Source organism: Phalacrocorax carbo, chromosome 4 (genome assembly GCF_963921805.1).
Source record: "Phalacrocorax carbo chromosome 4, bPhaCar2.1, whole genome shotgun sequence".
Taxonomy (NCBI): Eukaryota; Metazoa; Chordata; class Aves; order Suliformes; family Phalacrocoracidae; genus Phalacrocorax; species Phalacrocorax carbo.
In genome coordinates, this window is record NC_087516.1 from 19,925,069 (window position 1) to 19,997,157 (window position 72,089).

Here is a 72,089-nt window from a genome sequence, read left to right on the forward strand (position 1 = left end):
CTGCTTGGAAAAAGCAAGCCAGTGACAGCTTAGGCCACTGGAAGAACTAATCAATCAGCTGTATGCTGGATACAATAAGTACTAATTAATAATAATTTGTGATAATAGATTTAGATGAGAACAATTTTTCTTGGTAACTTCTGTGTGGAACCTTTAACTTCTTTTTCAACATATCTTTTACCAGGAAATCTACTGTTGGATTTAAGACTCCAAGTGAGTGAAATTCATAGAATCATAGCAAGGTTTAGTTTGGAAGGCACCTTTTGAGGTCATCTAGCCCAACCACCCTGCAGTGAGCAGGGTCATCTTCAACTGGATCAGGTTGCTGAGAGCCCCATCCAACCTGACCTTGAACGTTTCCAGGGATGGGGCATCTACAGCCTCTCTGGCCAACCTGTTCCAATGTTTCACCACCCTCATAGCAGAAAATTTTTCCTTATATCCAGTCTAAATCTACTCTCCTTTAGTTTAAAACCATTACCCCTTGTCCTGTCACAACAGGCCTTGCTAAAAAGATTGTCCCTATCTTTCCTATAGTCCCCCTTTAAGTAGTGTAAGGCCACAACTAAGTCTTCCCACAGCCTTCTCGTCTCCAGGCTGAACAGCCCCAACTCTCTGAGCCTTTCTTCACAGGAGAGGTGCTCCAGCCCTTGGATCATTTTTGTGGCCTCCTCTGGACCCGCTCCAACAAGTCCATGTCCTTGCGCTGAGGGATCCAGAGCTGGACGCAGTACTCCAGGTGGGGTCTCACCACAGCGGAATAGAGGGGCAGGCAACTCCACCAACTGGTAAATTATTCCACAGCCCACTGAGCCTTGTGGTTAAAAAAAGCATGCAGTAGCTCTACTTTGAATCCCTTTTGCTGCAAGTAGTAATCAGTGCCTCTTTACATTACATTTTCTGCTCCGTGTCCAAAGATCAAAAAAACTTTTCTCCTTTTAAATATTTGTGGAACACAATTAAGTTACCTGTTCATCTGAACACAGAAAATGGACAAAGCTTCCTTAATATCCTGCTAAATATTTTGTATTTTAGATCTTGGAGAGCTTTGTTTTGAACCTTATCTAATGTATCAGTCTGTCTCAGCCTCTTTGATCTTTCTGAGGTTTGGGCCTAGGTACCAAAGTATTCACAGTAACAGGCTGAGTAAGGAATGATACATTCAATAGCAATAGCACTTTGTATTACAAGCTGCTTTTGCCCTGGTATCTACCCCAAAACCACATTCTTTGCTGCTTGCATCTCACCTCATCAGTCTTACTTTCACCACCAAACCATCACATGGAAATGTCACCATTAAAGATATAGTACTAGCTGCAGATAATTGACAAATATACAGAAGAGCACTAGAACTAATATAGGAACGGTCTTTAAATATGTGTGTTTTTTAATAACTATATATTTAAGGAGGTTCTGGGTGTTTGGGGGAATAATAGACCAGGAAGCTTTATGGATGAATGTAATGAATTAGTTGAAATAATAATTTAAAATAAAGTAGAGAAACACTTGGGACACCAGGGCCAAAAAGGGACCAATCAGCACGGTTCCTGCAGAGGGAAATATTGTTGTGTTAATCTCCTAGAACTCCTTGAATATGTTAATAAAGAAGAGCAGCTGGCGTAATTTATTCTAACCTCTCTGGGCCACTGACAAAATTCTTTGTAAGAAGGAAGCTAAGTAGTGATGGATCAAGAAGTGGTAGAGGGAAAAGAGGTGAAGAGAAGGATTAAATGGTCAATTTCATCATGTCAAAGGATAACAGCAGTGGGCCCCAAGGTTCCTGCTCCTCTACTTATTTATTAATCATCTAGGAAATGGGAATTGCTATGAGGCAGCAAAATTTGCAAGGGATAAAAAATAGTTCAGCCTAAGTTCAGAGATGATTGTGTGCAACTTCTGAAACAAACAAAACTGTGTGACCTACTCACTCTGACAAATGAATTATCAACAAAAGCAAAGTAAGGTACACCGGGTGGAAAAAATATGAATTACTCAACACCTCACAGAGCTCTAAATTAGCGTACCAACTTTAGAAAGGGACCTAGTTATCCTTGTAAATTACTTTGGTAAAGACTTCTGCTTAATGTGCAGCTGTACCAGATAAGCAAACATATTAAGATGCATAAAGAATGGGAACTAATAGGGAAAGGATTAAACTGCCAATGCTATAGTCTGATCTGAAATACTGTGTGCAGTACCAGTGACTCCATCTTATAAACAATAATGCTGATTTAGAGAGGGTTCAGTGAAGGACAATGTGTATGATCAAGAGCATTAAAAAGTTCTCTCATGAAAAAAGATTGAAGACACTAGAGCTGTTGACCATGAAAAAAGGGATGTCAAATTTACAAACTGTAGCGAAGGCTAAAGTGAAGGTATGTCTTATAACACACACACAAAGGGAGAGGCAAAGCAATTAGAAAGAGTAAAACGGAAGAAGAAATACTTCTTTATATAATTTGCAGTTAGATTCTGAAACTGAGGAAATCACTGGGGCCAGTAATTGAAGAGGATTCACAAAGAGACTGCTAGACAGAAATAGGGGGCCCCAGAATTTTCAGGGGTAACGACTAATAGAAACAGCTCTTATCTGAGCCAAACGGCATTAGGGAGGGCTACATTGTCACAGATGATCCCAAATCCCTACCCTTAGGTTTCTCTGACCACCTCCCTCTGAATCATCCTAAGTGCTGTAGAAGGCAAAGTGTTAAATAAGACTGATTTGAGATGATTCCTACAGTTCCTATGAATCAGTTATAAATGCCCTCATTTTATATTTTATCCCACTGGCAATTTCTAATAGTGCTTTATTCATTAGCAGATTTTTAACCTATTTCATTAATTTTTTACACTGGTCTGCACTGAGTCTGTACAGTGTTATTTTTAAAAATTGTAATGTAACGTAAACGTGGTAAAATTTATCACAGAAATCTAAGTATATTATGTCAACACTTTATCATCCAGACTTAGATGATCTTATGAAAAAATGATAACAAATTTTCTTGATCAGACCTATTTTCCATAAAACCGTATTAACTGGCATTATTTATGATAAAATCTTTATTTTTTTACAGACTGTGTCCCATACAAGCTTTTCCATGGTTTTAAGAGAAGCTGATATCAGACTAAGTAGCCTGTATCTCCTCATACCACCTCATTTCACTATTTTTTAAAACAGTGACACTCTTTACTAGTCCTCTGGGACTTTTTTCCCACAAATCAAGATTTTTTCAAAATCAACATTAATATTCAGAGACCTTCTAAGCCAATTCTTTAGTACTACTGGGTGCAAGTTATCAGGCACAGTAGATTCTAAAATGCTTAATGGTTTTTGTTTCACATCCTCCCCAGTTACTAATGGAATAGAAAGTATTTAATTAGTCACTGTAAGAGATGAATACATCATGCTAATGATGAATACTTCTGTTTTTCCTGCATAGTGATTGACAATTTTGCAGTGCTGGTCAAGTTCTGGATCTGTGCCATTTGAAGGTTTTCATTTGTTTCTGATTTAGTTAAAACATTCCTTCTCAACCCCGTCAGTCAGAAATTCTTCTTACATGCCTTTTAGCTGTCCTTGTTAATTGCCTGCTTCTTCTGACCGCTGGCTTGGGCTCACTGTGAGGACCTTCCCTGTGTTCCCCTCTTCTGTGTGTGTTACTGCTTTTGTGGCAGCTGCTTTCACCTTTCCTGTAGTGAAATGCTTTCCTTCATTGTATTCACAGAGAGTTCTGTAGTCTTCTGGCTACATCAAGGGGAACAAGTAGAGAGATGCAACTAGAGCAGACCTATGAAGAGAAGAGGGCACTGAGAATCCAGCATTCACACCACATTTCCCAGGGGTCTTTCCTTAGGACTAGCTCCAGCCAGGGTTCCTGTACTGAATGGGACACAGCAAGGTTTAGTGAATGGGAACCATCAAAAGATTCACTCCAGGAGCGCATTACTGACCTGAGCTGATATACTAATGTAGATGCACCTTGTAATACATAAAATCCTGACTGGGTTTTTACAGGATCTCTCTGACTCTCATTTATCAAATAACCATTAAAAAGAAGCAGAGGGATTATCTTTTTTTTTTTCCTAATTGCAGTGTGGTGAAGATATCTTGCTATTTCTTCTCAAGAACCATGTTTATTCTTGCATAATGCACCTCTAAACCACCACTGAATCCAACAGAAAACAAAAACATCTGCTGAAATAACGGGACAAGAATATGGCTAATCTGCAGGAAAAATCAAATACTCTTTCAAAATTGCAGGTTTGGGGTTTTTTTTAATTTTTAATTAAGGCGGCTGAAAATTATCAAATGGACCTAAGTACAGGAAAAGTTTGAAGAGGTTGTAATAAGCAGCTTTTGAGTCAGAGGTAACAAAACATTAAATAAGCAAATTTCCAATCAGGGTAATTTTTAAATGACCTCTAAATCAAAAACAGTTTGATTATACACTGTTTGAAGAAAATTAATTATCCTTCTTTTCCTTCAAAGTATGGAAATTTTTAGGCCAAACCGATTTCCAAGCCAAAGTTAAAGAAGGGCAAAAATAGGACTTTAAAAGCTAGTTGCAACCTTAACCATAGGGAGAATGCTGCCTTTCCATTATAAAGAGAAGGCAGACGTGACAAAACTGCCTGAGGGTTATAAATTTGATAATAAGAGGGGGTGAACCAAATTTTTTTAAAAAAAATCCAGCACTTGCAGTGTTTAGCTGAAACTTCTTTCATGTGTGGTGTTTAATAGAGTCTGAAATGGGACTAACACAGAGAGCTGCTCCTGGGACGTGCTGTATCTCCAGAAGGAAACTGCAATGTGCAAATATTAGCTGGGAAAATGGACGCCCCTAAATGCGGCACTGCATTTCCTCCTCTCTGAGACGTTACTCTGTAAGCAGAACAGAAACCCAAATGTTTTCTGTTCTTATATATTCAGCAATGCAAAGCTTGTTTCACACATGGAGCCACTGCTTCTCAGTCCAGCATCTTAACTTCTTCTGTCAGTTGGTGGTGGACCTGTTGGATAAAGATAAGATGACGAAGATTCAGCCAAGGTGAAATAGCATGCTACAGCTTAACTCAGGCTTCCCTGATACCATCAGGGCTGAACTTAACTGTTGGTTGCACTTTACTTTCTGGATGTAGTGAAGAAATACAGTTTCATTGAATTACCTTGAGTCACCCATTTCCTGGGCAGTTCAGGTTTCTAAAAATAATTTATTATATAGCTGAAATACTGGAGAAAGTCATATATCAGCAACGGAGCTGGATGAGTGATAATTCATTTGTGATGAGGGGCCTTTTTCTTAATTTTCTATTTGTCACTTTCACATGCAATTATTTGAATTTTTTGTTAAATAATTTCTATAAATATTTTTCATATGCAGGTTATTGGAGGCAGTTTAATCAAAGTGTCTGATATTAGAAATTCAAAAGGGACTCCTTTGATTGGACGTATCACTCACATGTTTTTTTTCTAATTGGTTGAGGATATCTCCCAGAATCTGCCTGCTAGTAAAAATAATAATAATTACAAATGCAAAGTCATTACTGCATTGATCATTCCTGCCAATAAACTGATATGCTGGAATATTTGTGGAAAGCAAACACAAAACCAATGTGAATAGTTAATTACAGCTCATTCATTTGAGCAACTATTTGCAAAAAATACTTGGGAATATTCCACCAAACAGTAGTCACTGTTATCTTGTTCCCTCTCTTGTCTTTGAGCCTCTTTGTCTGTGAAGGACAGATGCTGGCATTCAGTTGTATTTTCAGGACTTGTCAAAAAGCCATAGCCAATGTAAAACCTCAGGTTATAATATTTAATCAGAAGGTTTTAATTGAGGATTCCCTGTCCCCAGTATGATCCAATGTAGAGTAAAGAATAATGGTTTACATTGCCCTGCATTTATTATCTGCTTATAAAAAATATTTTAAAGGAATGAAAAATACCTGTTAGCTAACTTTTACAAGCTATAGATATTTAACTCTGGATGGATTTTCCCCAAAGTACATCCCTGGTGACTACTTATATGAATCACAAAAACTGAAGTGTGATTTATAACAACTGTCTCGTAGTTTGGGATTCCCAGCAGAAGACATATATCCCTTTATTTCAATGCATAGATACATGGCTCCTCTGATCCTCTTTACAGATGACTTCCAGTTAGCACATGGCCTAATTCAGAGAGTTACTCACTCTGCTTCAGTCATTAAAGTAGAACTGGAAGGAAAACTACTTGATCTCCATCCATACCCAAATACTTCTGCCTCGCCAGCAAGAATTCACTGATTCCTTCTGGATAACTATATTATAGACCTGACTACACTGGGCATCAAAAAAGCTGAAGATACAATCTGCATAAAATTTACATATATTTGCATACATATGCCTGGCCAGAAAATACAGCAATTCACATTTCCACATCATAAGAGGGCTAATGGAAGTATTTTCTGTTCCTTTGGTGTGCCTTTCACTTTTTTTTTTTTCTTTTACAGGCATCTGTTTTCCTCACAAACTCTCTAAGTTGTCCCTGTGCCCCAGGGACAGGGCTTTTGCTCAACCATGTTCAGAGATGACACTTTTTCAATTTTTGTTTTTACTCTGACTCTACCCACTCCACAACTTTCTCATCCCAGCAGGTTTATTTAAAAACATCTTATTTTGCCATTATTAAGCTCTTTGAAGTGTTTCCACTGCTAGCTTGTGGTAAAGTCCCCCAACTTTGTCTTTCACCGTCCCAGACCTTCTCTCCAGTTCTTCCTCCACAGCTCCTCACATGTTTTACAACCACTGTGGAAGCAGAACAGAAGAGCAGGATGAGGAGAACAGTGCTGCACTCCCTGGGCTTAGGTTGGTGCCATTTAGATAATTTCAGCAACTTCCCCGTTTTCTGTTAGGCTAACACAGCTATCACAGACGGTGTGCTCAGTGATATTCGGCTACCATCCCAGGTTTATTGGTCTGAGCACAAAAGCTACAGAATTTATTAGAGAGATGCTGGAGAATGGAGATAGAGTTTCCAAGTCTAACTATGTAGTCAAATACATTTGGTGCAGTTTTCACCACTTAAATTTCCTAGTTACAGTCTGGTCAGATGAAGAGATTGCTTCAAGAGAAGCAAGCATGACGACTAGCATATTAAAGGGGAAAAAAGTAGGGAAAGGTTCGTTCTTAAAAATAAACTCAGAAAAAACTCAGGATTTAGATATCACTGAAGTCTACCTCATGTGCAGTCTATGACAAAATAAGGAGAAAGCTGTTAATAGGTGACTGTAACCTTCATAGGAACAGAAAGGCAAAAAAATAACCTCTGAGCCTTTTCCCTTGGAGTCAAAATTACACTGCAAAAGATTCACTGATTTCTGTAAGGACATCCATACCACAGTTAGAGGTGTGCTCTCAGTTAGGCCAACAGCAGCAATATTCTTTAAGGGAGTCTGTTTTCTTATTCAGACTTTCAGCTGAGCCTAACTGCCAAAGCTAATCATGTTGTTTTTCCCCTAGAGCCCTGATTCAGTCAATTCTGGGGCAAAGATTTTGTATAGAATTTCTTCCCCAATTAGAGATTTCCACAGACTCATTTCAAGTGGCTAATGAGAATGTACAGGGATTATAAACACACTTTCTTCTGGGTATTTTGGGTATGATTAATCCTGTTTCCTGACTTCAGAACACTAATATGTATATAATGAATTCTTTCTACTGTTGTCCTCATTTTCTTTGGACTTCAGGTATGAAAAAAGGGGTAAAAAAAGGAAGTTGATTAGAACTGCTTTTGGCATTAAACAATTGAGTTGGAGTTAGGAAAATGCTTTTGAAGGGATTTTTCTGCCACTGTTCACAAGTTGCTTGAACTTACAAAATAGCCAATGAAGGTTTAAGAACCTTGTGGCAAATTCTCTGCTAAAAGCAGTTTTATATATTCCATTCCTCATACTGTCGCCAAAAGCAAATGTATGTATTCTTGTATTAACAGTTTAAAGGTAGATTGAAGCACAGTTGCAGGAGAAGCACTTATCAAAGCTATAGTTAAGTAGTTCATTGCTGCTAGCTGTGCAAAAGAGGTTGTGCAGAGTGTTTGCTCTGTTTTTATTTAAACAGTATTTCTTAATTAATTTAGAATATGGACTGTCCTGGGGAAATCTAACAAAAGAATCCTGCAGATAACCTTCATATAAAGAAGTCAAACCTTGTAAACTTGATACTATGACTAGAGCAGAACCTTTGAGTGAAAAATTATTGTGAAATTACTGAGCAGTGTATAATGGGTTAACCAAGTCAAGAGAGGTATTGGATGAGTGACATATATTCTGCCACTAGTGAACGTATCACCTGCCTAGGGAAAGATACAAGTGTATGCAGGCACTTCCTTCTTCAGGGTGATTGGCTTCCTTAAGGATAATGTAGTAGGAAGTGCGTAGATTTTTTCCTTTGAGGAAATGCATTGACACCCTTCATTATATTCCTCCTGCTTTGGAAGAAAACCCACATTTTTTGTTTGTGTGGATATGCTGTGTATTGAGCCAAAATAAGCAAAAGTTTTTTGCCACCTATTCTACCTGATTTTTTTCCATACAGATATAACATCAGTTAGTACCTTCTCCCAGTCTCTAGTCAGGACTAAGTGAGTGAGGAAAAGGTTTTAAAATGCCTTTTAAAATGCTATAGCTTTTTGTTCAAGGCAAATGCTTTACCAGATCTATAGCCTTCAAATACAACTGTTCTGTTTCTGTGCACATATGTTTCTATTTTTCTCTGTATAGTCAATGCTACAATTACGATCCTCGGTTACTGTCACTTTAAAAAGTTAAACTGAATCCATGGATGTACTCAAATTTTTCCAAGTCTAAAACTGTTATCCAGTGCTTAAACTGTAAGTTCTACCTTAAACAAGTGCCCTTTTATGAGTTACATTACCCAGTGGTTCACATCCATCTTTAGAGAACAGAATGAGAGAATTTAACTGATTGCAGAGGTTAATTTGGTCCATATACTTTGTCAATAGCAGGTCTGAGGAAAATTAGCACCAATAATTATAATACTGGTGTAAGTCATGAATCTTATTAGAGTGATTTTTAGCAATTTAAGGACTGAAGGATCACGAATGTCAGGACTTCAGTAATATCCTTGACTTCTAATAAATGGCAAACGTTGTTAAAATTTAGGCTGTTTCTGCTTGCAAGCTTAATCACTATCCAAGAACACAGAAGATAGAATATTCATTTTTAAATAAGTGTTACAAAATTAAGAGATTCAAGCCAAATTGAACATGGATATTATTAGACTGTATTTATTATAAAAGGCAAACACTTAGTGATTTTCTGTACTACATCAATCAGAAATAATTTTCCTTTATTATCCTTTTGAATGACTGTATACGCTACCAAGGCACAGGGATTGCCACTTCTCATACAGGCCCACAGACAGAAGAGTTCTGTTTTATTATGCCATAACTTGCAAGCAGTAGGTGATTTAACGACCCAAGTATCTGTTGTGAAAGCAGTATGTCAGAACACAAGCTGTCCAGCAAGTCCATGAATGCATTGGAGAGACAATTTTTACGTGGAAGAATAGGAAAATAATGGGAGGGATGAGGTTTCTGAAAATGCCTCTAACCAACAGAGAATTAAGAGATGAGCATTGGCATGGACTGGTAGAGTTTAAAATGCTTGGGCTGGGATAGCACAAATAAAACCAATCAATTTCAAAAAAAGACATGGTGAGGTGTCAAGTGATGCTGATTTCAGGGAATGATGCTCAAGGAGAATCAGCAGATGCTTCAGACATAATATTACAGCACAAGCACAGAGGAAAGCTAGCAAGAACACTACAGCACCAATTTGAGTGAAATATAAAATTCAACATGAGATTTCAAACTTAATCCTCAGAAAGAGAATTTAGGTTAGGAAGTAAATGTAAGTATAAAAGTGCCGCACAAGTTTAGGGCTAAAAATGAGGAAAGCATGGAAAAAGACTGAAATGCGCTTAATAAGGGACATGTGGTATAAGAAGATAGCATTCTTTAAGGACCTGAGTATTCAAAGGCAAACTACAAGAACAACTACTCTCCCACTGAGCAAAATAAAAAGCTACTTGTTAGAGATGCCAAGATGACCAAACACAGTTTTTCAGCTTTCTTAGGTGGCTCTTCTGCTTATTTCCAGCGAAAAAGACCTAGATAAGATGGATATTTTTGAGGAAATCTCAACAGCTTCTTGATATATTTGTGTTATACTTCTACAAGGGTTGGTCCTCTGTCCAGTACCAGTCAATATTTCTATTACTAGTGACTGAAAGTCTAGAAAAATTATAATATTTATATGGCACCCAGTGGGGAAGGAATTCCAGCATGCTGGTGACCTGTTTTGAATCCAAAATAGACTAGACTAGACTAGACTAGAATAAAATGTTCCAAAAAAAAAGCTGTTCTAATAAATAAAATGTTCTAGATACATTAGAAACATTTTATGAAATCAAGTCTCATAAAATTTGGATGTTGAAGTTGCAGCACTGTAAGTTCTTATGAACAGATTAGGCTAACGTCTGCCCAAAACCACAGATAGGTACCACTGATCCTCCCATCCTGTGGCAAAACAGTAAGTCTTGAAGGTATGTGATTTGTTCTAGTTTCAGTCATGGATTTATGAATACATGAATGGAGTAAAGATGATGAGTTCCTCTTCTTGTGCCAGCAGAATCCTTACAGGCTTTCCAGAGTTGTTCTAAACATAATAAACAATTTTAACTTTTCCAAAATCTGTCCTTCAGGCACAAATGGTTCATTAGTATACTAGCATTTACCTTCATCAGATATCTGTGGAGACTGCCTCAGTCTCACAGCAGGGCCCTTGCATTTCTTCTACCCTGCCAGGATTTCAATCTGTTAGAGGCTAACAAAACTGATTTATTTTTATTCTGAGTTTCAGGCTTCTATCTTACTGGCTTTTCTAGCTTACTCTTCCAATTTATAGATGAATTTGCTGCTTCTAAACACACAAGCAACACTGTTGTAGACACATACACCTAAAATTTACAGCTACATGTGATGTCAAACATTGGTTTTGATTTGTCCACAACAGATGGAATTCCTTGTTTCATTTTCACATACAATATTTATACTAGTACCTTGCCCTACCTATAATTTCTATATTTCTACTATTCTAAGTTTGATTTAGTGCTATGCTTGAATTTCTTCTTGCTTTTCTTTTTTAAATACATCGACTCTTTGACTACACACTGAAGTAAAATTTTTCTGCTTAACATTGTCTCACGTGTGGTTATGATACATAATATAATACTTTTCTGGTATACAGAGCCTTAAATTTTGGCCTTTGCCACTGAATACCTCTTGCATTCTCTCAGTCTTATGGGATTTGGGCTTATGCAATTTACACCTGCACTTCAAGGTTTTGTATTTCTTTTATTTCCTGATACAGATTTGATGTTATCTCTAATGTGATCTTGGACTGATGTCAGATCTTTCCTTGACAGCTGTAGAATATATTTACAGTCGTTACAGTTCAGAGCTATCTCTTACAGATAAGACATAGAGTTCTTCAGCTCTGTGATTTGACTGGACTCAGGAGTCTTTCAATAACTACTAATATTAAGCTTTAGTGTGATTTCTTGAAACAAAAAGCATTCCTTAGAGAGGCAATCCCTTTTATGTGTATAAAACCAGAATGCATTGGTGTTCAGATATTTGGTGCAGTTGTGGAATTACAGAAGCGAAAATGGAGACAATGAATCATCTGGCTGAAATCCACAATGTAGTCAGTATCAGAAAAACATATTTTAAACCTTCTCTTTTTCTATTTATTTCTATTTTTCTTCCAAATAATATGGTTTGACCCAGACTTACAGATATTTGTTTAAAAGGTTCACTATCAGAGACCTGCACCTGTACTGGGAAGCCACCCTGCACTGAAATTTTATGTGAGAATTAATGCTCTGTTTTGGCAGTTGTTACTGCAGGAACGAAAGTTATATGCGAATAACTGCAGTCCTAGATTTATGATTTAATGAAGACGGTAAGAAGGAAAAAGAGAAAGGTAAGGAAGGAAGGGAAGGAAGGGAAGGAAGGGAAGGAGGAAGGGAGGGAGGAAGGGAGGAAGGAAGGAAGGGAGGAAGGAAGGAAGGGAGGAAGGAAGGAAGGGAGGAAGGAAGGAAGGAAGGAAGGAAGGAAGGAAGGAAGGAAGGAAGGAAGGAAGGAAGGAAGGAAGGAAGGAAGGAAGGAAGGAAGGAAGGAAGGAAGGAAGGAAGGAAGGAAGGAAGGAAGGAAGGAAGGAAGGAAGGAAGGAAGGAAGGAAGGAAGGAAGGAAGGAAGGAAGGAAGGAAGGAAGGAAGGAAGGAAGGAAGGAAGGAAGGAAGGAAGGAAGGAAGGAAGGAAGGAAGGAAGGAAGGAAGGAAGGAAGGAAGGAAGGAAGGAAGGAAGGAAGGAAAAGAGAGAAAGAGAAGAAAGAAGAAAGTGAGAAAGAGGGAAAGAAAGAGAGAAAGAGAGAAAGAAAGAGAGAAAGAGAGAAAGAGAGAGAAAGAGAAAGAGAATAAAGAAAGAGAGAAAGAGAGAGAGAAAGAGAGAAAGAGAGAAAGAGAGAAAGAGAGAGAAAGAGAGAAAGAAAGAAGATGTGATCCTGTGACAATGTGGGGTTGCTGTTGTGAAGTAGCCTGCCAATGCCACTGCCATTTAGATTTCCCAAAATACTTGTTAACATCTCATACCATGACATCTTAAAAGGCATCATTACTGTTTTTCATGTTATGATTTGTAGAAAAATAGTATGTGACAGATATTTCTATGGAGATCATAATGACCTTATTGTCAATGGGAAAATCACAGGCCTTTCATGTGTATATTCTCTGGCATAAACAAAACTTAAGGACAAAATAAGACAAGGAAATATAAATTGTTCAGTGGACTAAGATATAAACCTCTATTCAGATTTGAATTTTTTTATAACACCATTCTTTTTAGAGGACTCTTTCGTGTGTGTGTGTGTTCTCAAACATCTGGGATAGATACAGCAAAATGAATCACTGAAGTCTGAGTTGAACCAGTCCTATTGGATCACTGAACTTGTGTCATTCCTCTGTCAAGATATTTACTCATCTATTCATCAAACCACATGCCTTTCTGCATACAAGTCACTTGGAAATTCTCTTTATTCTTATTTCACATTCATTGTTCTGCAAACCAAAAGTTTTCTAAGAGCAATTTGACAAGTAACTGGCTTTAGTATTCCCTTTTTCTAGCTTTTCCCCCTTGAGAAGGCTCCTGTGTGTAGAACTGGCTAAGCCATGTGCTGTTGCTCCTGAAGAGGTGCTCCAGTAGTATGCAGCCTAACAGGATTGTAGGCATTTGGGGGTAAATAAAGAATTAATTGACCATTTTATCTTTATAGAAGTCTATAAAAATTAAGCATTCTGTGGGCCTCTGATGCTTCCAGCCTCACCATGTCCTGTTCTGAGTTCAGTGGAGGGAAACACAAAATTTTGTTCACGAACTGCATGTTACAAGGCTGAGACAGCCATTTTAATGAGCATTGACTGCCTTCATTTTGTGTTTTCTGGAGCACTAAACTGGCTTTAGTACCAACTCTTACGGAATAATTTGTTACACCTAAGGTTTGTCATAAGAGTAATTCACCTCCCTTTTGTGACGTATCTCATATTCTTTAAAAAATGTTAGAATCTTAAGAAGCACCAATAGGACAAAAAAACATGAATGCCTGATCGAGACGTGCTCTTCAGCCAGCCAAAGAAACTGCCTTGGAAACCTATGGACTATTTTACTTGTCGGTTAAAACAAGGCTTTGCATTTTGGAGAGGCATGTGTGTGCCTGAGTTGATGCAAGCTTCTTCAGTGTGAGCGAAGCTATCTCCTCTTTTTCTACCTTTTACCTTTTTAGCTAGCATTGTTACTGTCTCTAGCTTTACCAAATGCCAGAGAAGATGTTGCAAGAAGACAGAATGAAAAGCATGAGGCAGTAGTTCAAACGCTGAAGGATGTGGGCAAAGCCAGTGGTGACAGATAAACAAAGGAGGAGTTCCAGGAAGGAACCTAATGAAAGAGCTTTTTGAGGAATAGGCAAGGGGGGGGGGGTGTGCTCTGCACATGATTTGCACTTCCTTACTTCATTCTATTCATCGCTATATTTTCCTTTTCTGCTATGGAAAAGTACTCTGAACCCATTGTCTCAGACAATAACCTTTGTAAAAACTTTCATGCAAAATTATCCTTTATTATTGTTAAATTCTGTTAAATACTTTTTAATTATTTCCCAGTCATTAACTATCTGAATCAAACAATCTATGTGGTAAAATGCAAATAAGGGATTTTCAACCCATAGACTGCTTCTAAGGGGCTCAAAAAAGCTAACTCAAAAAGGCAAGCCTATTGCCAAAGGGTTCAAATTTGTTATACAGCAACTTGCACTTGAAAATATTTAGGGATCTGCGTGCAGAAAAAAAGATGAAAATCATTGATGTAAATGATACCAGAAGAAGCATTAGTCTTTTTGCATGGTTAGGGGCATATCCTTTTTACTTATTATTCCAGGTTCTTTGTGAAGTGCAATAGCTGTACTTGGCATTGTGCAATATTCATACAGCCTCTAGAGAAAAGAACATGCTTTGAAAAGGAGACAGTTGCAAATAGACACTGTGCCTTGAGAAGCACAAAGGAAGTTATAAGTAGGAGGGCTGACATTTTTTCTCTTCTTTTATCTTTTCTGGACATCATCAAAAAAGGAGGCCTTCATTTTGAGGATTTACAATAGGGCATTTTAGAAAAGATCGCTTCACATTGTGACACTGTTCAAGCGAGTCACGATGTTACGGCTCTTGAAAAAAAACCTGTGGCTCAATTTGCATTATTAATTATGAGTAAGCATAAACACACAATTGCAGTACATTGTTGGTTCCACTAGAGGGGTCAATTGTTCCTGCATGATAAATGCTTAGCCAGAGGACTGGGAAATAGATAGCCTCTTAATAATACCTGTCAGATACTACTTTTTTTCCTATCTCTAATAAACAAACAAAAAATTATTTGCCTTAGTGGCAGATGAACAGATAGCTACTGGACTTGCATACTCTACTTGTTTTACAAAGCCCATAGGAAGGTTCTAAGTCTTATGGCTTGTGCTCCCATTTGGAGTTGGCAACTACAGCTTCACTTCAGGATATGCTATAAGCTTAGAATCTCCTTCCTTTGGATCTGAATTATTTAGTATTGGGGTAAATTGGAAGATCTGCTGAAAGAACTATGATATTAAAGGCAGGATTTGGAGGATGGTACTCCAAAGGGGATTTACCTGGCTCTAGAAGCAGCCCCGCAGAAACCAAGGTGAATGAAGTGAGCGCAGTCTGGCTGAAAATCTGTACATGCAAAAGCTACCCAGGATATCGCAGTCGGAAAACACTTCTGATTGATTGTTTTTAACTTACGGGATTTTCAGTGGTGTTATTTGCCTTCAGAAAGCTATCAAATAACCCTTAGTTTATAATTACAACTTTGCTTTGAGAAGCAGTCAGTTATAAAGCAATCTGGTAGACAGAGACATGGTAAGACTCCCTGTCTTTGTATTCGGGGAAGAGGTGGGATATGGGCCCAGATTTCTTCTATTTATTCCCTCTGATTTTCCTAATCTGTTCTTAACTGGGCACCTGCTTCAGCAAATGAGAAAGCATTGGAGGAAGAGGAAATGGAAATGCTGCAGTACAAAGTATGGTTAATAATATTTATTAATGTATGCAGAGAACTATTAAATTAAAAAAATTAATGGAGGTCAAAAGCCAGCTTCTAATTCTCTTCAGGCAAAAGAAAGAATTTATTAAAAAGCAGAAAAGGTATCCACAGAGAAACTTTCCCCATTTGCTTTATGTGCATGAAATATAGACATCATCTTGACATTCAGTTGATGAAAGAGAAGAAAAGAAACTAAAATTAACACTCAGGCAGTTAACATTAGCCACATTATGGGAGGGGGGACAAAAACTCAGCACACTGTTTTTGAGACAGGCTGTTCTAGAGATCTGTTAAAGTTTGCAGAGCACCATTTCCTAAGAAATCTTTTTACAGAACCAGCTTTCATCATCCTCAGTACAGATAATCTTGGCATGGCATTATTTTACACACTGCAGCTAACTGAAATCTGAAGAAAGGATATCCAGATCTTCTGGCTGTGTGGATATGACACAAAAAATTGGAGCACAGAGGAAAAGAGTCAGAAGCATGCATCAAGCATGCCTTTTGTTACTAGAGGCATTCTTCTCTGCTGACAAAAATATTTGTTTAAATTTTCACATTAAGACAAGATTCAGGTGTAGTTGATCAAATAACCTAAAGCTGCCCAATAACCAAAATAGATTCCCAGAAAGCACCTCAAGTATTTTTTAATTTCCTGTGTGTGGGAAACATGATTCTCAGTATAGTTCCCCTGAAAAATCCACATGAGGACAGAAGAAAGAAGATGATTTGAACTCGTTGCTACATTTTACAGAAAGAGTTTGTCAGGGTGGGGGGGGGGAAGATTTAAAAAATGTCCCTGTTCTTCTGCCACTGCCACTGAAGACAACTGTAAACCTCCACAGTTTTCTCACAGAGGTGAAACATATACATGTGCGTAAGGACAATGTAAAGACTGGCGCTGCTTGGATCTTGCTTAAGACTTTGAAAGAAGTGATTTGTACAGTGTTTGGGCAGGACCCTCTGCAGAGGTGAATTTCACCCTTGCAACAAATCAAGGCCATTGTCTCAAACAGAGGTTTAGGGGGGTTTTGTACTTGGTCTTCCTGGATTAAACTGTTTGTGCTTCACCAGTCTTGTCAAAATCTGACATTACTTCCCCTGATATTAACCCCCAATTTATCATTTACTCAAGACTGCACAAGGCTCCATCCTGGGAATAGATTTTTCCTTCATCCGTTTCGTTAAAAACATAATTATCCTTTTGTAGGGGTTCACTGTGATCGGAAGTGTTCCTGGCTTCACGAACACACAGGAAGATGAGGATCTTACATTCTAATTACAATTACAAACAGTTAAATGTGAGACCTGAGACTAGGAGCAGACCTTTAAGAGGCAAGAAACAACACTGACAAGAAATATAAGGAAATGCAAGATCCAAGATCAGTCATGTATAATATTTACAACATGACTGAAGGGCAGGTCTATCATTTTCACTTTCTACTTCTGCTTGTATTATTTAAAAAGTTATGTTTTAAATACAGAAGTATAAGGTCTGCATTCATTACCTCACAACATCCTCAGCAGGACCTTTCGTCTCAAGCTCAGCACTGTGCTTGCGCAGTTACACAGCCCCTACCCTGCAGCTGGCTTCTGCCTTGGCACTTTGGAGAGTAGGAGGAATATTCCACCACGTAGACATCTCATGTAGGTATATGAATTTCCTTTTCAGTCTCTGAATAACCTTACATAAAAATACTGTATTGGAGGCTAATATCTATCTAATGAGCAAACAAAATTTTTTCCACAAAAATCATCTAAGAGGTATTCATAACAGGCTCCTGCAGCTGTTCTAATCCAATCTGTTGTGCAAATATTACATCCAGGGCTGAAAGGGAAGGTGTCTGTATTGTCCGCAATGATAAACCCGGAGTGTCAGCCTGGATGTGCAGAGTGATGCACGCAATGGAAGCCTTGGATGAAGGCAGTGTGAAACTGCCAATGTCACCAGTGGTGTCACAGGCGTGTTAGCGTGTGAGGAAGCGCTCTGAGGTCATGCCTGCATGGCATTCATTAGAAAATCAGTAACTCATGGGAATTTTCTGCTTCTGCAGCAATGTGCATCACAAAATCTCTAGCTTATACTTAATTTTTATGAATTGAGTGCTGTTTCACAAACGAGGCATTTTTGCACTCCCATGTCTTATCAGTATTTGGAGATGTAACATCAGGAGATTAATCATCCCAGTCAAGCTGTCTTTATTTCATGTCTGTTTTCCAACCTCTGTGAATGGCCAGTGTCAGACAATGAGATTAATATACTATAACCAAACAGCAAAATCCATTAGTATTTTGTGAATGTTTTCCTTGGCTTTTGTGTAGTTTCAGAAAGCAATGGCAAAGTCCTGCAACCTGCTTTCCAGGTAGACCCCTCTTGCAGGCAGCCTTAGGTTGCAGGGAAAAGTGGTCCAGGCAGCAAAAGCACCGTAGCAGAGGAATACACTTTGTGAAGGACTGCTTTTGCCGTGCATCCCAGTTAAGAGATACCCTTCCTAGGTGCAGGGCAGAGACAGGATCCTCCTGCTCCAAGACCCAGAATATGAAACATATCTCAGTTTTTGCATACAGCACTGAGAGCAAGAGGGACAGTGGTGTTGTACTGCCAGTGCTGCAGAGAAAAATACAGGAAAGGAACAACCAAAAAGGTCACTCCTGGACCTGATGATGCTGTTGACTTTGGGAGTCCTGATTATTTCGGTATGACCCTGGGCAAAAAGGTAGTGCCAAAAGCAAAAAGCACAAGCTTTGGGACCTAGGAGAATACAAAACTTGAGCTATAAATCAGAAATGGTTTCATTTCTGAAGGAGGCAAGGATGTCTCTGGTTTGGACAACATGACACCAAAACTATGGAGGGGAGAGAGACGGAGGAAAACATAGATACAAAATTATTAAGATAGCATTGATTTTGTACACGTGTATGAGTGCGTGTACAAGCTTCCATGTTACACTGTAGGCTATTAAACCATCCCATTTCATTACACTGGAATATTATTTTGAAAGGTTGTGTTGCTCCAATTTTAAATTATATAACTCAACTCGATCAACTTTCAAAAACAAAGACAAGGCATTAACTATAGAAAGCATAAACACTGGGAGGAAACGTATTTAGTCATCTAACCCAAGATCTGCAAGTACAGTATTGTTGAACGGGGTTGTTATTAATGATCCTTTCCCTCCTATTTGTGTGGGGGTTTTCCATTACTGTGCAGGAGAAGACATTTGGGATGCTGTGTCTGCCCTCAGAGGTGCCACCACAGTTCATTGTCTCCTGCTTCTGCTCTGCACCCTCTCAGCTGAGGGGTTTGTTTCTTTGGCAGTCCCCCAATGAAGTCCCAAAAGACCAGTGCCACACCTAAACAGGGATTATTTCAGGGCAAAGCAGTTTGAGATAAAACAGAGGATCCATTTCAAACCTTTTAATGTACAAATGCATTAACAAGCCCCCCAAAAAACCCATCAAAACTAGAGTTTTGAATATTTGCTTTGTATTTAAGTTTTACCATCGATTAAATTACTCTAGCCTTGCTGCAGAGTGGGTTTTTTGTTGGGTTGGGTTTTTACAGAAACTGCTTTAGATCTTTGTCATTTTCCCCCATGCTAAAACTGCATTCACAATAAGGTAGAATGTAAGTCACATAATTTTTTAAATGTTTTTCACTATATTCTTGAGTAAAATAATTGAAACTAATAAATGTTCCAATAATGCAAAAGCTTTTTCCTCATAAAACTGTGCAAAAAAATTGACTCCATACTTAATGTAACGTGTCCAAATTATTTTTTATTTCATAAATACCTTCCTTTTGTTTTGAGGTTAAGCTTTGTGAAATATTCAGAGTTACTTCTCAGGAAATTCACATTTTTCCTTCCAGAGCCCCCAGACTGCACTTTCATTCTTTCCTCAGCTGAAGCAGCTGCCCATAACATTTCCTTGGCAGCCCCTTCCACCCCAGAAGGCAGGTTCCTCCTGAGGGCACATCCCAACAGCCCTTGTTCACGGGAGGGAGCACATCAGCAGCCCTCTTCAAGGTTTTAGGTAAACATCTCTAAAACACCTATGTACACCCCAGTCTGTCTCTGTTGACCTTTATTTTTATTTGTCTCGCGTTGGCCAGACTAGGAAGAGTTTCCCAATCAGAGTAAAAAGTCCTTACATTTTGTCTTTAATTCTCTACCCCCACTAATGTTTCTTATTTGATTATATTTGTCTATATAATTTTATAATCTTTTATTCTTAAGAATTACATTTACCTTCTAATATGTACAAGGAATTTCAGGTTTTTTAATTATTTCCAAGGCCAGTATTCTTTCCTGGCTTTCTTTGGGAGATATTTATGTGCGATTCTAAGCTATGCTTACTTTTTGACTGCATGCCTTCCCACTTCATAATTAATCCCATCTCTCTGAACCCGCTGCCCCCACACATGCACACAAACACACACCCATACCTTCAATCATTTCTTCATGTCCTGAGTTCCCAGATGGTTTGTTTTGCTTTGGTTTTTTTCCCATCAGCGACTGGTAAATGAATGTTATTAATGTCAGATCAAATACCTTCCTCTCTCTTTCTAAATTGGATTGCCTATGACAATAGGCTCATGGAAATTTCATCTGTTTCATTTCTTTTTCATGGTAGAGTCCTTTATCGCATTAGCGCCTCTCTATATACAGGGAATGAGCTACAGGTTAATTAGATATTTTTGTTGTGACGGTTTAGTTGTCTGCATCTGGATTTTGGCACTGCCTAATAACTGGCATGAATTTCCTCCTTTCGTTCTCCAGGATTAGAGTTCTACATTTTTCAGGTGTGTCACTTTGCTTTTCTTGAACTTGGCAGGTAGGCAGCACCCGAGACGGGCAAGTGTCCAGAAATAAAGTGGGTTTGTGATATCCTTTACACCCCTTTGCAAAAATGGCTGCCTAGGGTTACTTGACAGCTCTGCACCATACTACTTACATAAATGGCCTAATTTTAAAATAGTAATTGTTATTGTTGAATATCTAACATCTCCCACTAAATGGAATGAACTTAAATTCTCAGATCAAACAGAATTACATAAAAACTCCAAGGTAAACGCTAGAATATGTAACTGAATCTAAGCAGAAGCCACGGAGCTACCTATGAATTAACATCACTATATTGAGTTCTGTTATTTTTACTTCATGTAAAACCCTACTTAGTAAATAGATTTAAATACTTACACCTTCAACAGTGGCACGTTAATGTAAACTATCACTAAATAACAGTCACCAAAATATGCACGTCCATCCCAAGTGAATTATAAGATGATGTAGCTTCAACCTTTGTCTGTATCCTTTTGCAATGATTTGCAATCACACTCAGCACATTAAGATTTGTTAACAAAATTGAAATTATTTCCATTCATAAGAAATAACAAGTGTTTCAATTTGCTGCATTTTATTTATTAGGACTATCTTTAATGGGTAATTTTTCAATTATATTAGCAGCTCTGCTTCAGATTTGAAAAATACTCTTAATCAGGAACACAACTTGCCTGATGCACCATAGAAAAGAGGCAGATGCATCAATATGAGTATACAAGCAATGGTGAAAAATAAACTATAGGATGTTTTCCCTATATACCTGTTTGATGAAACATTTGTTGAATAATGTTTATTTAGCCTGTTGGATTTGTTTATACTCTTTTTTTTCCATAGAAAATGGCTAATATTTCAGCAGGAAAAATAAGAACAGATATTTTAATAAATTGCATTGTTCAAATGTAATCTTACAGGCAAAGTCCTCTAAGGTATTTAATAAAGTAGGCCAGAGAACTCTCCTTTGTGGATAAAACTCTGTTGCAAGTTCCAAGTTGTTGGTGAGATAGATCTATTACATTATTAGCTCTGGGGTAAGGTTTCCCAGTGCTGCTAAAATATGCTCAATTTAAATTCTATATTATATCACCCCGTCTGAATAATTTTATATCTATATTTTACTTTTAAATGCTTAGCTGACTCATGTATTTTAAAGAATTATAAATATCTTTTAAAAAAGAAGAATATACATCTTTATGTTACCTTTCTTTTTTATTACATTTAACTAGAATAAGAGGAGGATCAAGGCCAAGGTTAAAAACGGAGGTTGCACTATATTTACATTTTGTTCAATACCAGCACTTAAGAACAGAGGCCAAGCATTTAAAAATAGGCTGAAGGGGATGAAGAGATTTAGAGGGGAATGCCTGGCTGTCTCAGAAACTACCAGGTGAGTCATGGCTTTGCCACTGCAATGAGCTCTAGGCAAGGAAATTGGTACGATTTAGCTCAGGGAAGGGAGACAGCAAAATACAGAGGCTGAGCAGGGCTGTATTTCGATTGTGTTAAGAAATCCTCCCCACTCTAAGCTGCATCTACAGAGCCTCCCAGGACCTCTGCAGATCAATACAGGATGCTGGCACCAGTGTGCAGGTTTCTGTGGCAGCACTAGGACTGTCAAGGGCAGAACTGGTCAGTAGCTTAAGACACTGCCTCCAAGTCATCCATCTGCACCTTTTCTGTATCAAAGGGTAGGGACCGGCAAACTGTGCTCTACAACCATGTTCCCATACCCACACAGACCACTTAATGCTAGCACATACTCTGAGAAACCACACAATAAATGATTTATGTTACTTGTCCCCAAAAAGGCAACGGGGAAGGCACATATAGTTGTTCTGTCAAAGAGCCCTGAATCTAAGGCAATCTCATAAATTCATAGGGTTGGATTTAGGAAATTCTTAAAAGTGAAATATTTTTCTTAGCTTTTCAATAAAGATGGATTTGATTTTGATGGAAGTGGCATTGGTTCTGACAGAGGAAGCTTTCTTCCTTCAGTACTTTCAGTTTGAAGTATTCCCACAGAGACCATTTTCTTCAGGTAAAACTCCAATCTGTGTAGAGTAAACTAAGCAAACCATGGTACTTCTCATAAGAAAAGGCTATATATAGATTTAGCATCCTGGCCAAGGCTGAGCTTAGGTAAGAATACTGCTTCCTTATCCAAGCTAACTCTCACAAAGAGTACACTTCATCTCTTGTTCTGTACTGAATTATCCCAGATTAGTGCCCAAAGATGACTACACTTTTGCTTAAAGCAAACAAACAAACAAAAGTCTAACAGCTAAAATACATGTTCAGACTGGGTCAGGTAAAAGGCATTAAAAAAAAAAACACAAACAAACAACAAACCAAAACCAACCCCCCCCAAAACACCACCCAAATCTCAGCAGCTTATTCTAACTCTTAGCAGCTTGTTAAACATCTGCCAACACCCAGGCTCTTGACTCATGATAAATGTGAGTTCCTTCAGGATTGCCACTAACCTTCAAGTCCAAAATGACCCCTGCTTTCTAAGTCTATATCAAATAGAATAAAGGGCATCTTATACTTGAGTAAAAATGATATAAATTCTCTCTGTGCCTTATACTTCATGTTGTTACCACATAATAATTTTTCACTTCCTGGGGCTGCTAGTGGCTAATTCCAATTTTTTTTGTGTGTCTTTGTCTTTTTTCCCTTTGTTTCAAGGGGCTTATTCCCCACAGGTAATGCCAGTATTGCGGCAAAGTGTCATTCAAGCCCACAAAGTCACACATTTTCATCTGGGAGGTGGGTCTGATTTCCTAATTACCTTTTGACACTTCCAGGTCTCCTTTGGCACCTCGGCACAATAAGTCAGCCATTTCAATATCTGCTCATCCTCAATTTAGACCTGTTTTGAAAATACAAAAGAACCTTAAGTGATCTGTCCACAGCATTGAAATACCAACTTTAGTGGATACTTTGAAAACTCAAAGCCTTTACAAGATGAATAGCAAACTGTGGATGACAGCTCCTGTGGAGCCATTATTGAATTGCAGCAGTGATGACTGCATTGCCTTGGATTTAGATAAAAGACTCCATACAAGACAAATGGTAGGAGGACATCAAACAAGACTGTGTCCATGCAGTGACAGAAGCAATCCAATTGAAGAAGCTGTTGATTTCCCCAAGGTAACTTACTATTTCTTCTTGAGTAATTTATATTAAGGAACTAAAGATTGTATATTCATGTTCTATTTACACTTTTCTCTAAAAATACTGCTTCTAGTTGTCAAATATAAGACTTGCTTAAACTATTTGCCGGAAAAGAAATACCAGTATCGGAGCTTGTTAATTAGTTTGCCTCTGTGTTTTATTTAGCTACAATATCACTATGTCTAAAGGTTATAGACTGAGAGTTACAGTCAATACTGATCAGATAAAGAGATTAGTCAGCAAATCAATAACATACATACCAGGAAGCACTGTGCACTCAAGACAACAATGAATACAAAGGGTATAGATAAACATTGTCACCTTTATTTAGATGAAGGCTGATTCTAGAGCACTTCCACTATCTCATTAATAATGCAAAAACCTTTTTGAGTCTTAGTTTGCTCTACAAGCATAATGTAGATCTTGAATAAGTTTCAAGATGTGACATAAAATAGCTTTGTACAAAACCATTGGATTTGGGTTTACTGACAGCTATACAAGCTGTACCATGGAAAGGACACAGAATCTTGCAGAAAGTCTACATTAGTATTTGAGTCTTCCTGTTATTCCCACTTACTGTGCCTTGCTGGTTTACAACATTCAACGGACCTGGATCACTCAAACCAGCTTGCTTTATAACAAGCTGAAGAGGGAGATATACCCTGTAAGCACACATCAGGCGCTCCAGCTGGGAAAGACCACAGGGCTGGACTACAACTTTGCCTGAGCAGAACTGCCTGAAATGCATGTAATGCTGTCAATGGGCCTTTAATACACACTGGTTCACTCTACAGGTCCAGTTTAATTTGTCCATCATAATTTCTAACAACAAAGACTTATTCTCTTAGAGCACAAGCACAGATGAAGCATTTAGTTTACTGTGGCTTCTTAACAGTGTATATTTGCATTTTTGAGATAAATGTGGGCATTTTATGGGTGTGAAGAGATTAAACATATACACACACACAGATGTGCATAGAAGCATATGAAATTTCTGGTAATTCAGATATTTTTTCTATCTGCCCTCCTCGTACGCTATTTTGTACCACTTTACACCTTGCTATGCTTGCTTTCTATTTTGGATCAGATTTAGTTGCCATCATCATATTTTCCACTCTTCCCCAGTGTGTCTCAGCACATTTTTCTCTCTGCCTGTGTTTCTCTTCTCACCTTCTAACATCTTTTCTTTCTCAGGTCTTTCTTATTAAACCTAGAGTAAGCTAAATTGAGATTAAAACAAATAACCTTCAGAGAATATGCCCCTCTTTTTCTGATCCTTCTACTTCTTTCTCCCACACAAACCACCTGACAGACAGATCATGGTCAGCTGTCATAAAAAATTTTACCTGTGATGCCACTTTGCCAGGACACATGGTCCAAAACCTTCCTCACCCTGATGCAGTATTTGCCATTCTTGATGAAACTTTAATCTAAATGCCCAGGGATGTAACTCCCTAAAACCATACCCAGTTTCAAATGACATTAGAGCAGAAGAAGCCTTTAGCCTGTCATCCCCTAACAATGATGGAAGGACTCCCAAATCCAAAGAGTTTGGGGAAAAAACCCTGAGCAGCAAATTTTTTGCCTAATCAAGAAACAGATCCCCTCCACCCCGCCTTCAAATGCTTGACTAATTTAATATGTGCATGTGAGTCTCTGAACTCCTTGCAATGATCTTGGTCCCAGCAGGAATTATCTGCATCTGCTCCTTTCCTTTCAGGACAGTAAGAGCAACATACCAGAGAATCTAAAAGCTAAGTTTGTTCTGAGCGGCTTCATTGGAAAGAACAGGTTTCAATAAGCTAAACTTAAAAATAGCTTCAATAGTGTCTAATCTGTGATTCCTGCTTGGCACTGATAATTAGGACTTAAAAAAAACAACAGAAAACTAACATGATTGATCTCAGTGAAAACAGTTTTGTTTTGTTCTCTTGAAGCTACCCTCAGAATTCTACTTTGCATGATTACTTACAGTATTTTTCCATCTTCATTTTCACTTTTCAGAACTGGTGAGTTTGTCCAAGACCCAAATAACCAGTAAGTGCAATTGCTAGCCTAGGGAGAAGATCCAAATGAAATTATTTGCGCTTTCTTTTTTTCACCCAGGTCCTAATGGGAGCAAGGCTACCTTTCTCATTACAGAGTTTTTACTTTTAATTAGCTCCTTCCTTTTGCTGGCATGGGCAGTACTTTGCCCCTGGTGGGGAGGGTGGAGCACTCGGCACCTTCTCGGCTCTTCCCTTGGTGAGCCAGCTGGAGAATGAAGAACTGAACAACCTCCTTCTCTGAAAACATAGCGTTAGTACATATGGCTCCCCTGACTTCATCTGTATTTATGGCTGCTCAGCATCTTAAGAAAACCAACAACAGCAACCTTTATGCCTTGTAGTCAAAAACTAGAGACCTTCAGGATCAAGCTGTTTCCTCCCTTGTAGGAAATTACATGTGCAGAGCATCATCTATGGGGAACCACATAGTCTTCCTTAACATCCATATGTGTACTCCTCCTTGAACATGAGGAACTGTAAAAAGAATAAAAACAAGTACCCTCTGAATCTTTTTTCAAACAATCATTTGGGAAGAAGAAATTTGTTTTATTTTCTACTGCAGAGGACTCCGCCTCTTTGCCCTCCCCTTTTTATTGCTCATATTGTTGGCAAAATTACTTTTCCTCCTAAAGTAAATTTATGATGTGGATTTTGTCTTTTGGATTCTTCCTGTCCACAGACTCCTACCTGATTACACAGAATCACAGAATGGCAGGGGTTGGAAGGGACCTCTGGAGCTCATCTTGTCCAACCCCCCTGCTTGAGCAGGCACACCCAGAGCAGGGGCACAGGAACGCATCCAGGTGGGTTTTGAATGTCTCCAGGGAAGGAGACTCCACAGCCTCCCTGGGCAGCCTGTGCCACTGCTCTGGCACCGCACAGGAAAGAAGTTTCTTCTCATGTTTAGGCTGGAACTTCCTGTGTTCCAGCTTGTGCCCATTGGCCCTTGTCTTGTCATTGGGCACCACTGTAAAGAGTCTGGCCCCACTACCCTGACACCCACTCTTTAGATATTGATAAGTATTGATGAGATCCCCCCTCAGTCTTTTCTTCTCCAGGCTGAACAAACCCAAGTCTCTCAGCCTTTCCTCATAAGGGAGATGCTCCAGTCCCCTGATCATCTTGGTAGCTCTCCGCTGGACTTGCTTAAGCAGCTCTGCATCCTTCTTGAACTGGGAGGCCCAGAACTGGACACAGTACTCCAGATGTGGCCTCACTAGGGCGGAGGAGGTGGGGAGGATAACCTCCCTCGACCTCTGGCCACGCTCCTTTTAATGCAGCCCAGATTAAATTCTTCTGATCCAAAGAAATTAGTAGAAACTCCCTGATGGTGATAGGCTGCAATTCCTCTGCAGCTTCCTTTCTGGAGAGAAAAAAAAAAAAAGAAAAAAAAAAAAGAAAAAAACCCCACCCCTGCCCCATACTCCAAAAACAAAATTAAAAAAAAAATAAAAAAAGAAGAAACAAACCACCTCAAAGCCAGTGTCAAATTCAGGTCTCAAAAGCATGTGTTGATTCCACAGTACAAAGTCACTTTAAATCCCCTAGTCCCTCGTTTCCACTCCCCAGGAGGGATCAAACCAAACAGAGAACAGCTTACATTGTCAAGACCTGGGAGCTTGTTGTAAGAATAACTAGTTCTTGACATTTGAAATTACTCTGGTTCAAACATTTTTTGATCTTTCTTATTACCCCCGTGTCTTGAGAAATAAAAATATGATAATCAGAAAGTACATAATTGGGCTCAGGGTATTCTATTCTGTGGTCACCCTTGCTGGCTCTGGAGATAAAGGCACTTTGAAAGATTACACATGGATACCTAGAATTTATTCTGCAGAGTCTGTGAAATGACAGATCTTTTTTCTTAATTATTCTGGCTATCAGTCTAACACCTGTAGTTAACCATTCTGTCCTGAGGAATCTCTTCTGATACATTTTATTCTTCCACAAGACACGTGGCAGCAAAACAGCACGTGGATGCTGAGACGTTTATTACTGCAGACGCGGAGGCTACCTCGAATCCCCATGATGGCTGTTTTACACCACCACGTCTCCACCGCCTCCAGGCTTGGAGGGGCTGTCCGCAGAAGGTGCCGCCACACTTCCCCAAGCATTATGGACTGGAAGCTACAGTTTTACAAGGTGTTTGGACAGAAATATATGTGTGTTAGCCAACCCACGCAACTTCTAATTAGATGTTTTCTGGAGCAGCACTGTGTGGCCTGGCCAGCCCTGTGCATCCCTGGAGCAGTGCTGGCACACAGTTTCCAGTGCCACTGGCTGACAGCCGCCCCCACTCCCTGCTGCCCAGCCCACCACCCGCTCTTCTTTAAACCTCCAACAGGACCCTTGCTGCAGCAATGAATCACGTGCTGAGAGCTTTCCACAAGCTGGGTTTATTGAGCTGTATTATAGGAAAATATAGCTCAGGCAGCCCCACTGCAGCCAAAACAATCTGTCATTTTTAATTCTTTCTGTCACCTCATTAGGTATATAGCTCGAGTGACAGTAAAAAAAACCAAACAACAAAAAAAAACACCACCAGCAAAACCCAGAACACAACCTTTCCACAACTCCTGCTCAGACTTTTGCATAAATATCAGGGCACCAAAAGATTCATTGGCCAAACATATGTGACTCTGTGCTGTATATAACAAAGTGACATGCAGAATGGTCTCAATAGGCATATAAAGCAATTAAAAATAGCTGTGCTTCAAAGCATTGTGCTATAACATAAAAGGTCATCCCTATAAACATGAAAAAGGTGACTATTTTTTTCCTACAGACACACAAATACTCAGCTAAAGGTTCAATTCTCAAAAGGTAATCTTTAAAAATCTCTGAAAATATGCTATATCCTGTATCCTTCTCCCTCAGACCATGTCTTTTCATCAACTGCTAACATTTTAAGTTAATACAATAGGCAACATTATGAAGGCCAACTATACGTCAGAAGACAATACTGTACTAAATACAAAATATTTACCACGTGCATACACATGATAGTGCAGGAAACCCTGCCTAACTTTCTGTGAAAATGAAAAGCCTATTATTTTCCCTCCTAAAGCTTGCTTTTTTTCATATTAACGCATTAAAGTTGTATTCAATGGAAGCTGCAGAGAGAACATTTTGAGGACTCTGATAATTTTTTCACTAACACTCCAAGTTTGTGGTAATAACGTTTATGCACAGATGTAAAGAATGTGCTGGCTGATTAAAAAGGAGTCAGATGGTGTTTGCACAGTGTTCAGTTTTATTTAAGGGGAGGGGGAAAAAAAAGAAAAGAAAAAAAGAAGTGCTACACCTGGCTATGAACAAACAGCTTTTACAGAAGTGGAAGTAGTTTTGTGTATTGCAACTCCATAAGACCAGCCTGGATTAATTCAAAAATTCAAGATTTGGGCACATCAGCAAATTACAAGCTTTTGTTTTTACTGCAATTAGAAAGCCCACTTTAAATGATTGTCCTACTAATAATAAAAGAAATCTTAGTCCAGAGAGCAGTATTAAGTAAGGACGTGTTCAAAAAGAAATATTCATTTATTGCAGAGGAGATCCTTGCTATGGAGACCCTTCTTCCTTGTGTATTTAGGCTATACTCACATTCCAACTGTACTTGGAATGCTGTAATGCCCCAGGGGTATCTTGAAGTATAGTGACGGTAAACATGTTACATATGAGCATAGGTGTCTGCTGTTTCTTAATACACAGTTATGGTAGTTTAAAGCTAATTCATGTACTGAAACCTCATATTTTACAATGCCATAGCATGGGAAGAGATTACAGGTAATGTCATTTGCTCTCCAACTGATCAGTGAGACTGCCCTGATCAATACCTGCAGAAGTATGCAGCAGCTACACTTGGAGGAAACATACTGATTCAGGTAGAAAAACAGAAAATGCTCATGAAGAGAAAAGAAGCAGCAAAATATTCAGATGGAAGAAACATTGATTTGGAAAATTGAAGCATGCAGAAACCTGCAGCTTCACAACAGACTCCGCAACTGCAATGGGCAAGCTCATTCCATGCCTCCCTTTTTCAACGGATTTGCCTTTCAACCTAATTAGAGCAGGGACAGAGAGGTCAGATGTTCCTTGCTCCTTTTGAAAATTGACTGGGAAAACTCCATATAATCAGGAGGTATTTATGATTTCCATTGACTTTCCATTTTCTTGGTTCATCTGTTCCCTTTCAGAACATTTGATGCTAGTCTGTTCTAAACTGTATGTTGAATTTGCTTTAATCAGGTGTCTTTGTAACAAGCATTAGGTCATTTGCTGTTTGATTTTTTCCTGTGAAAATACAGTCTTTCTTAGTTTCAAAAGTGTCCTTTGAAGAAAACTGTTGTATTCCAGGCAGAAGGAAAAAAAAAAAAGAAGAGGACCGGGGAGGGAGGCAGGGAGCAACCCTGTAAATCTCTCCTTTCCCCACCACAATGGTGGGGAATTGTGCACAGTTGTGGGCAGGGTCCTTTGTACCCATGATTCCCCCACCCCCCCACAAACTCCTTTCTCCTATGATCTGGGCTCAGTCACTGAAGCCAATTAGCATAAGCAGAGCTTAATATTCAACTAGACAATTACATACACTGACAAGTTCTAGCTCAACCAAATGCTCTTCCTAGTTTTACACCTCCTCTCTCTGGAGCCTCCTTGCACCCCCGCTGCCCTTGGGTGCTCAAGTCCCCTTTCACCTGTGCCATACCTTACTCCCACCCTCACATTTCAGCTCCTCATCCAACCCCACCTTTCTGCTGGTCATTGCAGCCACTGAAGCTGCCCTCTCTTGAGCTCTTTCCACAAAAACACAAGTCCTGCTTCTCACAAGGATATTCTAAGTGCTGCATTCACTAAAAAGCCACTTCACTGAGGCTCTGTGGTGGGGGGCAGAGTCTCATATGGTCAGTGGATATAGGTCAGCTCAGGTAGGCTGAATTTCCTTCGGAAAGGCAAGTCTTTCTCCATTGCCTGTAGGACTCCAGGGTAAGTATGCTCCTTAGTTTCTAGCCTAGCAAGTCTTAATGAAGCTGAGTCTCTGTTTATTTAGCTTTCAAGTTTAACTTAAAAGAGTATGTTAAACTAGAAAAGTTAGCTGCTTTACTTGGCAGTGAGAACTTCTCTGGAAAGTCACTGTCAAAGAAAAATACAGTCATCACTAATAGACATATGTCTGCTTTTTAGAGGGAGCCTCCCATATATTTGAGATTCAACTATAGTAGGTGATGAACACCATTGAAAAAAAAGCCCTAAACCATCTTGAAAATCTATTTTAATTGTTCCTAATATACATTTTTAAGATTAATATCCCCCTACTTGCATTACAAAGGGGGCTCTTAAGATATTGCTGTTTGGGACATGGAAAGAATAAATTGTGCCAACAGAAAAGGTGCTGAGGTAGCTGGTAATTGACAGAGTTAATGAAGTATGTTAAGCAGGTATAATACAGATGAAGTTGTCCCCTGCAGGGTGATTGGCCACTGGGGAAATAGTGTGAGAGTTGTCTTTGTGTTACACCTTCTTTGCCAGATCCTATCTGCAATGAGAGATGAAAGAGATCTTGCCAGGATACCTAAGTCATCCTACGGCAAATACTGCGCTTGAAGCTGGCAGGTAAAGGACAAGATAAAGAGAGGGCAAAGAGTGTAACGGCTATCTGTAAAGCAGTTAGGCTCTTTCCTACAACCAACGTATGAATTATCCACTATTGAATAGTAATAATTTGACACGTTTTTCTTTAATCCACTCTTATAAACTACAATACACTGTGGTGCTGTCTGAGGATGAATGACAACAGATTTTGGCCTCCCAATTTTTCTGGAAGTTGATTATTTTTAGATATTGTTTTAACAATTAACTAAGCAGTACAATGGATCTATACAGCCAAGGATGGTTTTGAGAGTCATATAGGTTTTGTATTATTTTCTCAGTCTATTGTATGTGAATATTACCATTGAAACAGCAGGGAAAATATCAAATGGAGATAGAGCTCAGCCTCTCCATTATACGAAGCTGTGTGGTCAGCATTGGTTCCAAAGAAGGCATGTAGACCACGGAGTAATGAAAAATCATTGATATCAGTTTGGTGTCTAAATAGTCTAATGTACTATTCCAACATTGTTCTTACTAAAAACACCTCAGAAGAGTAGTTAGCCTTCCTTGGCCATCAGATCTCAAAATATCCTGAAGCTTCCTTGATTCTTTCAGGTGCTGACAGTATTTTCATATCAGGGACACATGAAAATTATACATTTTTTAATTATTGAAGTTTTAGCTGTTGATATTTTCTTGATTGATATTTACCTGCTCATAATGAAAGTGAGTTAGTAGTTATTGGACCTTTGAGCTTTTCAATATGGTTTTATCCTCATCAACATCTTACAAATCCAAGACAGAAAAAAGAGCTTTACCAACAAATGTCCTTTAAAAGGTGTCCTTCAAACAGAGGCACCAAAGAGGATTAACTAAGAGTTCTTCTCAGGATTCTCAAAGGCAGTGATATTTACAGAGGGAAGTGATTCTTAGCAAACATCTGAGAACATAAACAAAGAAAATATTTCTAAGCATCACATGGCAAACAATCTTTTAATATTCAAAATATAGTAAGTGGGAAAGATTAAATGGAAACACTTGTAGGATTGTAGGATTTAGGCTTAAAATAATCACGATCTCTTTCCCCAATAGTTCTTATGGCTGTAAGATTGGTATAGCCATTTGTTATTAAGTCGTCAAGAACAACCACCTGGATATGAGAATATTTTCTACAGAGCTTCTTACTATGGGAATTTGAAAATCACTCCCTTACAATTTGTCACGACCGCAGTTTAAAACATGTTTGTGCCCAAAGAATCTCAGGTGATGCCATTAAGACAGCAAAAAATACCACAAAATACCAAGAGATCAAGCCAACTAGCAATTATCTAAAATATTTTTCTGGTATCTACCCAGATTTGCCTTTTGGGAGTGCTAACTCAGTAAATAATCACTATACATAAACAAAGTATTGGCTATAACTCTCAAAAGAACTTAAAATCCACTTCAAAGTGGTTTGCTTTGTTTGATAAAATACTCTTTGGGGATGTACTAATGGACAAAACTAAAGATTCAAAGAAAGAAAACTTGATCAGTTTGAAAGAGCATAGAAGGCTGAAGGAAGCGAATGTAAAAATATGCTGGTACTCACTTAAAAAGTGCTAACTTCCTCCTGCAGGTCATCTCACGGGCCCACCTTGTACCACAAAATAGTGTAATTAAAAAGTGCTGATGCTGTGCTAGCAAGTGTTCTCTTTTCAACCCTTGTTTAGGACTAACCAACAAGACATTATGTTATACACAGGGTTGTGAGTTTGTATCTTTCAGGCTGCCTTAAAAAAAAAAGATACTATAAAACCCCACAAAATCAGATGAACGAGAGTGCTCCTAATCTATTAGTAATAATTAATAAACTCTTAAATTATATTTTATATCTGAAAGCTTTGTACAAAAATATCCATATGATACCTCTGTAATTAACTACAGCTGACACAATTGCAAATTGCGTGTGCATGAGTGAGATACCCACATGCTCAGACTGACAGTATATCCTATACAATGTAATGCATAAAATTGTCCAGTATAATCTTACAAAGCCCAGCTAGAAAAAGACTAGTCATCTCTTCCTCCCTTTCATCTTCTTGCTAAATACACTACTACCTTTTCTAAATCTGTATGCAAGTATTTGAAGAGAAGCAAGCCTGGGCCGGTTGTGAGAAATTCATGGAACATACAAGGGGACTGTGCTGTGTGCAACACCTCAGTTAGCTTACATGTTAAATAGGTAATGGCACTTGACTGTTATGTTGTGAAGGAACCTGTTTGTTAAAAGGATATTGCTACTTATTTAAAGGATACTCTCTAAGGTCTGGCTAAATAATAAGGATTCCAAAGTGGGCAGAAATCTGAATGGTATAACAGCGGAGGCTAGAAGGGAAAAGACTGCCCTTCCTCCTGGTTCAGATACTTTCATCTATTTCACAGTATTGGAATGAAATTTGAATGTTTTCTCAGATTTGAAGCACTGCTGGCCACAGATATGGAGAGAAGGAGCCAACCACTTCCAGATGAAAATCTGCAACTATGATATCCTATGAAATCTGTGAAAGGTTGGTTTTGGTTTGGGATTTGTTTGTGGGTTTTTTGCTTGGTTTTGGGGTGTTTTAGTTGGGTTTTTTCTTCTTCTCTAGTTAATAACCTTTCAGATCTCTGCTGAGCCAAGAACAGAGCTGAGATATCAAATACATTTCTCAAAAGAATCAACAGCTTCATGCTCCTCCAAAAAGGTACAGTTTTGTTTGTTCCTTCATTCCAGAAGTAGCTTCCTTAACAACAGGGATAACTGAGCTTGAAAGGGTTTTGCTCTGAAATGTCAATGTTGTTTACTTCCACTGCTCTTCATTTTGGCATTTTGGCCTGAATTTTCAGATCTGGGTCTGTGGGAGTCATAAATCATGGGTAGTAGATACGTAGAAAATGAAATAGTGTGGTCCATGTACTTAGTTTTCAAGGAACTTTGAGTCTATAGCCCCCCAGTTGTCAGCTCCAAGCTTTTGTCCAATCAATTTTTTATTTTTAAAGGAAGCTAGACCAAAAAAAAAATTCACTACATTATCTAGTTTTCCCCAAAGTTTGAAGAGAGTATGTGCTGATCTGGAGTTCTGCTCAGGAACATGTCTAATTTTAATTAAAGCAAACTATTACAGAATGTAAAGGCTGCATGTTTCCGTTTGATTCTCCCTTGGTACAGACCATCTTATAAACACAGTGGCATCTCTCTGAAAGTGAAACATACTCTCTAACCCCTTGCAGGATTCATAAAATCCTGCCCATATGTCATGTGGCTGCCGCCTTACCTTCTCATGGGACAGAAAGTCCTGGCAACCACTTTGGAACTTCAAAGAGAGTTTGTTTGGGTTTATTTCACTTTTTTAAGAAGGTTTATCAAATAAAACCAAAGCTTTACATTGTTTAAAGCATCATCTGAGATTCTTCTTAAAGGATAAGTCCTTTTGTTAGTGCTTAGCTCACCCTTCTCAGCTGGATACTGGGAAACTAAGTGGAAGAAAAGGGAGAAGGATTTTCTCTGTAGATTGTGAGAAAGACATTGCTCCTGCTTAAGACATTACATTGGTTTAGTGGCTTCTGCTCACTCTTTTCATGTGAAAAAGGTTGGGGGACACTTTTGCAAAGTTATTTGGGCATTTGAAGATGTTTCTTCATCTGCAACTGGAAAATGCCTTTGCAGAAGATGGAGGCTGCTTTTTGAAATGCTTTTTCCAACAGGTGATGCATTAGCAGGAGGTCTGCATCACATAATGCAATTCTGTAGGTGAGGATGGCCCTTTGGCACTGCACAGATTTCACTGAAGCCATCAGAGCTGCACCCAAGGCCAGGAACTCCCTTAGATCTCATGGCAGGAGTGATAGTTACAGTTTGGCTGCTATTTTTGCAATGGTCTGACATACTTGCCTGTATGGATTATGGTCATCTTTTACATTTCTACGTGTACAATCAACAAAAGGGGAGTGGAAAAAGAAAATTTCTCTGTCTCATGGAAGCAGAGGCAAGCATTGCAAATAAAATGCATTTCAATAAGCCATAATTACACATACAAATTCATCAACTAAACTTGGGCATGCAATTAGTGGACTAATTATGCTGTAATTGTAACTGAATACCAAAACAGATGACCGTGTGCCAGCCTCCACCCTACCCAGTTGTCTTTGTGCTGTAGCTCCTATGCGCAGTGGTGTATCTGCTTTTGTGTATCTCCTGCTGAAAATATGTACCAGATGGGTAAATGCCATTGGTTTCTCACTTAAGCCACCAATTCTCCCAATTTACAACCAGCTTGTTGTTATAATACCTGTGACTGAGGCCCTGTTGTGATGTGTTGCCTCACTAGATAGTCAGAGACAGTCCCCAGCCCAGAAGCTTACAGTCAAAGAAGACAAGATTTGGAGACATGCTGTTCTCCTTGTTCCACATACAAGATCCTGAGCTATGGATAGATAGGAGGAGTGTTAATTTCCACAGATACTGAGGTGCTTAATTGTCTTTTACATTAACAAACTTTGCAGTAACAGTCTTTAATGACAGGTTTCACCAAATGTAAGATACTTTGTTGAAATGGCCATGTTGGTTGTAAGCTCCCAGAATAATCGATGTACAGAGTCACCTCTACCAGGAGACTGCACAGAGAGCACAACCGAGCAGAGCGGTGCCTCGCTTACCTTCTTGGCATCAGCTGGGAGGAGTCCAGGCCTAAATGAGTCCTCTAAGTACTTTATCCAAGATCAGGTAAATAGTTTGTAGCAGAGAGAAGAAATCAACCCACACTCCTCTTTTTCTTCACTTTCAGGAAATTATTTCCTTGTGATATATGGCTTCCTTATGTAAGTTTGCCTAGAGTTTTCTGAATATACTGATGCCATCAGCAGCGTCTAAATATCAGTATTTTGATTACTGTTAATATGCATATGTTTCAATAAAATGAATTTAGCTAAGAATAAAAATACCTTTTATACAAGATATAGCAATTTTTAGAAATATATTGATTTCATGTACTTAGTTCAGTGAAAAATCTGTTGGTTTAAGCTATCTGCCATTAGTTTCAATTAAAATATATTGATCTGAGCAAATGTTGGTTAGATTAAGTGTTGCCTGACTGTGAAAAAAAATATTTGCTTAAGCAAAAATTGTATGAGTATTTAGACATGTATTTTAGGTTGGGGAGTCTTCTAGCATCAGTAGAACTGTTTAGGTATCAATAAATTTCTTTAAACATAAATGAAAATATCCTTTCTGAAATTAAAAAAGCTGATTACAGTAATATTGGGACTAGCATGCATATTAATTCAAATAAAATTGGTTTTGAAAGAGTAGGCATTCAGGCAGGGATATTGTAACTTGAAAACATGGGAAATTCAAGCCCTCTGTGAGAGAAACCAGGCTTTCCCATGGAAAGGTTTTCTTCTTTAACCACAAAGCTAAGATTTCCTGGTGTCCTCTAAACTGATTTTTTTTTAATAATAAAATAATCTTGGTATCCTTAGATAGTAGGACAACACAGATGCTGGCTAGTACATGCAGCTCTTTTAAAGTACTATATGTGCATTATTAATGGGATTAATTATAATTCAAAGCATCAAAAATATATATACAGAAATAAAAAGCATGCAAGCAATAAGGCTGATACACCAGTCCTTTATTAGTTCTATAAAGACTGGAAGCCCTTGGGACTCTGAACTGCAAGAAGCAGAGTACCCTCACCTTGTGATAAAAGATGGACTTGCCTGCCTGACTCTGCCCTCAGCTACCTGCACTTGCACCCACATGATAACTCCCCAGCACGGCCAGCCGGAGAGCAGGCTGAGTCTATCCCACAGGGGTTTGTTTACAGCCATGCAGCAATTCAGCTCCAGGGTTCAGATTAAAAAACTCGGGAGATCTGGAATGGTAGTTGTACATTTATCCTTCACAGACATATATGCTGTCCATTTGAACTGTTTACACTAGAGTTGATTATTTTAGACACGTTTTTTATTTTAATCTCATGTATTCAGTTTTAAAAAAAGAAAGATCCCTGGGTAGAAAATAGGAGACACTTGTCCTCACAGGTTTGTCTCTGGGAAAGGTACTGCCCAGTGTCCCTCTTTTTCTGTGTGTACAGAGAAGAAACCTTACATTTGTAGGTTTTTGTACCTGCCACCTCTTCTGTATTACAATGGCACGCTTTGTCTGGTAGAACTGCATTGACTGTGACAGTTCATTCACCAGCACCAGGAGACTGACAATTAAAAGCACCAGCACAGTAGTAAAACTGTTTCTGGATGGCAAGGGGAGTAGCCAGCGCCACAACAGCACAAAGCTGTGGTGCAGTGTTCAGGGGTGTCACAGTTCAGGCAGGCGTGCACCATGCAATTTTGGGGAGTCCAAGAGGAGCAGACATGCACAGAAAGAACATTTGAGTGCACGTTTTCAGTGCAGTGTATGTGAAACACACAACCTCCGCTAGCTTTAGTAAGCTTTACAAAGCCACACCCCTACATCTTATACTGCAACTGTTCCTCTGACCGTCAAAAATACACAGTGATTAAACAATCAATAGACAAGTATTGAATTCTGAAGTAAAGAAACAACAAGTAATGATTGGAACATCAAAGTGGTTCCCAAAACAGGAAGGATTAATAAATCGAAAGTTTGAAGCTCTTGAGTGAGGAATAAAAAAAAAGGATGGGTGCTTTCCTTTCCATATTTTCTGGATCCCAGATTTTTAAACTACCCTTATATCATTGCTTTCCAGGATTACTTCTAGAACTGCTAAGGTTAGAAATATATTGAGTTTTCTAGTAGAAACTGAGGTTTTCATGTTTCCAATGTCTGTGACTGTAAAAAAGGGCACCAAATCTTGAAGTCTCGTGATCATTTTGTGACTAATAACAGTGATGTATACCTGAAGTATCTATCCTGTTAATGACCCAGGCAGATATCAAATTTTTACATTTAGCAGTATACAATTTCCACTAGAGAAGAAATAGATGAAGGAGCAAGATGTTGTTGGGTCTTTTTTAAGATGATCTTAGCTGCAGAGAATCTGCAAAGTCCTTTCTCTGAACACAGTAGATTTTAAGCACCCATGAGTAATTTATTTGATTATGGCTCTACTTTCAGACAGGACTTTATTGAGCAGGTCTTTCCTTTTAGCCATTACCTGTTTCAAGCTGCCATTGGTTGTACCAGTTATATGTAAATAGTCCCTGGCTTTGTTGTTTCCTTTGCTTGTAAAGACATATACAGTTACCATTCTCAGTTCCCCAAACTTTTTTGATTGTTAATTGGAGACGTGAAAAAAACCTCTTTAGCTGCATGGGTCACAGTTGTGCTTTGGGCAGAGGTTTCTATAGTTTCAGCTAGCTGTTTCCATAAAGATGTGGATTTAGACTTCTTTTAAATTAAGAACTCCTGCTCAGTGGGTTTTGTTTAAACTCTGTAGTAACAATAGTTAAACCCCACTACTATGCCCTTGCATAGCAGAAATAGGAATTCATACCTGAAAATGTGATGTGTATGAACTTTCACACCAGGATAGACCTCTCAGACTGTATGTCACATAGCAATTATAACAGCCATTATCAACCAAAAGGAAAAACTATGCAAGTGTGAAAATGAGAGATGAAATCCAGGTGCATTCCTACACAGGAGTGTATGGATCAGTGAACAAGTCTTGGGGCAAGACAAGGCAGGAAAATCAGCCACAGCACTGAGCAGTCAGCATCATATGTAGTACTTGATTATCAATGTCAAGCAAAAGTAAGCTGTGAGCTTCATAAACAAAGAACAACACAGATGAAAGGCTGACCCAAGGCACCCTACAATCCAATGTCTTTTCTAGGGCTGGGACATTAACACAACTCTGTGTTGATTTCCTTCAGCTCTAATTTGGAGGAATCAGCACAGACTGGAAAAGAGAAGGAAGAATCAATTCTCTTCCTTGATATTCATGTTTGCTTTTATTTATTAATGTTCTTACCCATTGCCAGCCCTGCTAACCTGGCAGAGGGATTTACAGCACCAGAACAAATCTCTGCTGGCTTTTTAACCCAAGAATGTTAAGAGATTTCTTCATTCCCACCCAAAGTACTTATTTATCCACTGAGTTAACACTGCAAAACTGGAAAGCTATCTACAAAACAGGCATTTCTGATTTAAAATATAGAGGGACCTCCCCCCATCCTCCCCCCCATTCACTTCAGTGGGAGTTTCTGACTGAATAATTAAAGACAAAGATGTCTTCAGAGGTTGAAGAATTAAGTCTGCTTTTGAAGCAATGAGATAATGGGTATGCGAGAACTCTGAGGACAAAGCTGCCCACAGCATGATCCCAGTCACTTAGGGGGTAAGTCTCAGAGACACAGAAGCTCCCTTAACCAAAGCCAGCCCCAGTAACCAAAATCCCAGCAAAACACAGATGATGGGCGGAATACAGAAAAGCAAGAATACTTACATTATAGGATTTACTTTAATCCATATCATAAAACTAGGTCAGATGACTATCTAAGCAGGTAAGGATTAAATGATGAACAATAAGTGCAACAAATAAGAAATAAAGGAATCAGTAAAAGATAAGGTGAAAGAGCAAGGCAAACAAAACATTGTACTAGGCCTAAGCAGCAGAACGTGTGCACAGAGCTGCTGGAAGTTTAACATGCAGTACTACATGTGAGCATAAACTCAAGGAAGGAGACCAGAAGGTGGCAGAGACATTTTTATTGTGACAAATGTAATGTCTTTCTTTTTTAATATTCACAGTTATAATACTTTGATGCCATCTATACCACTTTCAGACAGCAACACCATATTCCCTGATACTATTCCAAATATTTCATGGATAGTGTTTTGCCCAGCACGCTCAGGTGATGTAGGGTAGCCCAGTGTCACACTTGCTGAGTTAGGGCACAGGAGTCCTGCAAGGTAAATCAACTGTGGGATCATCTGCCTGTGTTCATGAAAGATATATATTTTACCAGAAAGCCAGACTTTTTTCATACGCACACATTCTTTTATCTTTCCTAAAATTTCAAATTTCAGGAAAGATTTTCCAAAACTGAGGAGACCAGAGGGTGGGCAAACATTCATGAGAAAGGAGAAAAGTTATTTACAGTGAAGCTGAACTCATTCAGATAAGTGACTATTCTAATAAATGTTTGACTTCTCTCCCACACTTTATGGAGAGAGCTTCAGGCTTAAGAAATAAAGTGCCTAAATTAAGAAGCTTAATAATTTCTGCATTTAAGCTGACTCGGTGGTTTGTGGGAGTGCTTAAGGTTTATGCTAGAAATTCCCTTGCATCCCAGGCATCAGTAGTGGAAGCTGATAAGATAACTTGAAGCATGGGAGCAGCATGTCTCACTCCACTGGCTCTGCCTTCAGAGAACATTAGTAGCTGGCATGAGGATGAGTCTAGCTCTCTTTCAAAAGCATAAAAAAAGCAAAGGCAGTTAGCTACAGTATACTGCCTATAGTTACTACCACACACTCCCTTAAGCACAGGAACTCATTTCCATTGCTTCAATGACCTTTTCCAGATCTCTTCACCATGGTGGACTCAATGTCAGACAAAAGAAAAGGGAAAAACCTTTGTCTTAATTTGTATCAAGCATCAAATAGCAACATACCACAGACCTCACACTGAGAACTGGAAAAGTGCTGAAGGCTTGCTAGAGGGGGTATAAGTACATAGAATCATAGAATCATTAAGGTCGGAAAAGATGTCCAAGATCAAGTCCAACCATCAAACCACCACCATGCCTCCTAAACCATATCCCGAAGTGCTGCATCTACACATTTTTTTAACACCTCCAGGGATGGTGACTCTACCACCTCTCTGGGCAGCCTGTTCCAATGCCTGACCACTCTTTCAGTAAAGAAGTTTTTCCTAATACCCTGTCTAAACCTCCCATGACAGAACTTGAGGCCATTTCCTCTCGTCCTATCACAATTTGCTTGTGAGAAGAGACCAACACCCAAGCATGTCTGGTCTTCCTGGCCTTTTCTGCTCAGTCTCAACAACCAGCTGGAAGTGACCAGGAGGCAGTAGTTGCTTCAAGGCAGTGTCACTGTGATTGGAGTAAGGAAGTGGGATTATGCTTTCACTGTGCAAACCCCAGACCCAACCTAAGAACCAGCCCTACTGAAAAGATCTTTTCTGAGCTCAAAATTCAACCATCCTGTGATATCTTGGTGTGGTACTCTTTCATTCATATAATATAACAACATTGACTTGTATTATTCTTGTCACCCATTATAACCCCTAAATCCTTTGTAAAAATGCAAGCGAACAAGAAACTCCCACAACTGTATCCCCTCTTTTATAGGATTTTTGCTGAAGACAGGGAGAAGAACAGGGGCAAGAGAGTTCAGAAGTTTCTTGCACCTGTTACACCACCCTGCATTACACCTGTGAACTGCTTTTCACACAGACCCTCTGCACACATGTGGAAGTACTATGGTAAGTGCAAAACTGCAACATGCATTGTACTGCTCAGTTACTTAGATATTGCATTTAACTAAAGACACTTAGCCGCACCAGTTAAGGACTAGCTAGTGTGACTGCATACTGCAAAATACTCTCTGTGAATGCTTGCTTCAATTCCTAGGCAAATTTGCTCGCAATCATGTTCCTTCTGCCTACACTTCTCACAAATAGGCTATTCATTAATTTTATGCCATGCCAGGAATATGTGCTGAAAATGGAGCTGCTCAAAACAATTTCCAGTTCAACATAAAAAAAGGGAAAGGGGGTTGGAAATTTTGACTGTGTTCTCAGATATTAATAAAAGAAGTTGGAAATAAAACTTGAGAGTGAGTGTTGAATTTGTAGCTATGGCAATGGTAAGTCTCTAATGGGCAGAGACTGCCAGAGAGTAGCACTGTTCTGTATGGTCCACTGAATTAGAGGCATCATTGCAGGTATTTAGCAAACTGACCCCAAAAGGCATCCGAGGCCATCCAGGTTTAAGGCAAAGGCTTGAAGTTCTAGGGTGAAACACAGTAATGTCAAAAAGGAATGACAGAAATTATGTTTCCTATTGACTTCTATCCTCCTCTGTCTTCTGACTGTAAGTGCGTCAGGGCATGACTATCCATATGCATGTTTCCAGAAAATAGCAGCAGAGGCAGGAAAAAATTATAGTGTGGTTGAAAAGACTTGATCAAAATGGTTGAACAAATACAATTATGAGTGTATTTTTATCTTCAAATTGCTCATAAAATGTCTGGGAAGGAGCTCTGAGCATTGTTTCAGGGGGTTTTGTAACAAAACTTACCTTAAGAGTTGGGAGGATGTGTCGAGAGGAAGAGGTGAAGGAGGAGAATCACAGCAGCCCAAGGGTTAAAGCAACTGGAAAAAAAAAAAAAAGCCAGGAAGATGGTAACAAAGCAAACACCTACTCAGCAGAGTGTTTAATGCCAAAGATCACGTTATGGCATACAGCTGGTAATATTGCTGAGGTCAAGAGGCTGCAAACCCTTTAGAGATGGTTATCGCTGTCTCTCAGCTTCACATATTTTGACTTTACGCTCCATTTTTCTTTCACCAGCCCTCATGGTAAGTGCCTAGTTGATGGCTATTCTGCTCAGCCTTTAAGGAAGAAGGGTAATCCCCAGCCAGCATTTCTGTGGCTTCTGTTTCCTGTGTCAGCAAATAACTCCGAGTAACAAATGCATTCAGGAAAATCAGGATCTGTTCACGGACAATTTGCAAACATAGGAAGATTCAAAAATTCAATTAATAACTGACTTGTTATGAACTATTATCTCTGCCTCTTATGTTTGCAGCTCATCCACTGTGTGCGGCCAGTCAAGCCAAAACACATCCCCAAAAACATGAGATGAATCACTTCTGACCTTGTTCTTCCTGTGACCTTATAACACTGGCTTGCAGAAAAAAATATGCGTATACAAATATCTTGGCATAACTTCAAGAGCGGTTCAGTAAGTAGTTCACAACTGCTGACCATCTGGCTGTTAGATCTAAGAGGGATCTATTAATGTTAGAGCTAGATCATTGCCAAGCTGCAGCAGAAACTGCATAAGAGAAGTAAGTACAGGCCATCTTTAAAACCTGATAGAAATCATTGCAATTGTTTTATCTACCCATTTACTCAAGTAATGTCACATTATTTCTGGTGCCATCACATCCAGAGGTCCTATCCAGGAAGGAGCTCCATTGTTTGATAGTACAATAATACGCAGCCCAAAACAGCTTTAAATCTGAGTTTATGTCTCCATGATAAGCTGGAAAAGACAAATCTTTGTGCATCCTCTTGGTCCTTCCTGCCCTTTGACATGATCAGAAGCAACGGAATAGACATAGGTGCAGTTAACATAGTGCCAGGCTCGGTTAGAGGCAACATAAATTAAATGGAGCTCTGCATTGTAGTATGGTTTTACACTGCTCTTGCTCGGCTTAAAGCCTAGTAGAATAAGTCTGCATCATCCAGCAGTTTACTGCATTAACAGAATATACAATAAGCAAAGAACAAAGAGCTGGGAGGGGGAGATACATGAATGTATACAGTTTATAGGTGAATTTATGCAGTATCATGGGGGCTGATGTACAAAATCTATATTCGGACATGTCTCACTTTTATTTCATTGGTGTCACAGAAGAAATGATCCTGAGGGATTTGGCAGTATCATCTTGCATGTCAGTTTAGGAAGGTCTTTTCATTCAGTGGGAGCAACAAGAAATAAAAGCTATGAGAAGAATAAAAATAACCCCTGTATTGTGTTGAAATTGTTACTAATTTTACAAAACATCAAGTCATTTTGGAAGCAATAAAATGTGATAATAGATTCTGCATTTGCCCTTGAATAATATTTTGAAAACTGTCTAAACACCCATGATTTCTCTTATAGATTAATTTAAATGTATTTAAAATGAGTATTGACTCTCAGGCCCAAGATTAAAATGTATTCTCTAAACATTTTCTCATTTTTTCCCATGGGCTGATTGGTCTAACTTAAAATATTGCCTCAAAGTATTTTTCCCTCTTATGTATGCTTCCAATGATCAGATCAGTCTATGAAATTTAGGGAGTTCATCTGAACTGAACCCAGTATAAAAACCTTTTCAGGTTTGCCCATCACTGTTTACAATGCTGTTTTGAAAAATAACCTCAAGGCTATTTAATTAATTGTTCATTATTTTATTCTCCCAACCCAGGTAGATTAATACCTACACTGCCCACAGATCAATGAGTTCTGGAGTCTCCTACAGATTAGCACATCTGTAGTTTAAAGCCATTTTGCCTTAAAAGGAAAGAAAGAAGGAAAGGAAGAAAGAGCAACCATATTCCCGGGAGGAACCTTTCAGGGATCAATTCATAAGCAAAGGAAAACATGCTATTCTCAGCAAGGAAACAATGTATTTTTTGTCTGCTACTGTGATTAATAACATAGCTAAAGCCTATTTAAAGGGTTCCATCAATCCATGTAGGCCAAAACCTGACCCACTTTAAATTCTTAAAATATGTTGAGAATTGCCTTCAACATTTTTTTTTAACTTATAGAAGCAAATGGAAGCTGTAGAATTACCACCAACAATTTCCTCCACCAAGAAAACTGTTAGAGGCACCCAGAAATGGCGGTAGAGTTTAGCAGTACAACACTATGAATAAAATCCTAGGGTTCTAGAGAAATGAGCTTAACATTTTCCAAAGCTCAGGGCAGATGAGAACTGCAAAGTGTCATGCTGTTGGTTTTTTATGCATACAACAATTCAGAAGGCGGTGGCTTTTTTTCCAGCCTAAATTTCAAAATCCCAAGCAATATTCTGCCTGTCTTCTGGCTTCACAGGCCATAAATACAGACTAAAAAGCAAAGTTTTGTCTGCCTGTTTCTGCTAAGAGAGGTGGTAACATTCTTCTGGGACTGATGCCTACAAGCATTCAGGGGCTCCAAGATTACATCTTAGGTTACAGTTAGTAGAAACAATCCTCAGCCTTGAACCTTCCCTTCTCCACATTAGCTGGAGATGAATATTTGCTGGTCTTCTTGGGCCATGACTCTGAAAAGGAGTAAATCCTTCCAGTCAGTAGCCCAGGCAGTGCTTGTTATCTTCAAGGATCAGATCCTTGAGCTCTCCTCCAGCGAAGCACTCATATAGCTACTGAGATGGTGAGTAATCTTTATGATGTTGGTAGGACTACTCAGATACGCAAAGTCACATTGGGATTTTAGCAGGCAGGGGACCTTCTGAATAAATAAATTTATAAATCCTTAAAGTATGAGAAGGCTGAAAAAATAAATTTTTTAAAATCATCAAAATCTTCAGTGAAAATAGATAAAAATCTCATTTGTCTCATCTAGTGAAAAAGTACATTTTATTGAGGACAAAAACTGAATTATTAATATACAGCCAATAGCCAAACATAAGATAGAGTGTATGCTAATTTCAGAGTTCAAATAGGCATTTATGGTCCTAAATTTAGCCTTCCATTAAAAAAATACCTTGACCAAGCTGTTTAAAAACACATCAAACCCATTAAGGGTGAAGCACAAAAAGCTAGAGCAGTGTCTTCAGTCGCAGACCACCAGGCAGCAAAAGAGCTATACCTCCACCCATACCATTACATGGACAGCATGCAGTGGGAATAGTCAGTTGCCAACCCCACCAGAGGTGACTAAAAAAGAAAAAAAGAAACAGTAAAGTTAGCAGGGCTGATGACAAAATAAAATGCTTCATATAATATGGAATGGATAAAAATTAACACAAAATCTTGGGGCCCAAAACTGGAGAACTGGCTTAAAAATATCCTGCCATAAAAAAGGCTGTGAACTGCTGGATGGGGAAGTGCACCCTAATTCTGCAGCCTGAGTATGCATCTGGGCTATAGCTCTTGCTGTCAGGCCAGGACTGAGGGAGGGCAGCAAGCAAGGCAGAAAACAAGGCTGCTTGTTTCTGTGCTCCAACATGAATTCATCCGGTCCCTTGATTCATGAATTCCTCAGATCTGTCTTTTCCACCATCTTGTGAACAAGGACTTCATGCTCCCTTTGCTCTATTTTTCATGGGAAACTCATGCAGTACTGTAGGTCTTTAGCTGTCTTCAAAGGATTTAGGGCAGCTTACAGCATCTCTGTATCAGCCCCACAGCACTTCCAAAACTGGGGAGCTTAGTCCTATATGACCTTAAAGTGCTGCCCAGATCTGGTCCTACATTGGCAAAGTGCGTTGGGTTAACATTATCTTCATGCAGCACATAATGAAATTCATACTTGAATGGCAAGTACTTTAAGTGCTTTTTTGGTGCGTAGTATATCACCAATGTATTTTCTCACTCTAGTTATCACTTATTTCTAAAACCTTCATTATAGAAGCAGTTAAAAAATAACTTTCTCCTTTTTAAATGTTGATTTGTTTTTCTTGCAGAGCATGTGCTGCAAAATGTCGAGGTAAGCATTAGTTAAAGGGCTACTACACCATGCCGGCAGGAGCAATTTACTTCTTATGCATATATTCCTGAACATTATTTTGTGCCCTTTCTCTTTGTGAACGGGAACCACTTCCTTAGAGCAGCCGAGTGCTTTCATCCCCCATCTCCAGCCCTTTCTTCACCTGCTCAACATCAGGGGCATGTTGAGGGCATGGGCAGTGGAGGTACACATAGCAGGTCTGTGCATTAATGGATACAGTTGCCCCAGATAAATGCAGACATCATTTCAGGCTTAAAACTCAACATTTTCTGTGTGTTAAAACTGTGTTAAGCTGTTTAATTGTTTTGTGATTACCAGAGCACTTACCTTGTGAGGATATTAATTATCCAGGCATAAAGAGACCAAGTTTTTCTGTAAGGACAGAGCCATTCTTATTTTTTTTAAGTTATTCAAGTTTCTTTTACTCATTCCAGCTAAATAGATCTTGCCTGGGAAAGAGGAAAAAAATGGGTCTAAATGCAAATTAACATTACTGTTTAAATATCACAGACCATTTTCTCTGAGCCCAGTTACAATAACTAGTAATTATAAAAATTGCTTGCCTTGGGCTTCTGGCTAAGCCAATGCTAAACTTGTCCTTTTATTAGATCTGTCAGACTGAGTTAATTATCTTTATGATAATAGATGTGCCTTACCTCAAACAAAACAAATACCCTTATAATTAGCTTTTTAGTTAGAATTTTAATTTATTTATAAAGACTGTTTGTTTTGTTTCTTTTTTTGCTTTACAAAGAAGTGTGGGTTTTCACAGGTTACTAGTCAGCTTAGTTATGTTTAAGAGAAAACATACTCTTTAGGTTGACCAAAAGGTTTTGTTGTTAACTTCGAATCTCATCTAGCCACTGTGAAATCTATTGGGCTCTGTGAATGTGCTGGTATGTATTTGTGTGAAAGACAAGGGAGAGGGAGAGAGGCAGAAACAAGGCATGTTCTTTTATTCTAGAAAGTTCTCTCTAGGCTGACTTTTGAAACAGCACATTAACTGAATTTAATAGTGAAGCGTGCTAGCAAACACTAATCCTGGCTGCATGTTTTCTTTTGAATCCTTTTTCTGAAGTCAGAGCTGAACTTCCCTTAGACTACTGAAAATAGAAAGCATAGTCTGGTTTAATATATCTCTGTCTCCACAAAATCCCTTTCAATCTCTCTCTCTTTCTCTCCCCTTTTTTTTCTTCTTATCTTCCTCACATATTCTCTGAACCGATCCTGCAAGCCCTCCGAGCAGAGCTCCAAGTAAGAACTGAAGGCTTGCAGAATGGGGGTCTGTATTTTATTCAGGATTTCAGATATGTTTCTTCCACTAGATAAAAAAACGTGCCTTATGCATCAGGACTATCTTTTTTTTTCCAAACAGAAAAAAAATAAAGAGTTTAAAGGTCAGTGTTGGTGGAAAACGCACCTACAGATAAAAGAATTAAAGACCATGGTTAAGAAACAAGTTCCTTGTGTATTATTTTAGTTCAGTCACAGTAATAGGGTGCAGATTGGATTTCTCAGATGAAGCCTGTATAAATCAGAGCCATGGTGCAACTTCTCCAGATCTGAGTGTCCCCATGTGAGTAAAGCAGTCCTATCTGAAAACATCATCAGGGCCTCAGTTCATTAATATTTCTATCAGCATTTGAGATCCAAGGATTAGATGAGGCTAACTAATACTGGTTTATCATCTTATTCCCTCTTTAGCGTATCTTCCTCTCATTGAAGTAGCTGAACAGGTTTGATATTCAACAAATGTAAGAGGAATGTGGATAAAAATGTGCTAGCAATTACAGTAGGAGGAGATATTACCAATATTTACAACTTTTTCAATTAATAAAGTAATTTCAAAAGTCAACAGCTTTGCAACCAAATGAACGCAAATGCAGCTGTTTGGTAATGAAAAAAAAATAACCATTGCTATGCACCTTGTGTAAGCATGCAAAAGGAAAAAGGGCCCAGTTGAAACCAACACAGATATATCTTTCTACTCGATATATATACAACAACTGAACTTACAAGCTCCTCAGAAGTACAGGAAATAATACTTAACAATGTGAGAATGTACTATTAAATAAAAATAGTAGTGATAGCTAACATTGAAACCAACCCAATACAGATGTATTTCTGTTTGCAATTAAAAATGTCTTCATTTATTTTTCATAAGTCAAAGCTCTTTGGTGAAAACAAATATCTCTGTGGCCAATAATTAAAATTAATGTGACAGAAGGTTATATTTTTCCCAACTTTGTGCAGTCTATTTGAGTGTTCTAAGTCATCATTAAGGCTGGATGTTTATTCTGTCTTTTTGAGAGATGGCAGGAGAAAGGGAAAAAGAAGGAGTGAGGAAATCAAAATAGGAATGGAAAAGTTTTAAATGAGAGAAAGAGTGAGTGAAATATAATGGCCCTCCAACACTCCCTCTTAGAAGGAAGGTTTTGTTGCCAGCCATATTTGCTTGCAGTTCTATAAATGCTGTAAAATCTTTTAATTAGGAAGACCAAGTTTATAACTTTTTAGGTCTTTCTGTAGTCTTCCAGTAGGTCCCTTGTAATTAATAGGGCTGTGCCTCCCCTTTTTCTGGCTGGTGAGGGAGGCGAGGAGACACCCGTGACACAGTCAGCGTTTTTGTGAAGCCGGCGCCCCTGAAGCCGGGTCTGTGCTGAGTGCCCACGCTAGCTGGCAGCCCTGTGGGCAGGGTTTCTGCACACAGAAAGTCCTAGTGATCACTGATGCAGTGATCCTCCTCAAAACTGATGATGATTTGTTTTCCAGCACATACATTGCAGCTAGAAAAAGATATTTAGAAGAATAGATATCCTTTCCCCACCCCCCCACCCCGTCATACCCAAACTTGGCATTTTGCTCTGGCCTATAGAGGAAAAGGACTCTGATGTGGTGCTTCTCCTGGGGCCCCAGAAAGCCCTTTGCTGCTGCAAACAGAAAGCTGATGTCCATTTTTCTTAACAAGCCGAGATGCAATGTCATAACAACATTAGCCAAAATAAGCTGATGCTTCTTCAGTCACCCCTTATTCCCAGCTGGGAGTTTCCTGGTCCTTTCCATCAGCCCTGATGCCTGTCTGATCCTGTGCTGAGCTGGTTCAGGGAGCTGAACTAGTAGAAAACTTTTTTTGCTGGGACAGTTTTCTACTAGTGTCACTCTCTGACCCATCTCACTGTGGTATCAGACGAACACTGGTGCCAGTACAGGTGGGAATACAAGGCTAGAGGCGAGCTTTTAATCACTTTTGCTCACAGGACTGCAACCCCAGGCATTGCTGCTGCACAGCTATGCACCAGCTGGGGGTTTTTCAGTAATTGCTGGGATCCTCTTTACCCAAGCCAACATTTTAACTTGATCAGATATGAAATACATGATACATGTGATACAGATTCCAGTTGGGAAAAAAGTTAATTTCTTTACAAGCCAATGCAAAATACCCTAAAAACATCTATTCTTACAATTACATGATGAATTACATAAAAACAGAAAGCTTCTCACCACTGAGAAGCCATCTTCAGGAAAGGTCAAAGCTGTACTTGACTCTGTTCTGCTCTGTTACCACTCATACAGATCCTGTGCTCTGTCACTGTCCAGCAAGGACAAATACACCACAACATGTACAAGGCAGTGTTAGCTCTTAAAAAGTGTCACTTTAGAGTGGCATCTCAACATCTTTTACTATCTTAAACTGAATTTCAAAATAGAATGCGGAGATTTGTTGCGTATTTGGTCTACAAATGATGAATGGATCCATCCAAATATGGATGTTCAATAAACCAATGAGAAAAGAGCATTACTAAGGTGGCAAAGTCAGATCTTCCAAAGTTAGGAAATGTCACGGTTAAGGCTGCAACTTCAACTCAAGCCTCTTGGGCATATGCATTATGATAGAAGTTTTAATTAGTTTCCGATCCCTTTTTTTCCACAGGACTACTGCTTTGCAGGATGAAGACACAGTACATGTCACTGCTGGCGGCCCATAAAGTATAAGATTATGAAAAGCATTGTTACACAGGCTAAACTTTATTTCTGAAACATCTCAGTGAAAGGTAGCTGGTATATATAAATTCTTTGCATTTGTATGTACTGTAGATTATTGTGAACGTTACTCTTCTCATGAGATTAATAATGTCAATTAGGCTGTCAAGGATGAGCGAGCCTGTCATGTGGGCTTTGACAGAATGCTTGGATTGATTAGCTTCATGCGGATATCATAGCTTAATATTTACATTTGAATAACTAACATTTTACAAACCCTCTGTGAATTTTTTCTGCTTACAGAACTGCATTCATAAATATGATCTGTTTTGCAAAAAACATCATAGCATACTGTACATCACTTAAATATGTTCATTTACCTAGGTTACAGGCATAATTGTCAAATCAAGATTAAAACATGCTTTTGCATTACTATATGAACAGGAAAAAAAAAAAAAAAAAAGCTGAGTGACTTTGTTTAGGATTGTCAAAGACAAGACCAGGTTTCTCATCCCTGTATGTAGTTTGTAGGAGTAGTCAAGGCTGAGTGATATTTAATTCTTACACTGCTGGGGAAGGGAAAATCTGCTACCTGCAAAGGAAAAAAGGCAGACAGTGTCCCGTTGGCTAGACCACATATCAGGCTCAGCAGTTGGTCTAACCCTTAGAGCCAAGGGAAGGAGCCACAAACACACCGCTTGGACACCACATTCTTCCTCTTCATTTGTCATCAGTGGACCCTCTTTTCCAAACACCAGTCTCCCAGCTTGGGAAGTGGACAGGAACTGCTCTCCCCGCTTCCTGCAACTGTAATGGAATGAGGTCAATGTATGAGGAGGTGTATTATTTACAGAAGCTGGCAGCATACGTCCTGCTTTGCTCTGCAGTGCAAATGCAGACAGGACCTGGAGTGTGTTTTTTTTCCAATTCATAAAAGCGATCTTAAATTTTTAAAATGATAGTACAATGTGTCAAAGGCAGATTTCCTTCAGAATGTCATCTATCGCTCTCAGCAGGGCTTTTAGTTTTCAGTGATTTCTGTTATATATGCCATCTGCTTTCAGTTGTGCCCTGACCAAATCTCCTCTTGGATGCTATTTCAGGGCTGTATATCTTAGACATTGCAAGGTCAGAATTCCAGGCAAGGTACTATCACTGTGCCAAAAGATAAACACCTTCTCAATTTTTATTTGGTCTGTACTCAAATTAACCTCTCATTGACTTCAAGTCAGGACTCTGGAATTTGGCCCAGAATAATAGTTTTTTTAAAAATGAATGAAAATCCAGTATGAAAATGGATTCACAAATAGAGCCACAAATGTATGCAGTGTTTTAAAACATTGAATAAAACATATCTTATCCCAAATACCTCCTCCATGGCGGCTAACACATGGTCTGGGTTTTCTATTTTGTACCATGAGTTTTCTCTGTTCTGTTTCTGTTTGGGTCACGTGTGCTTTCCAGCGAGGCAGCAGGGAAGCTGGATGGAGGCTCAGCGCCTAACTGCCAGGCCTTTATAATCTCAGTGTAAACTTTAATCTTTCCTTACCTACTTCTGTCCATAGCATGAATGAGAATAGCCAATGGGCTAATCTAAATTAAGGTAGTAATAGTCATTCTCCCTCACACTGTGACATTGAAGGACATGACACAGGCTCACTAAGTGAGGCAAGGAGAAGGCTAGTGGCTCCTATGTTGGCTTTTCACCACATCCAATCCTGCTGTGTCAGGCATACTAGATCACTGTTATGGGAATTAGTAACTATGTGGGAAAACCAGGAGGACAGTTCAGAGAAGTGTATTTTAAAAGAGGATTGGAAGAAACACCAAGAGAGTAAATGAATAAAACGTGAAGAGGCAATCAGAGAGGTAAAGGAGACAAAGGGATCATTAAAGTGAAAATATTAAGTGAACGATAGGGAGGAAAAGTTACGTGGAAAGTCAAAATGGAGATGTGGCATTAAGGCAAGATATTCAGGGACTTCGCATGTTCAGGTCAATAGCTTGAATTTCTTCATTATGTATTTGCATTGCAGTCATGCCAACAGCAAAGACAGTGAGCAGTAAGGTGGCACATGACAAAACATAACATTTGGAAGTGAAAAAAAGGGTAGATGGGCTGGCACCTTTAGAAAAAAACAGTCAGGAGAGTACCACTCTGATAAAATTTCTTGAATATAATTCCAGAAATGTAAACATAGCAGACATTGAGCTGAACTCCCCATTTTTCACACAAAACATCTTTACACTTCTCAGCTATTAGGGTCACTAGAGAGATGGTGAAGGAGAGAGAGAAAGGCTCACATTAATTACAGACTGACTATGTCAACTCCATTATAATATGAAAGAACAAAAGCCAATGCTGTGAGACAGGTAGGAAAAGCACATATAAAAAGTGGAAAGGTCTGAGAAGAGGACTCACAACCTCCACATCCCTTACTGCTCCCTTCGCAAAAGAGTAACTAGAGCCAAGCTCCAGTGAACCAGAGGCTGTAGCTGTGAATAAGAAATTAGAGAATAGCATTCTCGCTTCTCTTATTGCTTATTGAGAACCATACTTAAGCAGAAGATGACCAGAAGGGGATCATTGAAAAGAACCATACCTTTGCAGGTCTGGCAACGTCTGAAAACTGATATTTGTACAAGGGACCTATCAGTGGAAGGTATGTAAAGATATTACAATAAAAGGTCTCCTTGGTCAATTCCCAAGCTGAAGAATTACCTACAATTCACCAGTTAGTTCACCCCGTCTTTACAGATTGAGTAAGTTTTCCAGGGGAAAAAAAAAAAAAAACAAAACAAAACAAAAAAAAAAACCAAAAAAAGATGTCACTGGATTATAGTTATTACAAAGCCAGAGGGGAAAATTGCACAGTGAAGCAGGATATTTCTATCTACAGAACCATAGAGAAATGAAAAAAAAAAAAACAAACCCCTAAGCAGTCTAAATTGCATTGCAAATAAAACTTTATATTAAGAGATACATTTGCATACCAGGAAAATTAGATGTGAAACTTATAGTAACCACAGATCAAACCATTAAAAGTAAAAAGTGGTCTGTGGCAATCTTGATGGAGTGATGACTGGGAAAATACATAGTAGGGACTTCAAAATTTGACCTAATAATAGAATTTGCATGTCCAGTTTTAAAATGAAACCCCATGGAAATAATTTTCTCTTGATACATACACATACTTCAGTCTAACAGTAAAGGGAGAAGCATGAACACATTAAGGTTGGAATATACCATGTAAGTATCCCAGAAGGACTTAACTGAGTTTAATTTAGATTAATAGGATACTATATAAATACTTCTTGCTTGTTAAGCACTTTTTATTAAGATATAACTACTGTCTAATACTTTTCCATCATTCACACAGTAAAAGCATAGAATGAATAACAATTTCAAAAGTAATGAAATTCCATTTTCAGAAACAACCAAGACATTCAAAGCTGAGTTTGTTTTTAAGAGCACAGAAGTGGTATTCGTCTCCTAATTTTAGCTCTCCAAAGGACAGTTTAATCTTGTCATTTAATCTAACCTTAACTAACTGTCTAGGTTTCCTCTGCAATCAGTGAAGAGCGATAAATACCTCCAACGAACAGTTCATCCATTGTGAGAGTAGATTAGAGTAGGCGGATTGTGTCACTCTCTGATGATGTTTATGAATATCTCTTCATTAACATTGAAGTAATGCAGATGACCTTAGGCCAGACTCGAACCTTTACACAGCTGAAATGAAGTTAGAAGGTCCTCAGCTCACAGTGTAGTTTTCAAAATCTCCTCACTACCAATTATTTCAATACTATAGGTACATTTGGCCCTTAAGCACCTTCGGGTGGGGCGCTAGTTCTTTTAAACCATCTAGATTATGTAATTCCTATTGTTTAGAAAAACTATTAAATGTGCATGAGGACTGGGACATGCTTGGGAAAGAAAACCAAGCCTTAACTTCTCTTTCTTTTTTATGTTAAAAGAAAAATATTTGCACTCAGTTTCACTAATTATAGTGACCAGATATATGTGATTATTACTCTACAGAAAGAATACACTCTAGTTCCTCTGCCATGAGCCATGAGAAGGACTGATCACTTCCCTTTCAAGACAGTGAAAGCTGCACATAGTGGGACCCTGGTTTTAAATGCATATTTCATGAATATTTGAGAAATGCCTGCTATGAACTGGAGCGGGCAGGTGATGAAAGACAGAAGGCCAAACACAACTGTTTGAGTATTGAGAGAAGTGTAAAGGAAGGCTGATTGCTGCTGGTGGAGAGAAATATTTGCATGTGCATATATTGCTTCCATAACTGTTATGTCTGAATGTTTTTGCACAATTAACAGGTATATCTGCACAGAGAGATTAAAGACTTCAATCAGAAAAACATTCATTAGTGTGCTAGACTTTACTGTCAATGGGATCTGTAAGCTTAAAGCATGCTTGGAGCTTTGCTCAATCCAGACCATAATTCTCTTTTCAATTCTTCAAAGTAGCTAGTAACTAAGATGGATATAAATTGCTATTTAATTGTGAACATTTTATAGCATTTCTATAGGACCTGATTTATTACATATATAACACTATTGATTGCATCTTTATTTAACTCCATTAGAATGCTATTGAGAATGAATGAATTCAGAACCAGCTTATTCTTACATTTAAAATCCATACCAAACCAGAATATTTTTGATGCTTGTAAAATGTGAGATAAAGATTAAAAATACAATTTCTAATAGACCCATAGTTACCTGTTGTCACCCTGGACAGAAAGAATAACAGAAGGCAAACTGTCATTGTGATATTTCTGACACTGCAAGAAGTCAGGGAAGCTTCATGAATGTCCTTTTCCAAATCCTCTGCTCCCAAGATATAGCATAGAAACTGCTAAAATATCTTTCAGATGATAGAAGATTCTTATGCAACTGGGGCAACAACCTGTTTTTGTAAACCTGTAGAAAATATATGTTTATTTCTTCTATTTTTACCTATCTATAAGCAAAGTATCTACTAAAGTGTATAACAACAGACCCTTAGTACTGCTAGAGGAAAACATGGTCAGAACTGCTTGCAACCACCATGCCTCAATAGCCAGCTAGCAAGTTCCAGTCTTGCTAAGTCTAAAAATTTTTGGAAGAGGATTCACACATCTGGATGACTATATAATTTGAAACCTCAGGCTTTATGACATTCATCTATTACTCATTTCTTTTCTTTCTATTTGTTCTGAGGGTTTGGGGTTTTGTTTTTTTTTAAGTAATGAAAATTCTCAAGGCAAAAGAGGATCTTCATCAATAGTAGGATAACAGTAAGCATTTCATTAAAAATTACACTTTGTCTGGAATATGGAAATATGGGATTAAATTCTGATCTCAAAAAGGGAAGTAATGTCCACAAAGCCACTCATGAGCCCAATGTAATCAATGTCAACAGAATGAAATATTCATTGTTTTGTACAGTTCCAAATACCTTGGCCCCTCTTTTTTCATATATCCACTTATGTTTAGGCATAGCCCTATTGCTTACCATTAAGAGCTGCTTTCATCTGATGAGTGTTGGTGACCTCCTTCCAGTCCAACAAATGTCAGTGATTACAGTAAACAGAAGCTCTTTGAATCTTTTGCAATCTTCAACATCAAAATATCGTAATCACCGTTTTCCCTAAGACTCACTCTCCTGCTCAACACATTAATGGTGTGTGCTTTAATCTTACCATTTTCAGTTTGCGACAGAGTTCAGCTAACCACAGTATCCTCAATTCAACACCACCCACCGTTTCTATCCATTTTGTACTGTCAGAAGCACATCAAGCAGCCTCTGAGTGTAATCACATCAAAATCGATTTTCATGGCTGAGAGAAAAATAATGGAAATTTCTCTAATGTAGAAAATGTATGTGTTCCTTTTGGTTAACCAAAATAGACTATATATCAGGACTGTCAAAATTAAGTTTTCTTGATTCAGTGCTCTTCCCCAGACTTGTGTACAAATTAAAAGCCCTCACTACAGAATGTCTTTAACATAATCTTCTGTTGGACTGCCTCAATGTGGTTCCCACAAAATGAACAGTCTACCCTAGTGATAGACTACAGATCATTCCCCAGATCAGATCCACAAGTAAATTATTCCAGGGGTTATAAACAGAATCCCTGAACCTACACTGAAATGGGAGCCAGGTCTTTATACTTGCATGGAGCCTCATGACATTACCAACTCCTGCACAAAACCTACTGGAGGGTATAGAGGCCACACATGAAACCACAGATCAGCTCTGTGCATGTATAACCCCTCAAGAAATGTGAGACTCTCTGTGCAATATTGTACAAGCGAAGCTCAACAAAACTTTCAAGGAGAATAATTTAACAGCGGTATGCTCTAAAGGAACAAGGGCCTCTTAAATATAATAATTGTTTTTAATTATTTGGCAGCATTGTTTGAGAATCGTGTTCAAATGTGAGTTTGCTGTTCTGAATATGTTGATCATCTACGACTACTCTAATCAATTGTGCAGTACTATAGGGTGAGACTTGCTTACCTTCTTTAAACAGGTTTGAAATGTTCAAGTGAATGTACATGAGCATACTTGTAGAGATTCTGGTAGGAACCAGAAAGAGAGAAAAGGCTCAAATAGTTGATGTTATTTCCTAGGGTTATCTCAGAATTAGGTGCCAGAGAAGAGACTGGCATCAGTAACAGTTAGGCACATGTACTTGGGATGTAGCAAAGGCCACAAATATTTATTAAACTTTGAAAATTAGTGTGATAGTGACCTCCATTCTTAAAACAGGATTAGTTCATTAATCTTGAGAAGTGTTTTTTCTGGTGAATATGGGAGTGGCAGATTTTGATTTAGAAAGGCATTTGTTGTTGCTTTGCTAAGGAGACACAGTCTAAACAAAAATATGATGTCATGGATGAAAACTTGGGTTAGGGAACTTGGGTTAGTTAGGGAACCCCTAACTAACAGAAAGTAGTTATCATATGAGGTTCTGCAACAGTCTTTTCTGGATTTTGATCTGTTCAGTCACTAACAATTCAGACAATGGAATAGTGAATATGCTTATTAAGTTTGTAGCTGATGCAAAGATGGGAGATATTGCACATACATTTAGGGACAGAATTAGAAATCAAGATGGTTTTAATAAACTGAGAAAAAATCTGAAAAATACGTGGTGTTATTTAGTAAGTGTGAAGTACTAATGACAGGTAGGAATGACCAGCTGCATAATAAAAGAATGAGAGCAGCTGATGAGTTCAGGAACTATTCAAGAGGGCTTAGCTCTCTTAAGCTAACCAGGCTCCCCTATGCTTTTAAGCATAGGGGGCTGCAAGATGAACATGAGGAGCAATACCAAACTGATATGAAAAAGGTTAACACCATGTTAGGATGCATAAACTGAAGTTTAACAATAAGCGGTATGGAATGGTCCTTCCTGCCTACTTAGTCCTAGTTAGGCTTTGTTAAAATAACACGTCCAGATTTGGGTGCTGTGCTTCAGCAAGAAGTCAACCATTCGGAGACACTTCCAGAGCAGAGCAACCAGAATGAGTAAAGCCCTAGAAAAACACAATATAACAGAAAAGATTGAAAGACTGAGTTATTAAACTTAAGAAAAACTGTCAGGAGACCTGACAAGGCTGTTGCACAGTGGAATGGAAAAATAAATTCTCCATGATATCTCACAGGCTAAGAAGAGATGATCTTAAATTACAACACCGAAGTCTCAGGTTACAATTTAGGAATGATTTTCTAAATATAAGGCAGTGAGGAGATGATTGAGCTTCCACTGTCAGGGGTCTTTAAGAACAGGCTGAGCAAGAATGGCACAGATTTAGCAGATCTCACCCGTAACCAAAAAGGTGGACCAGAGGAAGCTCTTTCCAGCTCTATTTTTATATGTGCTGATGACTGCACTTAAGCGTCTGTGCACAGGCACTTGGACAGGTCTAACCAATTAACTTGGTCATGATGGTGTACAGCATCTCTTAGTGACAGAAGCACCTGAAAAAAGCATCAGGCGGTGTTGTCAGCTCCTGCAGTTTTACATTGGCTCAGCTCCTGAACTCATACGATGACAAGAAAGCCTTTCTTCTCACAGAGAGGGAAAAAAAGTGAATTTCTGATCTTGCCTTTGTGAAGAAGAACTTGAAAACCTGTCTCCAAATGGCTTAAAAAAATCAGATGACAAAGAAAAAGGGACAATGTTTCTACACCATTAAATTCTCATGGTTTTTGGGGGGCCTGACTCATGGTTTTTCAATGGAGTTGTCATTAATGGTAATGGACTAATTTGAATAGACAAATTTAGAAATTGATATTCCTGAACTTCCTATTATAGAGAAGGCAATACTGCCTGAACAGCAGGTCTATTTCAGGAAATTAAAACCTCCCCATATCCTTTCAGATGACTTGATCGTTTCTACATTTCAGTCAATGTTACACAGGGGACATTGCACAATGCTTAACATGGTGGCAGAAAATTCACCTAGAAGAGAATCGTGAAGGCACAGTGTATCTGCTGAAAGGCTCTCCAGCTGGGAACAGACATAATGGGGGCACAAGGAATTCATTCTTGGGCAATCTCTGTTGGGAAGCTGTTGCCTCAAATTAACCGTACTTCTCCCACAGGGGGGGTCTAGGTAGAAATCACACTCAGAAAAGCAGTTCTCTCCTGCACCAAGCAGGCCCAGACATCTGCATTCTCAAAAGTTACACAAGTTAAAACATTATAGATGTCAAATGTGAAATTTGTTTATTGGAGTTTCTGTCTGTAGAAACAAAGAGAACACAGGACATTGTTTCAAAAAATACCCAACCAAACTTCAAAATCCTTCTCTTCTAAATAGTTGTGATCTTTCTAATAAATTTTATTTCCCCCCTTCCACTGTATGTCCTTGCTGAATGTTCCTATTTCTCCTTTCCTGAAAATAGGCATTTTCTGTCATCCCTTCCCTCCACCTCACAGAGAGGTGAGAAAACCAGTGCTATGACAGACCACTTCCACAGCATGGAAGGAAAATCATAGAAAAGACCTTTCTGGTTAAGTAGTCAAACTCTTGCAGCGCTTCCTTCATTAAGACCTGGAATAAATGTCATGCATGTTTTACAAAGCTCTGATCACATTATTACCATGGTTGGGGCATTTTAAATTGCTATTTAGGCTCCACTGGACTTGTTCAGCCTTTACCATTATCAAAACCCTTCTATGTAATCTCCTTTTTCCACTTTCACAAACTTCTGTGAGGTTGATAATGCAGAGACAACACAGAGATGTCTTGACTAGTGCCAGCTTCTACCTCCTGAGACTTGGGTTTTCTTCTGTGCCTTTATCTCTACATTTAAAAGGTCTTCCTGTACCATATATCTTCCCCAGGCATTGCTAATCAACTTGTCCTTTGGCTTCTTTGATAAGATGAGTAAAATTACTACTGTAATTCTCTCTAAGTGGGCAGTATTTTTCACACTTTGAAGCATTTTCTGTAGCACTCTTTCTGAATCCTCACCCAAATTGTATCATCCTTCCGAAAACCCAAGCTTCTCAGAAGACTCCAGCTGAGACAGCCTTTCCATTTTGCTGCTCTTGCTCCAACTACTATCAATAAGGCCAGAAGCCACTGAAACTCCCCTATCAAGCAATAGCTGTCCTGCTGCTTCCACTGCAATTGCTTGTTTCTTGAACTTTTCAGTTCACTAAAGTTGAGCAAGAGGATCTCTGGAGCATTCAGGAATGCAAAGAAAGGAAAGGAGAGATGTTCTTCCTTTGATGGAGTGAAGAAGCCATGTACACCCACACCGTCTCTTAGCTTAATATCTTCTTAGAAACAGCTGTGATCTGAATCCCTGACAGAGAACGTACAGCAGTGGGAGTCTGGGCTCCATGGCTGCAGGGGGAGGAATTCTTCCTAGAAATCCTTGGAGTACAGCATTGTGCTCCCAGAGCTGGATTTAACCCACTGAATGCAAATATGGCTTCAAGTTACATCTAAAAAGGAGAATCCTCCTTGCAAATTTTACACGGTTATAATGATCCATACATAAAGAGCAGAGACCACAGAGAAAAATCTATTATTGTTGCTGCAAAAAACTGTAGCAACTCATGAGAGTTTTACTTTTATTATTCACATTGCTATTAGAAGTTGCATTATTACTAGATCCTAGCTGGCACAGATGGCTGCTGTGCTTTGAGGTCTGCTTTAGTCATGTTTTTAGTTGTTTTTTTCTGCAGATTTTATAGGGTTTGGGCTGATTTTAGTTTCCTTCATTTGCTTGATAATTGTTTTGGGTTTTTGTTTAGTTTTTACTTAATTAGCAGGAATATGTTCATGTTTATAGTGTGCTTTACTCACTCTTTTTGAACTTGTGGTAACCAGAATCAGCAATACAATTATACCTTCTGTTGTTTGTGTGGGACTGGCTCAGGACAGATGTTTGATGGTGGCAGCATCTTTCCTGGAAGGTCAGTATCAATTTGCTGGCACTTCTGGACTACTATTTCTCACCTGTTGATAACTTTCCACCTTGCAAAGCATCTTTCTTAACATCACTTCTGTTTGCTGCTAGAGCAAGGGGGATCCTCTCACAGGAATGCTTCCATTCCCCTGAGGCCTTCCATCAAATCACTGCCTTAACACTGGTGAGGATTTCTGCTTCCTGGGCTCCTCCTCAGATATACATATGCTCATCTCAGCCATCATCTCGCCTGCTGCTATGTTTTGCTTGCCTAACAGGTTATCTGCATACAGCATCTTCTGTTTCCTTGTGCCTTCCTCTTATGCCTCAGTAATAATGGCAAACACCAGGAGAGGGTTACTTGTACCATTGTACCTGGTCAGCTCCCATTGCAGGTGTGACCGAACAGAACCTACTGATAAATTTTTATGGTCTGCTAGGCAGAAATCCAGGCTCAGTCATAAACAACTGTGCCTGCACTGTGGCTTACTTTGGCTACATCATCACAGCACCTTGATAAGAGAACTGGGTGTGAGTTTCAGCTTTCCTTTGAAATGGAGCACATGAGCAAGGGGGCAAGGTGTGGTATGCCCCCATATGCCTCCTGGTCTGCAAGGTCAGTACGTGGCCCTTGAAGTCAAACAGAGACTGACTTATAGACCTGAAATATATTGTTCAGTCACCATCATGTAAGGTATCCATACACTTACATGCCACACTTTGGTCTTCAGTATCTTCCAATAGTCCTGTTCTTTGATAAATGGGTGACTAGCTGGTTAGGTCAATTCACCAAAAACTTCAAGTACTGTCATGGTTGCACTACCACTTCTCTCCCTTCCTATGAATGTCACCACACATTTGTGATAGGTAAAGAAAAGTTTTAAAATATAAAGTATGGGAGTGAAAGATAATTTTACTGAAAAATGAGAGCTTTTCAGGTGTCTGTGTTGAAATTTAGTTTGAAAACCTGTGGGTCTCAGCTCTCCCACCACAGGAGGCAAGTAATTAATTACCATTGTCGCAGTGTTATAGGATAGTTTTCAGTGTTATGACCAAAGGGAAAATATCTTGAATGGGATGGACTCACTAAAGAAATTGGCTCCTAATATTCTGCCATAGGATTTGAGTAACTGCCTTTAAAGTCCACATCAGTTTTTTGTATGCTGTGGCAGGGGACCCAGTCCCTCAGCTTTTATCTGCTCTTCACATTAGCCTGACTGAAAGTCTATGAGCCAAAACCATAACCCCAGCTCCAGATGCCCCCATAATTTGGATCTGGCTAAGAATTTAGCAGCTCAGACCCATCATCTAATTACAACAGACAAATTATTGGATAATTTCTTCTGCTTTATCTTTGCAATTCACTGGAGCAGTTAATTCCTCCAAAAGCAGGCACATCCCTTCTCATTAGAAATTCCTTTTTGGCCTTTTTAATGTGAGGTTTTATTATTAAACACAGATGCATGCACATGCACACACACGCTCACACACATGCAAAAAGTTTTGCTGATAAGGGATTATATAACGGGTACATAAGATAACATGAGATGTTTAACATAAACTTGGCTTTAGCCACTAGATAATTTGCCACTTCATGGAAGTGATCTCAGCTGACTTCTTATCTTTTTTGCATAACTACAGCCAGAATTTGAAAAGTAGTAGCAGAAGAACTACAGTAGTCCATATGCTTCCATAGGACAGAGTTAGTGGGCAGAAAGGAAGAGCTGGAAGAGGAACGGACTGGAGTCAATTGATTCCAACATCCACTTTGTGGTGTCATGGAACACAGATTTCTGGTTTCTGTTTTGGAAGTTTCTGTTTTGGAAGTTTCCGTTTTGGAAGTTTCTGTTTCTTTCCTGCCTATAATGGGAGTGAGGTATTCAGCAGTGGCTAACTCTGATATTTATTTTACTTTTTCTTCCCCTTTTGGATCTCTTTTTGTTCAGTACAGGTAAACCCTTATTCATTACTTCTAACACCCTAGCTGAAAGCTATTTCAGCTGTCCTTAGGGGTGGTACAGACACTGAAGGTACAGGCAGATTACAATCTGTGCAGACTAAACAGAAACAGGAGCAGGATGTTTGTCTAAAAGATGGAAGTGCCTGGCTGTGGTTCTATGATCGCCCAGAGGCATTGTCAGATATAAAGCTCTGGATTCTTGCTGCTTCCCTGCATTTTCCTCTTGCTCACTTTCCTCCCATCTACACAAAAAAAGGGTAGAAAAAAACCCTCATGTTTTCAAGAAATACTCCAGAAAAAGAAGCCTTAAATATCATTTTGCTTTGCTTTGTATTGATTGAGCATTACTTTTTTCAGTTCAAATTGAGGAACCCTAGGGGTTTACCCTGAGACTTCTAGGGGACTAACAGTGGCACCTATAAATTTTGAAGCTGTTGACTGTGATTTTTTTCAAGATTTCTGTCACTAAATCAGCATTATTACTTAGGAAGTCCTGCCCTCTTGACTTAGCTGCAGAATTACATGCCTCTTAGTTGCATAATATTTTGGAAATGCATGCTTCATTGAAGTGTCATTGATTTTCAACTAAAGTGAAAATGCCCTCATTTAATGCTTTCTTAAGAGAATTACAAAGGAGGCTGGATAGGGTTTGGACAAAGTCATTATTAATTGTACATCACAAAATTGGGATTTATATATTTTTAATGCAGAAATTCTTTACAGCTCCTAAATCAAAATGCTGTTCTAAAATTATGTCTAATTTTATAGATGGAAAGACTCTATTTTGTTCAAGACTTTTAAATTCCTTCACTTTGTTCAACAAACCCCATACTTGCTGTGAGGGGATTGCTGATTGCTTTGTCAGCAAGACCAATGATAGTCAATCTTTGATTTCTGATTCATTTGCTTCTTCCTTCCCTTTGATGAATAGAATAAATGCCTAGCTTTTTCCTTTCCTTTCAAAAAAAATCTCTTTTGCCTCTCACTTCCTTAATAGTGAGACCTTTTTATGTGAAGCATTTTGCTGTCTTTTGGACTATCTTTTCCTCTTCACTGAGCTCAGAGCTGGATAAGTACTTTAGAGTCTTGTAGTAGAGAAAACAAAATTTTTTCTCCTTCTATCACTAGCTCTGATGTTAGGGTGTCAGTTTTGCCTCTGACCATGATGCTTTCTCGCTTCCCTTAAGATGTTTCCTCAGGCCTTTTTGTTGACATTGCTTTGAGGTGGCCAAGTCTATGACTGTTCAGGTAGGCAACAGGTAAGAAGGTCAAGTTCTGAAACTGCTTGTACATAAAGGGTGCTTTGAGATTATGGAGGTAATCTTAAAGCAGAGCCTAGCAGGTACCATAAATTAGACCCAGTTCGTAGAATCATAGAATTTCCTGAGTTAGAAGGGACCCACAAAGGCCGTCAAGTCCAACTCCTGTCCCTGCACAGGACAAGCCCAAAATTCACACCATGTGTCTGAGGGCGTTGTCCAAGTGCTACTTAAATAATGTCAGGCTTGGTGCCATGATGCCTCCCTGGGGAGCCTTTTCAGGGCTCCACCACCCTCTGGATGAAGAGCTTTTTCCTAATATCCACCCTAAACCTACCCTGGCACATCTTCCTGCCATTCCCTTGGGTCCTGTCATTGGTCACCAGAGAGGAGAGATCAGCGCCTGCCCCTCCTCCTCCCCTTGTGAGGAAGCTGTAGTCTGCAGTGAGGTCTGCCCTCAGCCTCCTCTTCTCCAGGCTGAACAAACTAAGTGACTTGAGCTGCTCCTCATATGGTTTCCCCTCTAAACCCTTCACCAACTTTGTGGCCCTCCTCTGGACACTCTCTAGTAGCTTTACATCCTTAATATACTGTGGCACCCAAAACTGCACACAGCACTCGAGGTGAGGCCGCACCAGCGCAGAGCAGAGCAGGGCAATCACCTCCCTTGACTGGCTGCAATGCAGGGCTTGATGCACCCCAGGACTCGGTTCACCCTCTTGGCTGCCAGGGCACACTGTTGGCTCATGTTCAACTTGGTGTCGACCAGAACCCCCAGATCTCTCTCTGCTGGGCCGCTCTCCAGCCTCTTGTTCCCCAGTCTGTATGTACATCCAGGGTTGCTGTGCCTCGGGTGTAAAATCCAGCCCTTGTTAAACTTCATATGGTTGGTGATTGCCCAGCTCTCTAATTTGCCTAGATGTCTCTGCAGGGCCTTTCTGCCCCCAACAGTGGCAACAGCTCCTCCCATTGCCTGTCACTGACTTGTCTAGTATTGCCTCTTTCTCCCTTCCAATCTAGTTTAAAGCTCTGTCAATCAGTCCTGTTAGCTCCTGAGCAAAACCCCTTTTCCCCTTTTGAGAAAGTTGTGTCCCATCAGATGTCAGCTGACCTGGTGTTGGTGACCATGGTGTTGGCATACAAGCTTCAGTTAGCCCTACAGGATAAGGCCATAGCTTAGTTACAAACACAGGGGAATACTTTAAGTGAAAACAACCCACCAAACACTGTGAAAGTGGTGACAGTACCCTCGAGAGGGGTAGGTGGTGAGCGAAAGCATCAGCGGCAGCCGACCATCAGGTGTCATGGCAATTTGAACAAAGCCAGCCAAGAACAGGGTGTTTTCTACCTGATCCAATGACTGTCAGCAGGCAGAGAGCCTGGGGGTGCCCCAGCTTGGCCCTGAGATCACCCACAATGTGACCCCTGTACCCACACTGCCCTTTAGGCTTTCCTCCACATCAGGGCCATGAAGATTACCAAAGGACTAGAGAACCTGCCCTATGAGGAAAGACTGAAGGAGTCACATACTTTCTCACTGTAGAAGAGAAGGCTCAGGGGGGATCTCATCACAGTATTCAAGCACTTCAAGGCCAGCTAAAACGAGAACAGAGGCTCTCTTTTCTCAAGGAGCCACATGGAGAAGACAAGGGGCAACAGGTACAAATTGCACTAGGAGAGGTTTCATCTCAACATAAGAAAGAAATTTTTTACAGTAAGAACAATCATTCACTGGAACACCCTCCCCAGAGTTCCTGGAGATTTCAACATGCAATTGGACAGGGTGCTAGATAAGTTCATCTAGGCTCCCTTTCCCACAAAAGGTGGACCAGATGATCTTCTGAGGTCTGTTCCAACCGGGGGTATCTATGATTCAACAGTTCTCGCAGGGAGCAGAGAGGTCACCGAAGTCATTGATTTCCTGTATCTCTCATTGAAGGGGTTTGATGTCTGAGTCCATGTAGTCTCCACACTGTCATTTGGTCTTAAACTGTGAGCCAGGCTCCTGAAGTTATTTCTTATTAACATTTCAGAAAGTCCCAGGCACACCATCACACTCTGCCACAAAAACATGAGGCAAAAGACAGTTCCTGTCTGCCTGAATACGATTTAAACCAAAACAAAGCAGATACCAAGTGGGAGAAATGCACTACTAGCACCCCTGTTTAAAGGTGGAGAAGGGGGCCTCTGTGCAACGAGCAAACTTACCAAAGGTTGGGCAGCATGTCTGAGAAAAAAAGAGTTAAACTCAGTGATAGTACCACAACCATCTTGCCATGTTACAATTGCCATAGCTTGCCATATTTGGCTAAAATATGTCAAAAGCAGCGTTCACCTGATCTGTACAAGAATTATACTATACTTTATTTGACACGAATTACCAAACACTAATGATTTAGCTAATAAAAAGATCTTTGACCTGCGAAGTCTTGACCACGGTGCTAATCGCTTTGAAAACACGTGTGCTTCCCCTGAAATGCTGAGTACAGCTATGTACTACCCATCTCAGTAACTACTGATCTCTGTAGGAAAAAAACATGGCTCACTTCAGTGGGAACACCTTGCCAGATTTGGGTTTGCACCATCTCTGGACTATGGAGGTGTTAAGGCCTGCTTTTTGTCATGCACCTCACTGGACAATAAAAATAGCAAGATTTAGGCACAGTTCTTGCACTAGGACTCATTAGCTGTCCTCCTAAAAAACTCTTTATTTCATTGCATCTATAGAAATGCGAAGGAATATGTACTCAGAAGTCTGCAGGTGAGGCTGAGATCGCAGGTATATCATAACTGTGGTGTGAGCTTCATAAAAATCTCTGCAGTGTGAGAAAGAAAAATCAAAATATTGACTGCAGGGTTTGATCAGTTGCTCTTTTCAAAAGAAATTTCAATCTGATTTGTCATGTTATTGATTTTTTCCTTGCTCTTTGAGTAATTATTTTCAGTTTTTCTTAGCTGATTGCCTCATTTTGAACTAGTATCAGATATCAGATTTAGGGAGTTTTATTTAAATGTGAGAAAGTATTCAATTTAAGAAGGATTATAAAGTCAGATCTGAAAGAGAAAGCTGACATGTGTCCTTCTGGGGGAAAAACAAAACAGACGCACTTTCTACTTCCTAATATGGCGAGTAAGGCTGTTCAACAGTGTGAGAAAAGTAGAACATGTTTTATTATGTTCAAAGATACAAGATAACTTATCAAGTCTTTAATTCATCAAGTGCTTTACAGTGCTATTTACCTAGATATCATTTCCAAATATAGTCAGAACATTTGTAAATACATAATGACATATCTTGCAATAGGTATTATTCTGTGTGATTCAGCAGAATATTGAGCAGTGTATTCAAAGTTTGCAGCTATATCAGTAATGGCTGGTAAATCAGGACAGGTGTCATACTGAAATGAGATAACTTTCTCTCCTTACCACCTTAATATCCTCTTTCTAATTTTTTATTCTATCTTCAAAAACAGTGCATAAATAAGCTTAAATGACTCCTAATCATTGCTCCATTGAGAATGACTTCATCCAAAATCTGCTGAGATCATCAAAGGATGATTGAAGTTCTGGGCCACGTTCTCCAAATACAGGTGATCATGAATTGTCTAAAAACACACTATAGGCCGTAAAATTCAATTTGAATATGGTTCTTATCTATCTCCCCCCTCCTGTAACATATCAACACATTTTCTATCTTTGCTGAAAGCAATCATATCTCACCCATGGCTTTTGCCACATTAATGTACATCCAGAACTTGTTGATTTATCTCAACATGCAAATCTTCTCAAAAGTTTGTCCTAAAATACAAAGACAGTAAAATATGGAATAACATATTCAGCTTCTTCTCAGACAGCCTGTGTTTCAGGTGCATCACAGATTGTTGCAGAGATCACTCCAGTCAATTTTTTCCATGTCACACAATCTTTTTCTTGAAATAAGATCATCAGATAGGACACAAGAATAGGCCTCCTCTTAAGAAAATTATGTCTTACATTTTATGAAATATCTGAGGCCACAAAATAAGGTAGCATAGTTTCAAGGCCTCTGGAGTGGCATGGGGAGGAGACACACATAAATGTACTTTCACATTCATATTCAGTAGTTAAAGAAAATAATTAAGAAATGAAAGCTCAGTTGCTCAGCAAAGAGCTTTTAGATTGTTAGAAGAGCAATGGCCTCTTGCAAATACTTCCAAATATTTATACTTTGATTGTTTAAGGTTTTAGACATTTTTAAAATTAATATGAAATTTGAAAACTTTAAGGCAGAGACTGTCTGGATTTCTAATTACAGAATCATGAAATTACAGAACAGAGGTTGTAAGGGGCCTCAGGAGGCCATATAGCTCTTACACCTGCTCATAGCAGGTCCAGCTAGATCTAGCTGCCCATGCACATGTACGGTTGAGCCTTCACCACCAAGAATGGAGAGTCCTCAACCTGTCAGGGCACATAGCTCCAGTAGATGATGACCCTCATTAAAAAACAAATCTGTATATTTAATTGTAATTTACCTTGCTGAAGCTTGTATCTCTTGCCTCTTGTGCCATAGTGCTCCTACAAGAAGAGTAGGAGCACTACTCCATCTTCTCTACATCTCCCATACAGGTGGCTGAAGACAGCAATAAGGTGTCCCCTTCACCTGCTCTTTTAAAGGCTGAACAGACCAAGTTCCCAGTGTTTGCATCAAAAAACTCAGCTCCCTAAATAATTTGGCTTTAGAATTCTTCAGGGTTATGAGGACAAAATATGATAAAGTAGTATTTCAGGGTGGCATAACTGGGATTTCGTAAATGATGTTACAGAAACTGATAAACATGATTGTGTTAGGAGACTTGGGAAAAAAACCTTAGATTATGCTCCTCTGATTAATTACAGAACTGGGAAAAATAGCAGTTTAAAAAAGATTTAAGATATTTGCTTGCACATGCATTACTCAGAGCCAGCTTTATTTTTTAAGGATGCAATTTTTCTGTCAGTCTATAATGTGGTGCCGTGGCTGGGTAATATATCTTCAGCCTTTACAGACTCTTGGCATGACATACTCTTTGAGACAGTAGATCTCAATAGATCCTTCTGCATTAATCCTGACTAATGAGCAGATGAATAGTTAATAAAAAATGCTCCACACAGGCTTTGACACAGTAGACCATTGCAGCTTCACCGTGGTTCTTGTTTTCCAATAGATGAACAGAACGTAACTTGCATTTTTTCCATCAGATCCATTACAGTTTACCTGATCACTGATCTATGAACTAAACAGTATTTAAATATTTTTTATTTGATTTACTGTGGTATATGATCTCCTGTGCCTTCACTGAATCCATATAGTAAAAAAGCCACTATGTCATTTCTTTAGTCACTGATCTAGCAGATCATGAAGAAGTTTTTCATTCTGTAGGCATTAGGCTTTAAGGGATTGATTTTGTCTAGTGTACTGGCTGTGGTGCTCTGCACAAGGGGAAGCCCTTTGACATGGATGATTTTTCAAGTGCAGTATGTACAGCATGAAACCATAGGCAGCAGCCCATATTAAGTTAAAATGAGGTCTTTTCTGTCTAAATAAAATCCTGTTTTTATCTCCTGAATTATACATTCACCAGCTTCTGATGACACTGCACATTTTAAAAGTGCTGGCAGGTATAAAAGGATGTAAAATGACTGAGTTTTGAGTCACACCAGAAAAGAATGTAGCCCTCCACTCTTTACTGAACTCTCACTAAGGTTCACTTGTGGGTAAATCTTCTGCTAATGACCCATGGAAAACTAGAAAAGAACTCTAAATGACACGGGTAGCCTAACGGGTCTCAAACATTTACAGAATTCAGATTCAATCAGATCAAGATCTCAGTAAACATAAGATTATGCTTTTGCAACTTAGTATTTAAGACATTTAGTCCTCAGTAGCAAAGGAATGGTCAAGTCTTCACAGAGGAATAGACCTGGCTTTATCTTCCTTTAGAGAAATTCCTGGAATAAATGGTGCTCTGATCAGCAATGGTTCTATCTTGCTTCATTTAGCTGAAAACATACTGTCCTTTCTCCAGCTGTGCAATTTTAGGCTACTTTGTTAAAAGGCAATTTATTTTACAAAAGGGTTTTCTCTAACTTTTCAAATTTCTGTGCTTAAATGCTGCACACAAACAATACTTTTAAGTGAGGATTATTATTTTTGTACTATCAATATTGTATCACCAAAAAATCATCAAGCCATTAACCTTGGAACAAAAGTCAAGGCAGTCACATTGGTTCAGCTCATTCGCCATCAAAATGCAAGGTGCCATTTGCATTTGCCATTTGCCAAAAGTAATGGTCAATTTCAGTGTTCAAGTTTTTTAACAAAAATTCAGCAAAACATTTTATCTTTAAAATTTTACATGGCTAGAAATAAATACCAGGTGCTCAAAGGAAAGTGCAAGAAATCACAGGGAAGGTAAATGAGGGAAAACATGCCCATACTAGAAAACTTTTTATATAAAACATTGCTGAGATCAAGTATGTGCTTTAATTGCCAAAATTTACTTCCCTTTTGGTTTAAAAATATGTTCTATCTAATACAATGGTATTTTGCGGAATATCTTTCTATAGTTTGGATGCTTCTCAGTGGAATCAAATGTACTACTTAGATTAGGTCAGAGTTTCTTGAGAGATATTTGCTCGATTGTAAAAAATAACATTGTAGAGAGAATTACCAAACCAGTAGAAATTAGGAAGAAATGAGTCATGGTTATTAACTTTCTTCAGGACTCTCATGTGTCAGAACCTAAATGTTACTCCTTGACAGATTTAGCTAAGGTATAATATTCTACCCACACTTAATAGTAACAAATGCTTTATTAGTAAAGCAGAACATTTAGAAATATGATAAAGTTAATGCTCGAGAGAGCTGAACGCCTGCTAGGATGGATTGTTGTACTACTTTGATGTCCAAGTTTAAGGCTACCTATACAGTTATATTCTGTTTTATTTTGCAACTCATTAAAGAAGAAAAAGTGTCCTACCGGCAAGAGGTATTGTCTTTGTCCCAGCAATAAAAAACTGCTACACTAGAAAACTACAGGGACACTAGCCAGAGAGCAATAAAGAGAGATCAGGAGAACTTCTGAAACATTAATGATGTCCTTCTGCCAAAGCTTGTAAAAATGTGCTAAAACTTTGGGTATTCATGAATATGGCAGCTTGAGATTTACCTCATCTCATCAACTCCCTGGGCTAAGTTTTCACTTACCCAATATTTTTCCCAGATGGGATCTCGGTAGGATTATGAGAGATAAGAGGGAAAGACATACATTCCTTAGCCAAGAGATAATTAAACAGAGTCATCAAGGCCAGACCTCTGACTGGGCTGTGAAATCTACAGCCAGATGTTGCAGATACATCTGTCTAAGCACTAACAGGATCTAAGCATTTTACAAATATTAAGGGGTTTTCTCTCTGGGAAAGTAATATTTTTTCATACTAATATAGTACCAGACAGAACTGGACAAATAACAGTAACAAAGTAGGTATTTTTGTCTTTTGTATTTTGGTATCTAAATTTTTCTGTCTGTTTTTCTTTGTACATAGAGGAAAAAAACACCTTAAACTCTCCGAAGCTTGAAAATCTATAGACATCTA

At 38.9% G+C, this 72,089-nt stretch overlaps 1 long non-coding RNA gene across 1 annotated transcript; it reads right to left on the reverse strand.

Annotated features, from left to right (window-relative positions):
- Window positions 1–4,261: 4,261 nt before the first annotated feature.
- Window positions 4,262–42,740, reverse strand: LOC135313249 (uncharacterized). Its single transcript, XR_010372875.1, has 3 exons — window positions 42,673–42,740; window positions 23,379–23,459; window positions 4,262–5,010 (listed from the first exon to the last, which is right to left on the reverse strand). It is a non-coding gene; the product is annotated as an uncharacterized LOC135313249 (long non-coding RNA).
- Window positions 42,741–72,089: the final 29,349 nt, after the last annotated feature.